General features: G+C 44.9%; 1 protein-coding gene across 1 annotated transcript; it reads right to left on the bottom strand.

Moving 5' to 3' along the window:
* Positions 1 to 984: 984 nt before the first annotated feature.
* Positions 985 to 46,696, bottom strand: LOC147896091 (vacuolar iron transporter 2-like). Its single transcript, XM_087382937.1, has 4 exons — positions 46,169 to 46,696; positions 29,154 to 29,239; positions 23,751 to 23,865; positions 985 to 1,282 (listed from the first exon to the last, which is right to left on the bottom strand). The coding sequence occupies exons 1-4, from the start codon at positions 46,468 to 46,470 to the stop codon at positions 985 to 987; spliced, it is 801 nt and encodes a 266-aa protein (XP_087239063.1). The 5' UTR covers positions 46,471 to 46,696.
* Between the last annotated feature and the right edge of the window lie 25,393 nt (positions 46,697 to 72,089).

Raw genomic sequence — 72,089 nt, forward strand, 5'->3', positions numbered from 1 at the left:
CGTGGGGGCTCTATCTCCTGTGGATTTTCCTCCTCTTTCTAGTTCTTATGGCAAGAGGTCTCTTTCCAGGAGAGGGTTTCTCCACTAGGTCGCATAAGGTGTTTCACCCTGCTTCCTCCCACCGATGAGGATTGTCAGTTGGAACATATAGGGCCTGGGTGGTGTGCCTTATCGCCGCCCACAGGAAGGTGATTCATAATCAGCTCCATCTAAGTGTTGCTAGGGGATCTATTGACATTCTTATCCAAGAACACAAAGTGGATGGTAGAGCTTGTACAAAGTCAAATAAACTACTTCTGGTCATGAGGGGGAGCGGAGAGAGGGAGCATGACAGGGATCTACGGCCAACTTCAATTCGGCTTGACAAGGCATTGAATTCAGTATAGAAATGCCCCAAGGGCTTTAAGAGTCAAACTCTATAGCTCTCCTTCACCCACCCCTTCTTTGCAAACATTGTTTGTGGAGGCCCTTTGCTACTCCGTTACTTTCAGATTCATGCTTTGGGCGGTATAAACTAAAGTCTTTCCACCACTGAGATGAAGCCTCACGTAGACTTGTTGCCATTTTTTTAAAGTCTTAGTATAAAAACTTGCTTCCTTGAGCCTTCAAAAAGTCACCTCCATGAAGACCCTTGCAGATTGCAGTACATTCATCAAGTTTATGGGGGTTATTTCCTTTCAACATGAACTAGTTTGGATCTAGCATGTACATACTTCAAAATCAGTGGAGGATCGGTATGTCAGCTGAAGACCCAATTATCCTGCTGTATTTTTCCTTTCAGAAGCTATATTCACTTTTCTTGTTAAATGGTTAGTATAAAAAGATCTTGAAGATAGTCTTACAAAGGATATCTTTTATAAATGATAATTTTTTTATAGTATACTGTTCCATATGTTCTGTAGAAAGCAATCTCCTATGTGAAAAGGCCCTGTAGCTTCTCTCTTATAGTAATAAGCCTTGTAGTTATCCCCATGAAAAGAGTGTTCAGGATTGTATGGCAAGTGCAATCCCAAAAGCAGCAGCAGAAGCAAGGGCTCCGATAAAAGCAGTTTGAAGAGCACTTATGATTGGTCTAGTGCCAGTAATGTAGCCCTTAACAAATCCAAAAATCAGCAAAGCTAGTAAGGTGAATCCAACTGAAACTTTGAGTGCTGTATCTGCTTTACTTATCACCATGTATGGAAAAAGCGGTATCAAGCCTCCCAAAATGTAAGAAACTGCTATTGTTAAAGCACTTTGCCATGCACGTCTTGGATCAGGTTTTTCCAAGCCCAATTCAAACCTGTAGTTTACATCATAAAATATCAAACAATATACATGCTCAGCTCCCAACAACACGGAAGATACCAAAAAAATTTCTCCAATTTAAATAGATGGGAGCAGCAACCCAGCTTAAGTATAAAACCTTTCTCCAATAAGCACAACGTATCCTTAACTGCCAAAGCAAAGCATATTCATGCTGAACATTTTATGACAAGTAAATATCCCTCACATAAAAGCAAAGCAAGTTTTTGCAGATATATTTTGTCACCAATTTGATCACAAAAAGGGTTGTTGACCACATAAACAACGCATGACAAGCCCTACATAGTCCTATTATTTCCTAGGATACTACGCTTTTCACAGGTTCCCTATAAGATGGATAGCTTTTGAAATGATAAAACCACCAAAGACATGCTATTTCATGTTTTACTTGTCCTTTTTTGAAATAGATTTCTATTAAGGATGAAAGAAATAACCAAGAGAAGAAACTCAAGGCAAAGATACATCAGTTGTAAAATACAACTCAAAGAGTCTAAACTATTGAAAAACTAATAAGAACCAAGACTGTGACTAGAAATTCCATATTGTGCTCATGACGGTCTTAGAAGAGACAGGACGGTCTCTCTACTCTCTCAGAAAAATTGTTCTCCGGGTCAAAGCTGACCTACAAGAATCTTGCACTTGTAGGTGCAGGAGCAAGAGGCGAGTGCAACACAAATGTAGGAGAGCAATGAACTCATTTGTACTTATTTAAAATGAAAGGACATGCACTGGTATTTATACCCACGCACGAGTACATAGAAGAATAATGAAAACTATTCTATGTCCTACATATCCATGTCATTGTACAATGTCCTACGAATCCCTCAATGCATGGGTGAAGTACTCCGGAGACATCTCAGAATTGCCTAGTGTAGATAAAGTACCACATATGTGTTGGAACACGTTCCTGGCATACATATGGTTAGGTGTAGTGCCGGCTCGCTCTCCCATCCTAGTTGTGTATTTGGAACTGGTATGCATTGCGAGGTCCCCATTCGATCCAACGGATTGTGATGGTCTATCCTTAGACCTGTCTGTAACTTCAAGAGCTTCATCTTCAGGTCCTCTTCAGAAATGTTCTTGAAAGCATTCAGCAAAATTAACTCCACAATCACGTTTTCAACAAACCAGCCCCCTTGAGCCTTATCTCGTATTGGAAGAAAATCAATGGAGAGGTGAGGGGAGCCCTATGCAAGGGAGGAGGGAAATGGAGAGTGGAGGGGCCAGGGAGTGCTAGAGGAGAGGAGGGTGATGGAGAGGGGAGGGGACAGAAGCGAGGAAGGGAAGGAGTATGTCCACACAGGGAGGACATGGTGATGGGTGAGGAAATGGCAATATAAGGCAGCAGGGAGAGGAGGGTGCTAGATCAAATGGGGAGGATGGCGATTGAGGGGATGGTGCAAGCATGGGGCTGGAGGAGAACCGAAAGGGGAGGTAAAAAGAAGCTTGGCTAAAAATACAGAGGAGTTGCTAAAAATAGCACAGAAGGAGAGGCAATCACGATGGCTATGGTGAATTGGGGAGAAGGGAAGTGATGTATAGAGAGGGTGAATGTCAGATAGAGGTGAGGGGAAGTGGAGAGAGAGATTTATGTAAGAGAGAGACTATGGAGGGTAGAAAGAGAAAGAAAGTTTATTAAAGTCTTCGGAAGACCGGTACAAACAAGTTGTGGGGGTGGAGCTACTGAACGAGCATCCACACCAATGTAGAATGCAGAATGAAAAAATGCAAAATGATAGTACTAAGTACAACATAGTCATGCCAATGGTCGACTACAAATCAACACCATCATAATCATCATCATCATCATCATCATATCGCCATCAGGACATCAGGGTGGATGAGGCAATGGAGGCATGAAATCGATGATAGAGTGTTGTCGGCTGCTCACGGCTATGATGTCTCCTAGTCATAGATCTGCATCTAGCATGGGCCATAGTAACCCCTATCGGTTGAGCTCCAACTTGGGATGTCTCCAAGTGTAAACGTGGGTGTCTATGTGATATGGCAGAAAGAATTCCATGACAGAGCTCTAAGGAGGGTCTGTTAAGGAAGAAGTCTACTCCTGTCTTCGAGATCGAACTATCCTCTTGCGGTGCCTGACTACCTCATGGATAAAGCCCTCCAAACATCTCTGGTCTGGGTAGGAGAGTAACCGGGACAAAACCCGAAAACTCTCTCTAAAGAGGCAGTAGAAACACCCTCGGATCTCATAGTAAACAGGGCACCTAAAGATGAAGTGCTCCTCCATCTCAACCTCTTGCATGTCACATAATGTGCATATGCGCCTCTCCCTGGGTATGCCCTCTGCTCTGCTGCTCTCAATACGAAGTCTATGTGAAAAGACCCGGAGCTACCCAATAGAGATCCTCAATGAGTGGGGTAGGTCGATCTACTTTTAACCTGGTGGGTCGATGAAACCCTCATCTGTGATGTGCAAGTAGTGATCTCTGTAGAAGCTGAGCTTCATTGAGAGCTCACTCTGTCCCAACTAGGTCCGGAATGTGTGTAGCTGCAAGAGATCCTCACAGATTACTTGGCTGACCTCGTGTGACAGGAGGGGAGAAAACGGAGCATCCATATTATATTGGAAGGGAGGGAGTCTATCCATGTGGAGCCCTAGTCGCTCAAACCATCTCTCAGTGCGTGCATACCAGCATCTCTAGTCCCCCCCTGCTAAAAGTGCCATAGAGGAGGACAAAGCTAGCCAATGTAGTCTGCTGCACCGAGAAGGATAAAGCCCCCAACAAGGGCTCCCATACATCCCCGCTGGGTGGACCAAGGAGTCAAAAAGCAGTCCCTTGGTCCGTGGATTTTGAAAGTGCAAGTGGAAGCACTGTCTCTCTAGTCTGGCCAATGAAGTGTATCCCCTACCAAGGCGGGCTTGCATCACGAGTCTCATAGTAAAGATGGGTTTGGAGAAGACAACCCCAAGATACGTGTATGGCGGACCAAGGAGTCAAAAAGCAGCCCCTTGGTCCGTAGATCCTGAAAGTGCGAGCGGAAGCACTGTCTCTCTAGTCTGGCCAATGAAGCGTATCCCCTACCTAGGCAGGCTTGCATCGCGGGTCTCATAGTGAAGATGGGTTCAAAGAAGACAACTCCAAGATATGTGTATGATGAAACTATCTCAACAAGTGACCCATCAAACATGAACTGCTCCTGGTGCATGACAGCTCGTCTTTGGAGCCCCTTTGCTGAGGGAGACAAAAGTGCCACGTCATCTGCATACACCCCCCCCTAGTATCTGCATCACTGTCTCGAGCTCGTCAATGTAGAGGCCAAACAGGGTAGGTGATAAAGGACACCCTTGTTTGACCCCAATAGTACTCATGATCTCGTCTGTCCACCCTGACCCTGCTCGGACTCTGGCTGAGACTCTCATAAAGTGCCATGACAGCCCAAATAATCTCCTGGTCATAACCCAAATCCTATAGGCGTTGGAGGAGGTGGGCTCTCGAGACCGTGTCCAATGCTTTGGGGAGAGAGAGGGTCTAATGTAAGTGGGTAGAGAGAGTGTGTGAATGTAAGAGAGAGATACAAAATCACCATGCTTAAGTACCCTTGAGCATTACCACCGAAGCTAAGTTCCTCCAAGTCACCTTTTGCATCCACCACCGAACCTAGGGGACTCTACCTCTACTCCTCCCCCCCCTCTCTCTCCCCCCCGCCGGCTTCCCCTCAGCCACTCTTCCTACCTCAACCTTCCTCCTTCCTATCTCTCCCGTTTTTCTCTCCCACGGCAGAGTTTGTGGGTCAGACGGAGCTTTATCATGTTCAAATCAGCCTTTTCACCTCGATTGACCAATGGATTCCCATTCAGCCAATCCTTGACCGCTTCCACTGGCAATGAGACAAGTCATTTTTTGTGAAGACGAGTTGCAGTAGCTCAAAAAGGGCACATAGCTTGAAAGCTCTACTTCTCTCTTCGCCCGCAACTTGGGTCTCACCCTTCCAAGTTATAGGCCAGGGATTGGATGCTCGCAGCTATACCAGAAGACCTCGCACTACATTTCACAAACATTCCTTATTGGGACGAGGCTTCTTCCACGTGAATTTTTATACTCAAGAGTCTATGGCTATAGTGCTTTAGACTAACCCCTTGGCGCCAAGATCCAGGAGGATTTTTCTCTGGCCTTCACCTTGGGTTTGGACCTTGTTGTGGAGGACAATCAGATTACTTCTCTCTTCATCAAATTTATTGGCCTCCCTTAGGTGTACCATTGACTCCTTCCTACCATTGGAGCCACTTTTGGTTTGGTTGTAGAGATCCCCCCCGTCCCGGGCATGCCTTCTTCAGGTTGTAGGTCAGATTGGATGCCGAGAGTTAGGGTCTTGGTTCCTGACCCTAACATCATGGATGAGCATTTTATGCTTCAGCATCTAGATGGCTTGTTCTTTCGTCAAGGAGTCGAGCTTATTGGCAAACATGATCAGTGCAAGATATGCTGTCACCACAATGTAAATATCCTAAGTCAAAGTACAGTTGACCATTTATTTGATCATAATTAAAGAGTTTTATATGTGTTAATTATGGTCAAAGAGTTATTTTAATGGTCAAAGGATTGACTACGGTCAAAGATACTTGACTCTAGTCAAGTAAACCTGACTACGGTCAGGGAGTGTTGACTTCGGTCAACAAGACTTGACATGCGCCAAGAGGGTTAACCCCGGTTAACCAAGATGTGCCAACTTCGGTTGGAGAGACTTGGCTATAATTAAGGCACCTTGACCTTTGGTCAAAGCTCTTTAATTATAATCAAGAGTGTTGACTCCGGTCAACCAGAGAATATATATATATATTTATTTGTATATATATTTGTTTAGATGTGCACGTGTTCAGTGGGGACGCCCACCGTGACTAAGATTAGTCCACAGTGTGTTATTTGCATGCAAAGCGCTAACAATTAATGGGTACCATGGTGGTGCGCTTTAATTAATTGTTGCAGGTACTAGGAAGGATTACTTTTCCTAAGCGTAATGGGAGCCTGACAAGCATCTAGGAGGCGGTTCGTGTGACCGAGAGCTTTGAAGACTCCAGAATGGCCCTTAGTGGCATGTAATAGGACTTAGTTTAGATTCTAGACAAGTGGCATGTTGCCAATTTGAATTGAGCTTGAAGCTCTTGTAAGAAAATGGATTATTCACGTTTTGAAAAGTGTGGAGATTGACCAGATAGCTCTACGCTGAATTTCTGTAACAGTTGTTTTTTCTCTCATGAATAAAGACCTTCGGGGGGGTCTAGCCCGACGATTTGTCCTGGGCCCTAGTGCATCTTCAGAGAGAGGGAGTGAGGGAGAGCTTATGAGAGCATAATTTCTGTCGATTTATGAGTGGTATTGGCTGTCTTTCACGAACGAGTCGGTTGCATTGGTATCAGAGCATGGCTAGACAGCTCTTTGTAGCTGTGACGGTCAAGTACGGGCTCTGTGCAAAAAGAAGCTTCACAGGAAATGGTGTAGCAAGCGTTTATTTTGGGGGCGCAATTCTGAAGTTTGTGAACGCACGATTGGTCGGGTGATAACCGAGGAACACTTATTCCAAAGGCAGGCTGGATAGTAGATTGGAGCTTGGTGTTTCTGCGTCATACGGCCTTTTCAGACAGCTGTAAATTGTGGCGTATATTTGAGATTTCACAAAGCACCAAGCAGAGGTCCCCTGATCGCACGTTACCAGAAGTGGCTTATGGCTATGCTTCTAAGTTCTCAGGTCTTGAAATAGAGGTGTGGGAGGCAGGAACCGCTGCGTGGGGGCTTGAGGAGTTGAAGGACGGATTGTAACACGCTGTTCGCGCGACGAGTAGCGACGAGGTGGCTCCGTCGACCATTTCCTTGTGTAGGGTGCCGGCGTGACGCTGCCAAGGTTTGAAACCTTTGGCTGTTGCTGACGTGGCCAGGGTGCCACCTAGGAGGACAGCTCAGCAGACACGCGGCACACAGGTGACGTGGCGTCCGCATGTGCAGGTGCTGACGTGGTCAGACAGCTCAGCAGACACGTGGCACACAGGTGACGTGGCGTCCGCATGTGCAGGTGCTGACGTGGCAGTACATGTGGCAGCCAGCTCAGCAGATGACGTGGCATGCACGTGTGAGATGACCTGGCGTTCTGACAGGTGACATGGATGCTGACATGGCTGACCAGGGGTTAATCTAACTCAACCTTGGTAGTGGACTGGTTAGAGGTCCAGTTAGTTGACCCAACCAGACCAGTCTGGTCACTGCAACCAGACTGTGACCAGTCCAGTTGGCCCAGTTGCAAACTAACCAGACCAGAACCAGTCAGTCTAGTTAGAGTAACTAGCCAGTTACTCTATCTGGTTACTGCTCTTTTGAAAAAAAAAAAAAAAAAAGAGAGAACAGTTGCAGAGACTGTTTCTGCTAGCAATTTTCACCTGCTTGTCAGACTTTTACTGTCAGAAAAGCAGCACAAAAACAGAGAAAGCAGAGAAAACAGAGAAAGTAGATCTCTACTGTCAGAAAACAGCAGAAAAACAGAGAAATCAGAGATTTGCAGAAAAAGAGTATGCATGCCTTTGAGCAGTAAAAAGAGGGAAAAACAGATGCCTTTTGAAGCCATCTGCAGCAGCCAGAAAAGGGCAATATAGTTGTTGATGCTTTGGTAACTGTGTGGGTATATGCCTTGAACTGACAGCCAATACTGGCATAGATTGTGAATGCAAAACACCTCTTGTTGAGATCTCAGAATATGGATCAATCACCTATCCAGTGGGATTCACAAGATAGGGATGTACATCCAAGACAGAGAAGTGTGCTGCGAACTCAACAAGAATTTGAACAGATGGTACGCACTCGTATACAAGAGATGGAAAATCTCAAAAGGGATCCAAGGGCTCAGCATTTGTTTCAAGCAGAAACTATGCCTAATCCAGTATATGACGTGCCAATGCCAGAGGCACACTCTCGTGTACAGCCTGAGAGAGAGAGATCTCATAGATCTCATAGGAGACGGTCCCATAGTAAAAAGAGATCGAGGCATCATCACCGATCTCCTAGTCCATCATTGTCTACCTCGAGTTCGACTTCTGTGTCTTCTTCTTCCTTATCAGATAAACCATCCAGGAAAAGAAGGAAACACAAGAAGTCTGGGAAGAGAAAGTCTTCCAAAGCGACCAAGGAATTTAAAGAGGGAGGAAAATTTGTCAAGTTTATGACCTACAATGGACAGTATGGTCATACAGACAAAGCATTGCAGTTTATCAGACAGTTTGATGCTGCATTCGGTACAGAAAAATTTTCAGAATCCTCCAAGTTAAGAATGGTCAGTTTACACTTGACAGCAACGGCTAGTGCATGGTGGAGTGCACAGACCACAGATGGGTCAGCCCCAAGGAAGTGGAAGGACTTCAAGAAAGCCTTCTACCAGCAGTTTATGCCTAAACAGTTTAGAGACCATGTTCTTCAAGACTGGGACAGCTTGCACATGGATGCAGGAGATACAGTGGATGGGTACAACCAAAAGTTTTGGGATGCTTATTTGCAGGTTGCACCTTTCAAAAAGATCTCCAAAGGCACCCAAATGAGGAAGTACAGAGCAGGTCTCACTCCAAGAATTCAGGCAGTAGTGAATGCTTTGGGGGCAAAGAATATTCAAGATCTTATGCATTCAGCTTCAGTAGCGAGTCTTGTGCCGCTACAAGATCCATCTACAGTGCCATCCTTGCATGCAGGACGTGCTGATAAAAAGAAAACTGATTTTCCAAAATCAGAAAAGAAAGAGTACCCCAAGACTGAAAAGAAAGGGTTTCAGCCTCAGAAGCCGAGGGGTACTCAGTTTTCAAAGACTTATAAGGGCAAATCTCTATTTACCCGTGAACAGATAGTGGAATTCCGTAGAGATGGGAAATGCTTCAGGTGTGGTAAAGAGGGGCATGTGGCTGCCCAGTGCCCAGAAAAGCCTTCAACTTCGAAGGGAAAAGAGGCAGAGAAGCCACGAGGACCGCAAAAGCGAATGGCGAGGGGAATTCCTGACATACTGGGTCATGCTTTGAACCCAGAAGAACGAGAATTGCTGCTATCATGGGGCAAAGTTAGAGACCAGCAAGCGCTAATTTTATTTGATCCAGGGGCTACTGATAATTTCATATCAGAGGATCTAGCCCTGAGGCTGGGAATAAAGACGGAAGAGTTAGGCAGGGCTTTGGATGCCGATCAAATGTTTGGTGGGAATCCTGTGCCAGTTACTCCCTTGATAGGGAAGCTCCGTCTTCATGTTTAGAGTTATGTGGATCAGGAAGACTTCTTCATTTCTCCATTGAAACATTATGATGTAGTTTTGGGGATGCCTTGGTTTCACCGCAAGGCAGTGAAGTTGACTCTTCCTGAAAGAGCGCTGGAGTTTGTGCATAGGGGAAAAAATCAGCGTTCAATTGCCAGGAATAAAGGGGACACTATCCCCATTGTATCTGATGTTTCATGCAGTAAAGCAATAAAGTCTGCAATTTCTGCGTACATGGTTTTTGTAAAAGAAAAAGAGAATGATATGCATGCTGAAATGAATGATGCAGACAAAGATAAGTTTCAGTTTCTTGTAAACTTTAAAGATTGCTTTTCTGATGTTTTGCCAGGGGAGTTACCCCCAGAGAGACCAGAAGATCATCAGATAGAGTTAATGCCTGATAGTGAGCCACCAAACAGACCCCCTTATAGAGTCAGTGCGACTCAGAGAGAGGAGATTATGGCTCAGGTACAGGACTTGCTGTCCAAAGGGTTGATTCAGCCCAGCTCGTCTCCTTTTTGTTCCCTTGTACTATTAGTACAGAAGACATGGTTCATTCCGTATGTGCGTTGATTATCGCGCACTGAACAAAATGACCATCAAGAATAGATTCCCTATTCCGCGCATTGATGATGTCCTGGATCAGTTAAATGGAGCTTCAGTTTTCAGCAAGATAGACTTAAAGAGTGGCTACCACCAAGTGAGGATACAACCTCAGGATGTGCACAAGACAGCATTGCGCACTACATTCGGGTTGTATGAATACTTAGTGATGCCTTTTGGGTTGACAAATGCTCCAGCCACATTCAATAGAATGATGGATCGCATCTTCCGGAAGTACATGCATTTTACGGGTACTTTCTTTGATGATATCTTAGTTTTTTCTAAGACAGAGGAAGAGCACAGAGAACATCTTGCTATAGTGTTTCAAGAGCTGAGAAATCATCAGCTCTATGCAAACAGCAAGAAAAGTGAGTTCTTCTTGGAAGAAATCCACTATCTAGGGCATATAATATCCAAGAATGGGATACTAATGGATCCAGCGAAGATCCGTGCCATTCAGGAATGGCCAGAGCTGAAAACTGTGCATGAAGTTCGAAGTTTCTTAGGCCTGTGTTCTTACTACAGAAGGTTTATCAGACATTTTGCTGATATCACAGCTCCATTACATGACCTTACTAAGAAAAATGCAGCCTTCACATGGGGATTATCATAGAAGAAAGCATTCAATACACTCAAGGAGAAGTTGACTACAGAGCCTATTCTGGTAGTCCCGGATCTTTATCAGTCTTTTGATGTTGATTGCGATGCTTGTGGAGAATGTGTTGGGGCTGCATTGCATCAGATTGGTCATGTAGTAGCCTATGAAAGCAGGCGACTTCGGGATGCGGAAAGATATTTAGGAATCTATGAGAAAGAGTTATTGGCTGTAATTCATGCCATCCATACATGGAAACACTATCTTTTGGGTGCAGATTTTACTGTCAAAACAGATCACCAAAGTCTGAGATACTTTTTGACTCAGACCAAGCTTTCCGAGAAGCATATGAAATGGGCAAACATGCTGTCAATGTATCATTTTCAGATTGTCCATACTCCAGGAATTCGGAACAGAGTGGCAGATGCCTTGTCCCGAAGACCCCAGGTCAATAATGTAACTATTGGTTATCATCAAGACCTGGAAGGTATGAGGGAGCAATATGCTCATGATTCTGATTTTGGTGAAATTTTACAGCAAATGCAAGAGGGGCAATCCACCAGTCACTATTCCCTGAAAGATGGGTATTTAATGAAAGATGATTGCCTATGCATCACCCAGGAGATGAGGAAAAAGATTTTGGGGGAATGCCATGCACCTCCCTATGCTGGACATAGAGGAATTACAGCAACAACTCTAGCACTAGAGAGGTATTTCTTTTGGCCAGGAATGCGGAAAGATATACATCAGTTTGTTACTGAATGCCTTACGTGTCAGAAAATGAAGTATGATAGACGGAAGGCACCTGGCCTACTTATGCCTCTTCCCGTGCCTCAGGCACCATGGGAAAGTATTACAATGGACTTTATTTTTGATTTGCCGAGATCAAAGTCGGGGAATGATGGGATTTGGACTATCATAGATAGATTCAGCAAGCAAGCTCATTTCATTCCGGTTCGCAAAACCATAAAGGCAGATCATATGGCTAAGCTGTTCATGGCACAAATTTTTAAACATCATGGTATGCCTAAGTCCATTGTTAGTGATCGAGATCCCAGAATGACCAGTCTATTCTGGAGAGCTTTATTTGATAACATGGGGACGAATCTGAATTTTTCTTCTTCTTTCCATCCCCAAACAGATGGTCAAAGTGAAGTAGCAAATTCTACAATTTTGGATATGCTGAAATGCTACGTGGGTGACCAAAGTTCAGACTGGGAAAAGTACCTACCGTTAGTAGAGTTTGCTTACAATAATACAATACATAGCTCTACAGGGAAAGCCCCTTTTGAAGTCATATATGGGAAGGTGATTTTGCCACCTATATTGAGGACCAAAGATGAAATATTTGCAGCTGATCAGTTTGTGAGAGACCTCCAGACAGCTTACAGCCAAGTCCGGACAGCAATTGAAAGGTCTCAAGAGAAACATAAAAGAGCTGCAGATAAGCATAGGAGACAATTAGATCTCAAGGAAGGGGATTGGGTACTTTTGAGGTTTGAAAAAGCTAGGCTCCGCAAGTTTAAAGGCAAACAGAAAGTGTATGCAAAGTTATCTCCCAGATACTATGGCCCTTTCAGGGTTACAGAAAGAATAAATGAGGTTGCATACAGATTAGCATTGCCAGAGCATTGGAGGATTCACAATGCATTCCATGTGAGTCTTCTAAAGAAATTTCAGGGACCAGAGCCTACAGAACCAGTATCAGAAGATCCACCAGAAGTGGATGAGCTGGAGGAAGTCCTTCAGCCAGAGCAAATTGTGTACCATATTGTACGTAAAGGCCCTCAGGGTAAGGAGTTTTACAGGTATCTTGTAAAATTCAAGAATTATACAGCATTAGATGCCAAGTGGATGGACGAAGACATGCTATCCGATCATCCACAACTTTTGGATGTTTACAAGGAAGCTTTTTAGTTGAGGTCAACTGAATAGAAGCCGAGGGGATGTCACCACAATGTAAATATCCTAAGTCAAAGTACAGTTGACCATTTATTTGATCATAATTAAAGAGTTTTATATGTGTTAATTATGGTCAAAGAGTTATTTTAATGGTCAAAGGATTGACTACGGTCAAAGATACTTGACTCTAGTTAAGTAAACCTGACTGCGGTCAGGGAGTGTTGACTTCGGTCAACAAGACTTGGCATGCGCCAAGAGGGTTAACCCCGGTTAACCAAGATGTGCCAACTTCGGTTGGAGAGACTTGGCTATAATTAAGGCACCTTGACCTTTGGTCAAAGCTCTTTAATTATAATCAAGAGTGTTGACTCCGGTCAACCAGAGAATATATATATATATTTATTTGTATATATATTTGTTTAGATGTGCACATGTGTTCAGTGGGGACGCCCACCGTGACTAAGATTAGTCCACAGTGTGTTATTTGCATGCAAAGCGCTAACAATTAATGGGTACCATGGTGGTGCGCTTTAATTAATTGTTGCAGGTACTAGGAAGGATTATTTTTCCTAAGCGTAATGGGAGCCTGACAAGCATCTAGGAGGCGGTTCGTGTGACCGAGAGCTTTGAAGACTCCAGAATGGCCCTTAGTGGCATGTAATAGGACTTAGTTTAGATTCTAGACAAGTGGCATGTTGCCAATTTGAATTGAGCTTGAAGCTCTTGTAAGAAAATGGATTATTCACGTTTTGAAAAGTGTGGAGATTGACCAGATAGCTCTACGCTGAATTTCTGTAACAGTTTTTTTTTCTCTGATGAATAAAGACCTTCGGGGGGGTCCAGCCCGACGATTTGTCCTGGGCCCTAGTGCATCTTCAGAGAGAGGGAGTGAGGGAGAGCTTATGAGAGCATAATTTCTGTCGATTTATGAGTGGTATTGGCTGTCTTTCACGAACGAGTCCGTTGCATATGCAGAACCCTTGGACACTTAGCTACAGATTGCAGGAAGAAGAAAAAACTGGTGCCGCTCCTCCTCGTACCGCTCCCTCGGCACCCATTTCTCACCCTGCACGTTCGACGTGCACTACTAGACCAATTCCAGTGTCTTACCTAGCACAAGTAGCGCATCATGGTTTGCATCTACCCCCCCGCCCCCCCCCCCCCCCGCCCCCCCCCCCCCCCAATGGGTATCGGCTAGGGTTATTTATCCTTCTTCTTTTTCAAAGGAGAACAACACTCGTGCCCTCGATCCTCCACAGATTTGAGCGGTTTTAGTTGTGGATACAGAGGTCCCAACACGTGTTCCACCTCAAAAGTAGGTTGAGTTTCTCCCAGAAGGAAAGTAGGGGAAAAGTGATAAGTCCGAGCTCCTGCACCTGGCTGCTCCTGCTGGCCCCTCCTGCCATCTCCTCCTTCATGCAGCCCCTTCCACCTCCTCCGCCTCGCTCCCCCCCTTCCCTCGACCTCCTTCGCTACCTCTCCACCCTCCCCTTCTCGCCTACCCTCCCCGCCTTGTCTCCCCATGCTGCCCCTCCTGCCTCCCCTCTCCGCTTCCCTGCTCCCCCTCCTCCTCCCCTCCCCGCTTCTCCTCCTGCCTCCCCCGTTGTCACTTCCCGCCTCCTTCCGCCGCCTCTACCACCTCCCCCCTCTGCCTTCTCCGCCTCTTGCCACCTCCTGCCGCCCCCACCTCCTCCCCCCTCCGCCTCCTCCTCTCCTCCTCCCCGCTGGCTTCCTTCTCTTGCCTCCTGCCCCCGCCTTCTCTTCCTCCTCGCCTTCTCGTCCCCCCTCCCTCCTCCTCTGCCGTCCTTCCTCCTTGCCTTCCTCTTTCCTCTTCCGTCCTTACCCCCCCTCACTCTGCCTCGTCTCTGCCTCCCCCTCTGACTCTTTTCTCCCCTTTCTCTTCTTCCCCCCTGCAGCGGGAGCATTTGCGCTTGTTAAAGTGAAACAAAACCTTGGTGGTGACCCTTGGTCTGGCCAGAGGGGCTCTATGGCAGCACCCTCGAATCCCACGGCTGTTAAGGTTCTTCTTTCCCCAATTGACAAGCAACAGGTACAGCAGGCAATTCAGTCCCTCCAGGACAAGGCGCTTGTGGACAGAATTGTGGGCCTCACGCCTACACGGAGATAGGTGTGAGAGTGGATCTAGGTGAGCTTGGCATTAGAAGGAGACCATCTATGGACGAGGCGTTTTTCTCATCTAGTTGAGCTCCCCCGACACTGCCTCAACACTTTTGGAGCAGAGTCCCATCCTCCTCGGCCCACATCTTGTTTACCTCTTTCCTTGGTATCATGGGTTTACAGTGGAGGACATGGATACGACACCATGTTCCACGTTTCTCGATTACACTTCACTTCCCAGGGCTCCCCAAGGAGTATCGAGCCATCCTCCCTTCCATTGGTCGGGCATTTGGCACAGTGCTCGAGTCCCTGCCAGAGTCGGCCGCCTCAGTTTCAGCAGATGATGGAGTCCCCAAGATCAGACTGGTGATTGAGAGCCCAGAGTCCCTCCTAGAGTTGATCCTTCTCGAGACCCTTGAAGGGGGCACACTTCACCAGAGGGTGGAGATCTCTGGGTTACCAGGCCAGTGTCTTCGGTACAGACAGATGGGTCACCTCGCTAGAGATTGTCCCCATGGCCTCTCTCATGCGCCTCCCCCCCCCAACTCCGCAGAGTAGACGGAGTCAGCAGGCCCAAGCCTAGCAGCCTCTCAGGCAAGAGCAACAGGAGTCTCAGACCCCTTGGGTTACCCCCTCAGAAGGGGACTAGACCCAAGTTCAAAAGAAAAAGAAAACAAGCAAGCAGGCCCGCAAGCGCCGCAGGCAGAGGGCCAATCACAGAGAAAGGGACAAGATTGACCGAGAGGCCCCAAAGGAGAAACAGTAGGAGCCACCTCCTCCAACAACAGGGGCCACTGCCCATCCAGACGGTCCTCCAGCTTCGGAGGTTTAGCCTCTAAATCCACCCTTGCAGCAGTAGCGAGCCCCAGGAGCTCCAGATGCAGCGATGGTGGAGGCCGCAGACGCTAGCCTGATGGGGGCCGTGGAGGAGCCGATCCAGAGCCCCGACGAGTCTAATCAGCAGGGGGGCCTTGTGGTCCTTGTCTCTCCTCCTCCCCCTCCTCCCCCTCTGCTCCCAAACCCTTCCTCCTCTTCCTCCTTACTTCCCCCTCTCCCTCCAAGGTTCCCCCCGTCCCCTCCCCCCCTCTCAACCCCCCCTCCTATAGTCACTCTCACCACCCGCCCCCCTCCCTCTATCCCCTGCGTCCCTACCGCTCCCTCTCATGCTGCCCCCCTCTCCACTTCAGCAGCAGGTTCTTCTGCTTCAACACCCCTACCAGCTGGCATGGGAACGATGACACCCCCTTCTGCTTCCTCATCACAGCAGCAGGTCCGTTCAGGGAGGGATCCTGAGGGACGAGGCTGTTCGTCTTCCCAGTGAGCGGCTCCCGACCTCCAGCTTGGGCGTCCCTTACCGTGGGACTTCTGGAGGTTAGGACCCTGGAACTATCTGAAAATTCCGGACTCTTATCCTCTACCATTGGAGGTAACACTCATGGTCCTTCAGTCCCACAAGGGGGGTTTGATCAATGCAGTGGGATCTCCGACACACCCCGTTTGGAGATTTCTGTTTGCCTCCACAGGGTTGGAGAAATGGTCCCCAGAGGTGTCCGATGCTATTTTGGGGAATCAGATTACACTCATGATGGATGGGACCACATGGACTAGACCTTTGGTACGCCCATGGTGCCGGGGTGAACTTTCAGTTGAGCTTCACGCGCGAAGAGCCGGTGTGTGGTTTGGCGACAGGAGTTATCAGATTGCCGCTGTGTGGATAAAAATGTAAAATTGTTTCACTTGTTGCATGCTGATGGGCAGGTGCATATCTAGATACATAGCTAGTTGGTGGTGGCTTTAAGCTATGGACACTCTCATAAGAGACTCCACACTAATGATATACTTTCTTGAGATGATAGATACTTCTACGGGGACTTTTAGGAAATGATGAAGTGCAGTAGTGTAGGTACACCAGACAATCCAGAGCATGGTATCCATTGTTACGGTGTTGGTTGGTTGAGTATTCATTTGGGCATGTGTGGTTGTAGTCTCGTTGTAATGTCATATGGACATTGATGTATGAATGAGGGTGAAGTATGTGATGCCATGTGTGGCATGCATGCATTAAATGCTTGCTTGAAGGTTATGTGCAAAGGTGGTGTGCCTAAGGTTGGAATATGTGCTTTAAGTGCCTTGGTCTAAGCTTTGTGGGAATCCTTGGGAGTGGTAAAAAGGCAGCATGAGGTGGCTAATCAAGGATGATGTGGCTGGGATTGAGAAAAGCATGCATGCATGCTACGTAAATGAGGAAAGGATGCTTCTCGTCGACGAGCTGGTAGGTGCACGAGATGACAACAACTAAGAGAAGCTGGTAGTGGGGAATGTTGATGGCGGGTGGAAGCACCTTGGAAGAGGGAGTGCATATACCATGAAAGAAGGAGAAGCTGTGGATGGCGATGCTTTCCAACGAGCTGTTGCTTTACTGTGAGCCCTGGGGAGGAGAGGTCATAGGCACGGGGTTGGTGAAGGCAGTCTAAGTAGAGTATGTGGGGGTATCCGGCTTGGAGGTCGACTATTGTTTGGAGGTGAAAAGCTACTTGGTTGCCTATGGGGACGACTAGAGAAAAGGAGAAGCCATCGATGGTGATATGAGAGGTTGTGCATAAGCGGCAGGCCAAACAACAATCACATGAAGGCCAACGACGTGACGGGTTGTGAATTTTCGACTGCAGTAGCTTGGGATGTATGGGCTCCAGGTGCTCTGTGATGACGAGCTCTGTGGCGTGGTTGGCGCTTACTGAAGTCCTCTAGGAGTCTTGGCTGTGTAGATGATGGTGCGGGCTGAGAAGAGGATTCTGGGCAACGGATGAACAAGAAGCACCGTGGGTTTCTTGGCTATGAGAAGTGTAGTCACTATGGAGGCTCAGGGAGTATCTTGGGCGGCAGGGAACTGAACAGAGGACGCTGAAAGGAGGGACACATTTTTTGACGAAGGCTTCTGGGGATGGAGAGCAGCTGGAGGCAGAATATCATCATGTAATGGGAGTTTGGGCAGCAGAACCGAGAGCTCTATGATGTAGAGGAGAAGTTGCATGGCTGCAATACGCATGTAAACTTGTGTGATTGTGAGGCAATAGCTCTGCATAGTGATGAGGTGTTTGAAGAAAACCAGCTTCTGTATCAATTCAAAGCACGATTGTGCGGTTGAAGGTTATGTGCAAAGCATATCTAGTGCTCGTTGTAGAACTAGGGAAGAGGCCTTGGTTGAGGTAATAGGACTATGGACTGCAGAGTGGATAAGGAATTTTTATGCTTTTAATAGAGGAGGCCATAATGCATTAGAGCAAGGCGGATGGTGTCTTGCCTTTACATTGAGTTTATTGTAATTCTCTAAGGCAGTGAGATGCTGATAGAAGGTATCTGAGTCCTTATGGGCAGTGGTGTGTGAGTGGAAGGGAAACTGCAGTTATGGATGATCGTGTGAAGGAGATGGACTGCATCATTTCTAGTGATGGATTGATAATGTTGGGGAAGGTAAAATAAGATTTTTGGCCGTGGGTGTCACTACTATATAAGGTGGGTATAGAGTGAGCAAGAGAATAGCTATGAGGTAGCTATTATAGCTTGAAGGCAGAGATGAGCAAGAATGGCGGGTTGCATCATTTCTAGTGTTTGTTGATGAACTGGGGGAAGATATAATAAAATTTCTGACTGTGGCCATCTTGTGGATTGATGTCTTGAAAAGTTATGAAGTAAGTCTTCATGTGGGTTGTGGGTTGGATGCATTTTGAAGCTGATCTACTCCTCCCCCCCCTCTCTCTCCCCCCCGTCGGCTTCCCCTCAGCCACTCTCCCTACCTCAACCTTCCTCCTTTCTATCTCTCCCCTTTTCCTCTCCCCCAACAAAGTTTTTGGGTCAGACGGAGCTTTATCATGTTCAAATCAGCCTTTTCGCCTCGATTGACCAATGGATTCCCATTCAGCCAATCCTTGACTGCTTCCACTGGCTGTGAGACAAGTCATTTTTTCTGAAGACAAGTTGCAGTAGCTCAAAAAGGACATAAAGCTTGAAAGCTCTACTTCTCTCTTCGCCCGCAACTTTGGGTCTCACCCTTCCAAGTTATAGGCCAGGGATTGGATGCTCGCAGCTATACCAGAAGACCTCGCACTACATTTCACAAACATTCACTTACTAGGACGAGGCTTCTTCCATGTGATTTTTTATACTCAAGAGTTTATGGCAACAGTGCTTTAGACTAACCCCTTGGTGCCAAGATCTAGGAGGAATTTTCTCCGGCCTTTCACCTTGGGCTTGGACCTTGTTGTGGAGGACAATTAGATTACTTCTCTCTTCATCAAATTTATTGGCCTCCCTCAGGTGTACCATTGAATCCTTCCTACCATTGGAGCCACTTTTGGTTTGGTTGTAGAGATCCCCCCCGTCCCGGGCATGCCTTCTTCACGTATGCTGCTCTTAGGTCAGATTGGATGCTGAGAGTTAGGGTCTTGGTTCCTGACCCTAACATCATGGATGAGCATTTTATGCTTCATTATCTAGATGGCTTGTTCTTTCGTCAGAGAGTCGAGATTACTGGCAAACATGATCAGTGCAAGATATGCAGAACCCTTGGGCACTTAGCTACAGATTGCCCAAGGAAGAAGAAAAGACCAAAGTGGCCTTTTGGTGCCGCTCCTCCTCATACCGCTCCCTCGGCACCCATTTCTCACCCTACACGACGTTCGACGCGCACTACCAGACCAATCAGTGTCACACCTAGCATAGGGAGCGCGTCACGGTCCGCACCTGCCCCCCTCCGGTGGATACTGGCCAGGGTTATTTATCCTTCTTCTTCTTCAAAGGAGGACAACTCTCGTGCCCTCGATCCTCCATAGATTTGAGCAGGTGATATTCCGGTTTTAGTTGTGGATACAGAGGTCCCAACACCTGTTCCACCAGATGCCATTCAGGAGGGCCCTTCCAATGCCTCGCTCCCTGCCAGAGATACCTCATATCCATCTTTAGACAGGACCAGCGATGATGCTCATTCTAATTTTCAGACTCCCGGCCCTTCTCTAGTACAGGACCCGGCCTCTTTTGGTCTTTGGCCCTCCTCTATCGATAGAGGCAAGGGGGTTGCTTCTCCTTCACCCTCTTCGAGTGCCGTGATTCTTTGTACTCCTTTGCCAGGCTTGATTCATAGGAACTTCTTCTCTGTACTGGCTGATTTGGCAGATATTGGGGATGAGGAGCTTGTATAATCCACTTTTGGGAATGTTGTTATGGGAATCCCTATCGACAGAGCATCCCCTTCCGCAAGTATAGGGGTTCTTTCTCCCGTGGATTTCCCTCCCCTTAGCAAGAGAAAGCTACCGAGGAGAGGTTTGTTTCAGCACCAGGTCGGGTAAGATGTTCCCTCCAACTTCCTCGCAGCGGTGGGAGAATTTAATATCTGAAAACTTGGAGCATCTCTTTCCATATGTGATATATGGGGAAAGGTGCCACACTTTCTCTTTGGTTATTTATAATATGAGAGAGCATGCTCCTCTCTCATCAACCTTGATTTTAAGTTTTCTTTTAACTCTTTTTTTAACTTTAGGTTCCACTCTAGTTTTCTGCTCAACCTTTTATCCTACTTTATTGAGTTCAAATCTCAAAATTTTACCTGTAATGGTTTGCTAATAGCGATTATGTTTGAATGAATACCTCTTGAGAAAAAAAAAGAATTTTTAAGGGAGTGAGTTCAATTGTTCACGATGGGAAACACATTTTTTGTTTGCAAAGACAACATAGGTGCTACAAATTTACCATAGTCTTTGCTACCTGTAAAAAAAAAGCTTGGACTTTATTCATACCTCCCATGCATCTGAAGAAGATATTACAATGTATAGAATGTACCTATAGAGAGTGCATAAGCTCATTGACCTCCTATCCTACGTTATGAATGAATTGAATTGATGCATGTAATCTTAAATGCTTTGAAACTCTTTTTCTTTAGAAGCTCCGCCTCATCTTATTGGGTCATCGGAAATGGGTGTTGAGATTGAGAGGGACTGGATGCGGAGAGCTTGAGTGAAGCAACAGGGTCACTCGGATTTTTTTCCCTTAAAATAGATTTGCGACTTGATAGTTTTAGTATTTGTTATGCATAATATGTCCAGGTGTCTTGATATTTGAGCTTAGACTTTGTATGGATAGTACAATATGCCTTTGTTAATGTCCACGAGGTGGCATCATACAATGTCAAGCTATAGTAGCACACCTTTCTTTTGATTTTGCTCTCACAACCCCTCTCGAGCTCCCTTTGCCATTTACACCCTGTGAGGTTGCATTATATTGGCCAAAGCTGGGATGGCCTGGTGACGTGGATTGATCAACATGATGATGTGACGATGATGACGATAATGATGCCATTTTTTACTGATGATATGACTATGTACTACTTAGGACTTAGTATTCAGCATGGGTGATGATGTTCGTTTGGTAGCTCCACCCTTTCTGCTTGTTGTATCAGGTTTTCTACCAGTCTCATAGACCCATCGGTCTTTCGTAGACTATAATAAACTTTCTTTCTTTCTCCATTTGAGGGGGAGATTGTTGGGATTTATTAAATAGAATGGTTGGTGTAGCTCAAGTGATTATTCAAGAGGCCTAAATGGCCATGCACAAGGAGATATCAGCTGCTCGTCTCGCAAACACCCATGTACCTACACGCTACTCCTCCCATGACATGGTGCGATCCTCTAGATGAGCGAGTTAAATAAAATAGATGTTAGTCAAGATAGCCAAGATGATAGAAGTCATGTGTTGTAATAATTTCTACATGACCCATAGGTTTGTGAGCGGTTAGATGTTGGTTAGACATTGCTTTGTCAGCAATTATGCAAGAATGTTTTGAGTTTTGATCTGTGCATGTTTCATCTACTCTTCATGTTTATGATTCTGGTCTTGTTACTTTCACACTATATCTTCTACAGATCCATTTTCTAGTTCCCATAGTCAAGGCACAAGGGTTCTATGATATAAGAAGTAGATGCAAGCAGAGCACTTTTGATTCGTAGAAGGAACCCCGGATCATCATTCGTCTAGATGTGGTACCTCTTTCCACCTTACTCCATAGAGCTTTCACAATCCAATTACACAGAGGCTATAGAGTGTGTCTACACCTCTTAGTCTTCTTACAATGTCAGGCATGACATCATACATATTCTCATGGCCACCTAGATCAGGATTCAAGGTTCATCTCATGGTTCTCAAGCTAGGAGATCAATCTCATGAGGGAGTGAGATCATGGAGACTGTTTTTGCACACACCTATAAGCCCCCTCATGGCATTTTCACAGTTCTGCTGCACAAATTTCATTTTCAGCCAGATTATGTGTAGCTACCTTACAAGATGTTGTTGATCAAAAGAGTTACTCTTGGTTTTCTTGTATATGGGTTACACTTAATATAAGTCTCTTTTAAACCGACCCCTCTCTTAAAAAAAGAGTACAAATATGAAAAAACTAAGCAAAGGGCATGCCAAGTCACACTGCATGCTCTAGAGAGTAACACTTCAGATTATGTTGGCAAGAAAAAACAGCAAATAGCCAATTGGTGGCTACCCAAGAGGCCAAAGAAGGGGGGAGATGGCAAGAGATGCTTCATGTGCAAAGTATTCATCATCATAGAGAGTGAAGCTATCATTCCTTTTATCCCAAATGGACAAGTAGAGAAACATAGTGGAATTGCCTTCCGTGCAGTTTTCTATCTTTCCGGGGTTTCTTTTCTTGTATTTCAAGTACTAGATATGTGGTACCTCTCTATTTAGCTGTCAGGAAAACTCACTCTCTCTCCTTTCTCTGTCGAGTGTCCTAGAGGCCTAACTCTCCTAGTTATCGAGCAGATGGGTACTCTCTTTAGGCATATAAAGAGCCTCCTTTCGCAGGCAGTCCAAGGTTGTTGGCAATGTTTTGTAAGTGTTCCACCACTCAATACGAGCTTGAGACAATTCTTATTGACAATGCTCATATAGACAAGGAGAAGAAGCTCATTCAAGTAAAGAGCCTAAACAGAGAGAAGGGGAGAATGATTACACAGCTTGAATCTTCCTATTTATTCTACTATGATGCTGCCTTGCTCACTCACTGACTGCTCAAACTCAACCTTCTCAGTATAACCTCTTTCTCCGTGAAATCTTACATGCATCTCAGTGTGATTGCCAAAAATGTCTTAAGTGAGGGTTCTGTATTCTTCTAGAGAGTATCACTGGCCACCAAAGGCCACTTGCGTGGCAAGACATTATAGATTCTTGGTACACACCAGAGAGAACAGGGAGAACTTGGAAGATGATTCCCCAAGTATTTCATGGCTCCCACAAGTACTTTTGTAATACCACTCCCATTCAGGGGTAGAGTAGAGAAGAATATGGTGACAGAGAAGAAACGGGGAGAAGGCAGATAGAGAGGGTACGACAGGTGATTCCTTCATGCTAAAGCCATTGGTTGACTGTAATACCTTATTTCAGCCTCAGATAGAGCATCTTTGAAAAGTTTTCTGGCTGTTCCAGCACCCTCTTTTGTGCCATCCCATAGTTATAGTTGGGTCCGTACGCGTATGGTTGGCTGAACCATATGCGTATGAAATAAATGTTCCGTACACGTATGGTATGGCCAATCATACTTGCCTTTTTTTGTGGGGAGAAAACTGGGTTTCCAGATCTTTATGAAACGTTTTTTAAATCAATTTCATGACTTTAAAATTGATACAAGTTTGAAGTTAAAAGTTTTGTAACTCTCTTTCATTAAATGTGTACAATGTATATTATCCTGTTGTTTTGTGTTGTAAAATTAGGTCACATATGATTCAGCCCCAGGGGCTGAACCATTCTCAAATCATACTTTGTACCCGTATGCCGTATGCGTATGGTAACATATGGAAAAAACTATGCCCATAGTTATACTGAACAAGACATGGATTTAAAAACATGCACATGTACTTTATATTTGTTTATAAGATAGGAAATAAGAGCAAGAAAATAGAGCAATGTCTACAAAAATGGGAAGAGAATTGAAAACCTCATCATAAACTCCAGCCAATCCTCTGGTCGATTCCTTAATGCCTCTACAACTGGAGAATATTCTTGTGGCCTCAATCCAAATTTGGCAAGGATCTCTCCTACCTCGTCAGCTTCTGCAGCCATTAAAAATAATCCCATTGTATGGTCTGATTAATTATTGGAGATAAAGGTAGCGTGTGTGAATTCTTAATCAAGAGCTAATCCTTTGTGTAATCCACAAACCTTACTGATATCCTACATTCCAAATAATGACTATCTAACAACCAAAAGTATCTAACATGTGGAAACACCACATCCCATCGATATCTCTAGCAAATTTGTGATAAACCAAGGTGGAGGTGTGTAATGGCATCTCAAACCATACTACAACAAATGAAGTAAATAACTACCATCTTACACTGTCGAAAACCTCTACTTTGTCAATGGCAACAAATTGCCAGCAATGATATAGATATAATTTTATGAGAGTATGCCAAACCCTTCATAAATCTTTGCAAGTGAGCCCCCCCCCCCCCCCCCCCCCCACACACACACACACCCCAAAAAAAAAAAAACTACAAAACCTTCATGCAGAGAGAATGGAGAATGGAAATGCCACAAACGCCCTTTAGCAATGTAAGAGAGAAATAAATGGATGGAAGATACTCTCTTGCCACAACATGCCCCAAGTGGCCATGAGCATGTGAATAATGTTTTGCCAAATGATACAAGGTGATTGAGAGGCATGAGTCTAAGTCCAATCTATAGCCTTTGCACATTTGAATCGGAATTGAGGGGAGTCACGAAGTGGACACAAGACACAAGAGTCTATTGATCCATCTCGTACAATCCATCCAATTGTCAACTGTGAAAAGAGAACAGAATTGTATGCATCAAATGAAATCATTCTTTCAAGGTTCCTGTCTTGGCGAAAGCCCCTTTGACACCACCTTGCACATAAGGCCCTGTTTTGCAACTCTCGATCTATGATATTGAGGCCTCCTCCTTGCACCCTGGACTTGGTGTTTGTTGAATCATCCAATCCACTCCATAGAAAATTTTTTATCGGCCTTTTGAGTTTGAGAGATCCAATCCCTAGAATGGCACCAACAAGAGCAAACAAACCATGCCATGGACAATAGTACCTAATTGACTCCTACCACCACCTTGGAAACAAGGTCAAGCTTGGCTAAACTCCAAAAAGGAGTTTCCTCCTGATACTCTCCAACACTGGAGCAAATTACTGTATAGGAGAGATTCCCACACTGTCCAACAACACAAGAGCGAATTGTTGCAAAGGAGGGATGCCAACTCCAACATGGCAACCCAAATATGTGAGACAAACACCCCTCTGAATCTAAGTAAAACCGAAATCAGCCTCCCAACAACCATACCTCACTTTCAGTCTGTTTGTTTTGGGGTCGTTACGAGGTCAGATATCCCACTTCAATTGATAGGCATATGATATTCAAGCAGGGATCCCTTGGTCTTTGATGCTCATTCTAGGGACAGGTTGTCCAAGTCTACAGATAATGTTTCATTTCAGCCTCTCAAGGTTGTAGGTCATGTAGAGTAGTGTTTTTTGCTTCAAGTGATATCTAGACCCTAATCCATATCACAATCCCTCGGATGCGAGGAGGATTTGGCTCTATGTGGGTTCCCCATAAAGTATTTGCAATGGTACCTCGGGGAGTGGGAATGCATTGATCTAGGGAAACGAGAGAAGAGTCTCCGCTTCTTTCATTACATGGTCAGTAATGCCAGGAAGTTTCAGCCGAGCGAAGCCCTTCAAATATCCTCATGGGGAGAATTTTCAGATTTCTTCTGACTTGCAAAAATCCTTTTTGGAAGAGACTTTGGAAATCCCTCAAGAAAATCCTTTTGCCTTTCTATCCATGGAGGGATTGCACTGAACCAGTGGAGGTCCATGTTAGGGATAGACTCTACTTGTACTGTTGCATTTCCTCTAAAGGGTCTATTCAGCACTGCTTTTGGGACAGTAGACATGCAAGGATCATCTGAAGGGGATTGTAGAACCTTTATCCCTCTCCCTTCATCATGACTTTGGGTCTTGGAGGCTTGTTGGGGCCTCGGGTGTTTTACAAGAGACATGACCCTTCTTGGGCTCTCTCAATTCGACAACATTTGGTTGAGTCATGCTTTTTATATTATGTTTCCAGTTCTCCTTACAGACATGCACATGCCTCTATGGATACTTCCTAGGATATTCTAGAGAGCATATTAAGGTGGAACATTTGGAGATCCAGAAGCACAAAAACCTTGGATGGTTTCCAAGTCCACCCTGCACACATGTTGTGTTAGAAATCGACCAACAAAGGGTACACACAGCATAAGATTGATAGAATATCCCAAGAGCTGACACAGTGTGTGTGTATGTGGGTGGAATCACAAACTTCTTTACTTAATGTACTTCACATAGATGTGTTGTGTAGACTAGCAATAGATAGTGAACCAAGCCAGATATAGGATCCACCAAAAGACTATATTCCCGTCCAAAGTTATGGACACAATACAAGATAGATCCAAAGTCCCACCACGATGTGGTCCTTTGATCTTACCAAAAGGTTCTTCTACTATCTGTCGGATACCTCTAGATCTCTGAGCCCGCGAGGAGGCTTATTCTCCAAATTATGCTATCTCAAACTCCTGATCAGTCCCTTTCCCCCCCAACCTATTGGAGCAACTAGGGTTGATGCTTCTCCTATGGCTAAAACTATAGACAGAGCCACCGATTGCAACTTCTTTGGATTCTATAGCCTAACAAAATGGTTTTCATTAAGATCATGCCTAGTCCTTTTGAGCTTATGCAAATTGATGTGTATGTATCCCTAGTTGATTATTCAGATTTTGCAGGGACTGTGCCTTCCACTTTTGTTGACGCTATTTCACTCACTCATATGGATAGGGTGTCGACTCCCAGTATATTCAGATAGCAAGCGTGTCTAGAGTTTCCAATCAAGGGTTCTAGAGTGTATTCCTAGGCTAGGTGGTGAGCTAGGCCTCATAGTGTTGTCTTGATCAGCGAAGTGCGGAACAGTTGAGAATTCCAATAGAAATATCAGGGCGCTTGACACTTGAGTGGAGGGAAGGCTTGCATTAGTGAGGCATATGGAAGGAGAATTTGTTGAAGACATCTTTGTGTCAATCGGTTTACATCACCATTGCAGCTTAATTGTGCAAAAGCTACTTGTGTTTGTGAAAGGCAACTAGGGTGCAGTAGGCCACCTAAGGGAAATGAATGAAGAGAGTAATCTATAATATGTTGATTATAAATTAACAATGAAGAAAGGATGACAGGACGGTGTTTGAAAAATACGTGACTATAAACTAGGCTGACAATAGCAGGCCCGACCAAATGTCGTATGTATTTAAGCGTTCCCTTCTTGCGAACACCTCAGCACACACAAGTAGAAAAAGAAGAATTTAGAATATGCAAAAGCAAAAGAAAACACATAACTTGAAATGAAAAACATATATATATATAGATATGTATATATTTTATATAACCACACATAGTGTGGGCAGGGAGGCAGCACGCTTCCTTTCCCAAATAGTTATAATCCGAGGGAACGGGCCCTTCCCCATGCGCTGAGGTTGTAATCGCTGAGAATATTAGCGGTGAGATTGAGTATCGCGAATATGTAAGAGAATGATATATTACCTAAATCTCAATGAGTGTATCTGTATTTCAACTCGAGCATCGACCAAATTCTTGTCATGATTTCTTCCGTCATTTGCCGTGGAAATCCTGTCTCTACCTCCGAAGCGGTTTCTCTATGTGAGCGATGTTGGAGAGAGAGGGCGGCAGAGCCAACATCAGCTAGACGATCCAAAGAGTTGAAGTTTGCGAAATATATAGATTTAGAGGCCTTCAAAAGCGCTCATGCCTTCCATCAAGAGATTTTTATCAAAAAGCATGCTTTTCTCATCAAGTGTTGTAGGCCTTCATATCAAAATCAAATCCAAGGCTTATATTAAGACACTTGGCTCAAGGAGAGTCCAAGAAACCCAAAATTCCCCATAGGCTGCCTACCGTAACAAGTGGTGTATCTTGGCCACTTTGATCGAATTAGCATGAGCATTTGAGCTGAAAGCATATGCTGAAGATTTCTGCCTAATTGCATAGCAACATGAATGATTTATAGAGTGCATAGAAAGTGTTGCTGGAATGAATTGAAGCATTGATGCTGAACATCACAACTAGTTTGATGAACAAAAGAAGTTTTTTCATTTAAACAAAATGCCAAATCTTTGCTTGATTGCACAACCAAACTCTCTTGTGGAATTTTGTTTGATAATGTTATTCCATGCTTTCAATGCACAATGGAGTCAAGGGTTCTCATTTTATTGAAGGGGCTAGACCAGCAAAAACTAGGCCAACCAGAAGGCTGACCCAATCAACCAAGAGTAGACCCTGCAGCTGACATGACATGTGGTTGATGCCACGTCAATTGTTGACCATGCCATGTAGCCAATGTGCCACATGGCTTCACCTTTACATGTGGCTGCTACGACTTCATATGCACGCAGCCTGCATGGCTGTTTTGCCACATCAGCAGCTCATCGAGGCTGCCACATAGCCTGCGTGCCACATCATCACCTTGGGTGAGGTGTAGATGGCTGTGTGCCACATCATCATCCCTGTGGACAGCTTGGAGCTGTCCTAGACAGCAAACACATCAAGGTCATGGATGGCTGCTCAATGATTCATCTGCATCTCTTCTTCACCTATTCTAGTATGCTCCTAGACCATCGCTTCTCCTCATACGGAGGCCGTATAGGTGAGCAACTAATTTTTGGTGAAGGATAATAGAGGGTGGAAGAGCAGTGACCTCTCAACACCCCCTCAATGTCGACACGCTGGACTATTAGTTTGGTCCAATGATAAGAAGCTTCGGCATGAGCTCATGAGTCTCACCACTAAGTGCCTTAGCAACAATATCTGAAGCATTTCCTCAGTAGGACAAAACAAAAGATTAATCATGATGTTCTCTTTAACAAAATGGTACTGAACCTTAGTATGCTATATATATATATATATATATATATATATACAGCTGTGATTGTTACAATGTAGGATGGTCAAATCATCTTGCCTCGAACTCATGTCATCTAGGATCCAGGATACCTCTTCACATGTCACAATGCAAGCAGCGCAATATATTCTGCCTGTCAAAGAGACTGCAATTGCTTCTTACTCAACCCTGAGACAGAGCTACCCACCAGCATAAAGCACCTAATATTTAAAAACAACAAGGTTTAATTTCCTTAAACTGTTAGACCCAATTTTCCCACAGTAGGCATACATCCATATACTTACTATATATGTACATGGGCGATCAAGCGAAATCACACACATTGCATACAAAGTTTGAGAAAAGGAGCTCATTAATAAACTTACCAGTGTCTGGAACAGTCAAAATTTCCTCCTCTTCACGCCTTTTTTCCTTACTGTAGTGATCTGCATCACTTTTGGCTGCTAAGTACCTATAGTTTGTTAACATTAGACAACATAGTCAAGCCTTCATCTTCTTACCTAGATGAAAATGCAAAAAGGCCATGTTCTTTAAATATATGACAAAATCTTATAATGCAATTTCATACCAATTCTCAAATTGAAGATCTACCTATTCACTAAATTTAATTATCATGAAAGAGACTTCTGTCATGTGCAGGGCCACAAGAAGCAAGATTGCCCGCACTAAAGCTTCAGGAAAAAGGAGCCACATTAAGTGGTTCATCCACAGCTTTAACTCCTGTGCAGACAACATCGATGGCCATTCAGGATAGAAGATCAGCAGAATGTGGAGCCTCATACGTTTCCCACCACATTTCAGTTTTACAGCTAGATCGGTGGGCAAAAGGTGTAAGAAAACAATACAACGTCTGTGCCCAACAGATAACAGGATCTCGTATGGAAGGGAGAAAAGCAGATAGTATGGAGAATAAAAAATTTGATTACTGTAAAACTGATACAATAGATGGCGTTGCCTCCCAGCCGTGTGCTCCTGTGTGAGAAGCTTCGATGGCATGCTAGAAACAGTAGAGGACGGAGGCTGGATGCTAAGGAATCAGGGTGTAGCCAGTAATGATGATGGGCTTCATGGGCTTGCTCTTATATAGCCACCACTCGTAGTCGGTTAGACCCAATTGGGTGACTGACCCAGTCTGCCTAAAATGGTCGACTAGGAGTCCGTCCCGAAATAGGCCACCAACCACGCGATAGAACCGTGGCGCAAAATAGAGCAAATTGCCTAAAGTCCTCGTTCGGCCCAAAGCCATCCGGGATCATCTGGGGCTCCAAATGGGCCTCGCAACCTGAGAGTGAGCTGCCCCGGGAAATGCTCTGTCTACCCTCAGTGCGGTCAGTCATGGGATGCCTTCCCGCACTTGCATGTAGCCTAATTGGCAGTGTGCCAACTCTATCTGAAGCCGTCCAGCCATCAGGCCACACATGGCCCCCATCTGGTGTCCAAACTAGGACCTACCGGATAACCGAGCTACTCAAATGCCTTCTCCTCATATGGGGGGCTTACAAGTAGAGTTAGCTGGTTCCCGCGTAGGTACACGAGAGTGGAGCATTGATATCTAACACCCCCCCCTCAATGTCCACCCGCAAGTGAACTTACTTTTTCGGCTAAATGCCAAGTCGATGAAGATGCCTCTCCAGCAAGTCTCTTCCAAGAGCCTTCGTGAAGATGTCCGCAGCATTCTCTGTAGTTGGACAGTACACCAAGTCGATCTCTTCATCCATGATGAGCTCGCGTACAAAGTGATATTGAATTTCAATATGTTTTGTGTGAGCATGGAACACAGGGTTCTTTGCAATTGCCATGCAACTCTGATTGTCACATGATAACTGCGTAGGCTTGTGCTGCACTGCACCCATGTCCCCTAAAATCCTCCTCAACCACACTGCCTCACAAGAAGCAAAACATGCTGATTTGTACTCAGCCTCAATAGAAGAAAGAGCAACTATAGGTTGCTTCTTGCTGACCCATGACACAGCTCCAGATCCAAGTGAGAAACAGTATCCTGTCACTGATCTTTTGCTGTTCACGTCTCCTGTCCAATCCGAGTCACAGAATCCGGTCAAGGTGTTGCCCTTGGTATAGGTGATGCCATAATCAAGTGTGCCTTTGATGTATTTCAACACTCGCATTCCGGTCCTCCAATGGTTCTTCCGAGGCTGTGACCGAATTCCATGATCTTTCAAGTCGAAAACTTGGATTACATAGAGGTAGCAAGGCAACATATTTCACAAGCATACTTCAGTTGTGAAATGAAGATCTGTTTTGGCTCTTGTCAAACTTCAATCCCCAAACAGAAATGCATCAGTCCGAGGTCTGTCATTTCAAACTCTCTTCCTAGCAATTGCTTTGTCTGCGAGATCTTGTCTTCATGGTTCCTTGTTATGACAAGGTCGTCCACATAAAGGACCACGATCATACACCTGCCTCATTCTCTGAAGATATACATATTGGCATCAAAGGGGCTTCTCTTGAACCCGTTTTGCAGAAAGTAGGCATCAATCCGCTGGTACCACACTCGTGGGGCCTGTTTCAGCCCGTAAAGTGCCTTCTTCAGGTTACAGACTTTACCTTCTGAACCGGGGATCACAAAACGTGGTGGTTGTTCCACGTATACCTCCTCCTTGAGATCTCCATTTAGAAAGGCGGATTTTACATCCATCTGAAACACAGGCCAACTTCCCTGCGCTACTAAAGCCAAAACACTGCGAATTGTGGTTAGTCGAGCTGTGGGAGCAAAAGTATCTTGATAATCAAAACCATGTATCTGTGCGAATCCTTTTGCCACGAGCCGACGAGCCTTGTACTTATCCAACGTGCCGTCGGACTTGTACTTGGTCTCGTACACCCACTTGGTGCCGATTATCTTGCGTTTTTGTGGTCGATCCACAAGGTCCCAAGTATTCTTCATTATGGAGCCATACTTCGACTGCATAGCCTCCATCCACCTATCATCACCCTATGTTCAAGACACTTGGGTTCTTCAGCATGGATCACCTGTGTCATCAAAGCGTAGTTGACCAAGTGTTCCTGCGCCCTTCTTTGCTCCTCTAATCTCTTGGACTGGCGGTGTTCGAATGGTTCCTCCTCAATGGCTGGAGGTTCTCTGCCATCCAAAAGCTGCTTTACCCACTTCGGGAATGGCCGTTGCCGTTGTGGTTTTGCAAGCTCTTCTTTCTCTTCTTTATCTTGAATCCTTCCAAGCACCGTTGGGGGAGTTCGGTCTGCTGTTGGTGGTTGTACTGGATGGATATCCTGGTCCTGGTTGTCTGGGAAGGAAGCATCCTCCTCCAATTGATGCGACTGTTCTGAGAAGACCACATCGCAACTTACTATTACCTTCTTGGTAACAAGGTTATAGAGACGGTAACCCTTCGCCTCTTCACTGTAGCCCAAGAAAATACACTTCCGGCTCTTCGGTTCCCATTTGGTCCTGTTAGCATCAGGGACATGCACAAAACAGTCACATCCAAAAACTTTGAAATGTACAGCTGAAGGTTTCTTACCAGAAAAGGCCTACAGTAGAGTCATCCCATTCACAGCCTTCGTGTAGCTATGATTCAGAATGTAAACTGCCGTGTTACATGCTTTAGCCCAGAAAGTCTTTGGCAAATCTTTTCCTTTCATCATACTCCTGCCCATTTCGCAGATGACGCGTATCTTGCGTTTTGCTACTCCATTTTGCTGTGATGTATGTGGCGGGGGTTTCTGCCTCTTGATCCCGTGACTTTTGCAGTAACTTTCGAATTCACTTGATGTGAACTCACCACCTCTGTCTGATCTCAACTTCTTCACCTTCCTCCCCGTTTCTTTCTTGACCATTACATGCCATTCTTTGAACTTACTAAAAGCCTCATCTTTAGTATTCAGGAAGTATATCCATATCCTTCTATTGTAGTCGTCGATCAACGTCATGAAGTAGTAGGAACCACCCAAAGCTTCCGTCTCTATCTTTCCACAGAGGTCCATGTGAACGAGCTCTAGAGGAGCCTTTGTCCTGTTGGCCTTTTTAGGAAAGGGCTGCCGATGCTGCTTGCCCAATCATGCAAGCTTCACATACATCGGACAGATCTGTAATTTCTGGTAGGTCTACAATCATTCCACTTTTATGCATCTCCTTTAAAGAACTAAGGTTGAGATGACCAAACCTCTCATGCCACAGCTTAGTGTTCTTTACATCGGCTCGAGCACTGAAAGCTGAGAGTTCGTAGATGTTGTTGTGTCGTGTACCTTTACCAACAACCTTCCCTTGAAGATCCAAAATCTGTGCACCATTCTTATTGAATTGAACTTTAAGGTCCCGATCCGTGATCGCAGAAAGGGACAACAAGTTTCTCTTGATATTTAGCACATAAAGAATATCGGACAATTGTTTTACAACTCCATCTGACTTGAGAGCAATCGTACCTTTTCCTTTTGCTGGACATTTTGCATCATTGCCGACTGCTACCAGGATGTCATTTCCTACCGGATGTAGAGAGGTATACCAATCCTTTCGACTGGCGCGATGCACCACTGTCAATAATCCAAGGCTCATCCGTAGGTACATGAATTGCCTCTGTGTAAATCTCCTCAATTGCTACGAACAGCTCTACTGGTACTGCCTGTGCGCTGTTGCTGGACTCTTTCTTTACTCCGTTCTCATCATCTGCAATCTTCTTCCGGTACTCATTCTGCTTGTGCCCTGCCTTGTTACAATAGAAGCACTTGATCTTCTTCTTTCTCTTTTTATCATCAGAAGAAGATGGGTCACCAGAGTCTTTACCCTTACCTTTCTTTGATTCAGTCGAGAAAACTGAATCTGTGAGAAGATGGTGAGTGAGAGAGAGCAAGAGAGAGTAAGAGCTGGAAGCTTGGAAGCTGAAAGCTTAGTTGCAATAGAAGAGTGTGAGAGTACAACACAATGAGAGAAAGATAAGGTTTTGTCCTAGTGATAAAACCTTAGTAGTCACTAACATAGTTAGTGAACTAACTGCGGTTAGGGGAAAAAACCTCTTAAAGAGGAAAAAGTGTCCCTAACTAGCTTATTATATTACATTGGTCACTGCTGAATTATATCTATAATTCTAACACCCCCCTGCAGTGCCAATGTCATGTACAAGGCTGATCAATCACCAAACGGATATAAGTTCAGGGCACTGCGAAATGCCTCAAACTTTTCACGTGGTAGTGCTTTGGTGAAAATATCTGCAACGTTGTCATGTGTGGACACAAAGATCATACTGATCTCTCCTGCATGCAACTTCTCTTTGACGTAGTGATAGTGAACCTCAATGTGCTTCGTGCGAGCATGAAACACTGGATTCTTTGCCACTGCGATGGCACTCTGACTATCAGTGAGAATTGGAGAAGGACCCTCCAAAGACAGATGAAGATCAGCAAATAGACGTCGCAGCCAGACACATTCAACTGTTGCTGTGAAAGCTGCCCTGTATTCAGCTTCACATGATGAGGTAGCCATTGTAGATTGTTTCTTGCTCAGCCAGGAAATGCAAGATTTACCCAAAAAGAAACAATTGCTACTAGTGGACTGAATAGTGTCATAATCACCAGCCCAATCTGAATCACTGTAGGCATGCATCTGCAAGTCACCCTCTTGGGAAATAGTAAGCCAAAAGACTTTGTGCCCTGCAAATAACGGAAGATGCGCTTAACGTAACGGAAGATGCGCTTAACTGCCTGCCAATGCATAGTTTTTGGGCTGTGCATGTACCTGCTCACCTGAGATACTGCAAACTGAATATCAGGTCTAGTGTTGCAGAGATATATGAGGCATCCAACAGCCTGACTGTAAAGTGTGGTATCAACTGATTCTCCTGCATCATGCATTGTGAGTTTCAGCCCCAGCTCCATAAGAGTGGCTATGGACTTATACTCATGCATGTTAAATCTGTCCAAGAGTTTCTAAACATACTTGGACTGAGACATAACAGTGCCACGTCTCTCATGAGAGAACTGGATCCCCAAATAAAAGTGAAGCAGCCCCAAATCTGACATGTCAAAGTTGGTCTGCAAATCAGCTTTGAAATCTGCAATTTTTTCTTCATTGGACCCTGTGAGCAGTAAGTCATCGACATAAAGAAGGATGACTAATATTTCCCCCCCATCCATCTTGATGTAGAGGGTGCTCTCAGTAGGACTATTGTGCAGCCCCTTGCTGGTCAAAAAGGCATGTATCTTGGCATACCATGCACGAGGGGCCTGTTTCAGCCCACATAAAGCTTTGTTGAGCCTGCATACTTGAAGTGCATTTGCTGTAATTTCAAAGCCCGGAGGTTGTTTGACATACACCTCTTCCAGCAAGTCCCCATTTAAGAAGGCTGTTTTTATGTCCAACTGATGAACATTCCACTCAAAATAATGTGCAGCCATTGCAATAACTGATCGGATGGTGGTCATCCGGGATGTAGGAGCAAATGTCTCCTCATAATCTATGCCCTTTTTCTGAGCATAGCCTTTAGCAACCAGCCTTGCCTTATATATGTCAATGGAGCCATCTGGCTTCCGTTTGACCTTGAAAACCCATCGTGTGCCAATGGCATGTTTACCCTGTGGCAAGTCCACAACATCCCAAGTCTGATTTTTTGCAATGGACTGCAACTCATCGTGCATGGCATTCATCCAATGCACATTATCCTTTGCCTCTTCAAATGTGGCAGGCTCCTCCTCATCAAGGAGAGTACCTGCATATGCTGATTCCACTGAATTAGCACCTTCCATGTGCCTTGCTGCACTACGAGTCCTGTCAGATAACGGAGCATCAAGTTTACTCTCCTTGAGAGTCTGTAACAGCCAGTTTGGGACTATTTTTGCTGCATGTATGTCTGCAATTTCTTGCTGCACCACCTGTTCAACTGCCTGTGGAGGGGGCAAGACATCCTGTGGCGGAACTGAAGCATCTGGAGGTTGCTGTAAATTCTGATTTGCATCAGAAAAATCAGCAGGGGAACCCAAGGCAATGGGTAGCAACCTCTCAAAGACATCCTCTGAAGACGAAGGCATTTGAAATTCAGCCTGAGTGTGAGCTGAATTTTCAGAAAATATCACATCTCTACTTACTATGATCTTGCGTGTAGCAGGATTGTAGAGACGGTACCCCTTGCTTTCTGCACTGTATCCAACAAATATGCATTTGATGGCTTTATCTGACAACTTGTGCCTAAATTCAACTGGCACATGTGCATAAGCAAGGCATCCAAAGACTCGGAAGTGATCCACTGAAGGCTTCCTGTCATTCCAGACCTCATAAGGAGTTTTTGTTTTTAAAGCCTTAGTGGGAGCCCAATTCAAAATGTAATTGGCACACATCAAACCCTCTAGCCAAAATTTATGAGGCATGTGTTTTCTTTTCAGCATACATGTGTCCATCTCCATGAGGGTTCTATTTTTCCTCTCAGCTTTGCCATTTTGCTGAGGGGTCAGCCTGACTGTGAGCTGATGCACAATACCCTTGCCTTTGAGAAAAGCATCAAATTCTGCAGATAGATACTCCCCACCTCTATCCGTGCGCAATGTCTGTATCTTGAATCCGGTTTCATTTTCAACCATGGCTGAAAAGTGTTTAAACATCGTGAACACTTCAGATTTCTTTTTCAGCCCATAAACCCAAGTAAAATTGGAGTAGTCATCAATAAATGTAACGAAGTAGAGATGACCACCCAACGATGGAGTCCTCATGGGACCACAGACATCACTGTGTATAAGCTGTAATTTGCGGACAGCTTTAACTGAACCATCCTTCTTGAAGGGGAATCTATGCATCTTACCCAAAATGCACCCTTCACAGGCATGTGGAGGAGGTATCTCAAGAGGTGGCAATGCATCAACCATTGAAAACTTCTGAAGTGTCATCAAGCTGTTGTAATGCATGTGGCCATATCTGGCATGCCATAATTCTGCATTTTGCATGGCAGCTGTAGGGGTAGAAACTGCAAGAGCATGGGCTGCTCTTTTCTCAAAAATATCAAGCTGAAAAAGCCCACGCAGCAGAGTACCAGATAACTTTAAGGCATAGTCAGCTTCCTTGTCTCGGACAGCACATTTGTCATCCTCAAAGATGACCTGAAATCATTAGGAAAAAAGGGAGCTTATTTTGGGGCCCTGTAAGAAATTCACTATTTTCTCTTTTCTCTCTCTACAAAAGCAAGAAAATATAAATACTTGCATGAGAAATGTCAGTGTGAAAAGGAATAAATATATTCTTGCACATGCTTTACATTCAATGTTCATATAAGAGCAACACTTTTCTGTGCAGAATTTGGTGATTCTGACACCGCAGACGCGTCCGGAACGGCCCAAAACCCCAAGAACGGCACTGGAAACGCTGGAATCGGACATCCCGAGGCCCGAAAACGGCCAAAAAAGGCCGAAAAATTCAAAAGTGCCAAATCGCATTTTGCTGCAAATCGCGTTTTTCGGCCTTTTCCGGGCCTCCGGATGTCCGATTCCAGCGTTTCCAGTGCCGTTCTTGGTGTTTTGGGCCGTTCCGGATGCGTCTGCGGTGTCAGAATCACCAAATTCTGCACAGAAAATAAATTTTTTAAAGATTCAAATCAGATCACCTCATTAATGTGACATGCTTCTACGAACATATAGTACTATTTCTTTTTCTTATTTTCATCTTCTTTTGTTGAATTTTCAACGTTACGTTGGCCCACTCCTGATTGGTTGAGAGCTTATTTTCTCTCTCTTCTAAAAGGCCCCAAAATGAGCTCCCTTTTTTCCTAATGCCCCCTCTGTTGAGAGTGGACATTGAAAGGAGATTTTTGGTTATGCCAGGCACATATAAGACATCTGAAAGTTTGAAAATTGAACCATCAATGGCAGTGAGCTCAACCTCTCCTGTGCCACGTACTGAATATGATGAGTTGTTGGCACAAGTGACTTTCTTACCAACGGGAGGTGGATGCAAGGAAGTAAAAGGACACTTCCTAGAAGTGATGTGCTTGGATGCACCGCTGTCAAAATACCATGTGTTCAGTGTTTCATTAACACTGAAAGCAGATGCATCTATAGAAGAGTCATAGCTGCAAGTCAAAAATGCATATGTATCATCACTGCAAGTGGCTGTACTATCCCGAGCATTTGGAACAGCCAACCTAGAATCTGAAATGCAAGATAAAAAGGCATAATCCTGTCCAACAAAGTTGGCTGCAGCATCCCCACTGTCAGATGCATGAGGAGCTGAATCTGAAACAGCCATACCTGAGCTGTTTTTCTTTTCTTTTGCAAGCCTTTTCCTGCATTCTGCTATGTGATGACCTGGTTTTTTGCAGTAGTGACAAAAACCCTTCTTCTTGGGCTTACTTGCATCATTTTTAGCCTTTTGTGAAGGCTGTCCTGACCCACTGGAAGGCTGATTTACTGATGTCTTTGCCTGTCCCTTTGTTTTTTATTTAAACTTTGACAGCATGGCTTGTTCACCTGCACGTGAAGCCAAATTTTTCCTGGTTTGCTCTTCCTGAAGTAGAAGTCCTATCAACTCATGAAAAGTGAGAGGATTTGCACCCCCCCTCAATGATAAGTTCAGCGAAGTGTGAAAGCTGAGATAAGACTCAGGAAGAGAATATAGAGTGGTTGTAATCATCTCTGAATCAGATTAATTTCATCTATGTTTAACAATTGCTCTCTGAGATCCTGTAGCTTTGTGAGGTGGACTGACATGGAGTCACCCTCTTCCATATGTGTATTACTCAACTCTCTTTTCAAGAAAGATACCCTTGCATCATTCCGAGCTGCATACATGCTTTCCAAAATATCCCACGCTGCCCTGGAGGTCTTACACGACCGGATATTCGGAATGATAAATCTTTTCACTGAAAGAGAGATGCATGACAAAGCTAAGGCATCCCGTGAATCCCATCTCTTCTGCTCTGGAGTAGTGACTGTAGCTGCACCAACAACTTGTCCTACAGCTGCACCCTGTGCATGACCTCTTCCACCTCCTTGCTGAGGAGGGGTAGCAGGTGCAATATCTGCTGGTCGGATCTCATCCCCATTGACATAATCCCATAAATTTCGAGAAATCAGAATATTACGTACCATGAAACTCCAGAGGGAGTAGTTGGTACCATCCAACTTGTCTTCTTGTGAAAGACCACCGAACTGGAACTCATTCTGATTTTGATGGGCCATATCTGAGAAAAAGATTGAAGCAGATACAAAACTGAATTCCCTTACTGGGAATGAAATGCACAACTCCCAAAAAACACAGCCAAGCACGGGCTGTAAATGCAACTTAGATTTCTGTACTTGCACTGTCAGAAATCTGTCCAAGCATCAAAAACTCTCCAAAATCTGCCAAAAGTGCTTCAAACACTCCAAGAAAGGCAGTATGAACTGAATACTCCAAAAAATGATCTCCCAACACAAAAGCCCCAATTTGTGGCTTGAAATTGCAACCAGAAAGGGGCAAAATTACTAAAAGCCCCAAATCTGCAATTTCTGAACAAAAGCCCCAAATTTCAGACTAGATCTGCAGATTTGTCTGCGAAAGCCCCAAATTTTAGACAAAATCTGCAATTTTTGCTCCAGAAGTAGCTCCGAAACTACACAATGATTGCAATGTCTGCAACATAGAAAATGCCCCAAATGTACTCCCAAAAAACTGAGCCAAACTATGGTTTTCTGCAAGATGTGCCTGCCAAAGAACACCTGCAGATGAAGGAAACCTCGTGCAGATCTGCAGATACAGATCTGCAAGTACAGATTGTACGGATGAACAGATTGTTGCCACACGTGTGGTACTGAAGATCTGCACGCAGATCTACGAAAGGTACGACTGGTACGGTAAGTACGAAAGCAACGATTGCACGTGTGGTCTGGTACGGTAAGTACGGAAGCAGCGACTGCACGTATGATCTGGTACGGTACGGTACGTATGATCTGGTACGGCAAGTATGGAAGCAACGGCACATGTACAATCAACTATGACGAGCTGTATGGCGAATCTGTACGGACGCTGTACGGCGTTGTACGGGAGCTGTACGGCGGGATTCCGTACAGTCGTACGGACTGTACGGACGAGATGATGCAGGCTGAAGCTGGAGCTAGACGGGGAGATTGGAGCTGGAGGCAAAGAGTAGGAGTTGAAGGGAGCAGGGAGCACGGAGCTCTTGAACCCGCTCTGATACCAAATGTGAGAAGATGGTGAGTGAGAGAGAGCAAGAGAGAGTAAGAGCTGGAAGCTTGGAAGCTGAAAGCTTAGTTGCAATAGAAGAGTGTGAGAGTACAACACAATGAGAGAAAGATAAGGTTTTGTCCTAGTGACAAAACCTTAGTAGTCACTAACCATAGTTAGTGAACTAACTGCGGTTAGGGGGAAAAACCTCTTAAAGAGAAAAAAGTGCCCCTAACTAGGTTATTATATTACATTGGTCACTGCTGAATTATATCTATAATTCTAACAGAATCTTAACTAGCTTATTATATTACATTGGTCACTGCTGAATTATATCTATAATTCTAACAGAATCTTCTCCAGTCCTCGTCTTTTGACGCATCTCCTCCTCCAGAAGCATTGCACTGAAATCCTCAAAGTTGAGGGGCGGATTTGTGTTCTGCGTATTCAGCGTCGTAACAAGACCGTCATACTTTGGTGGGAGAATCCGTATGCACCTTCGTGCTAGATTCTCGCTGGTGATTGTGATGCCAATCGCAGTCATTTGATCGCACAGATCCTTCACCCAAGTGATGAACTTCTATGCTGCTTCAGACTCAAACAGTTTCTCGTTCGCGAGTTGATTCTCCAGATTCTGAATCCGCGTCTAATTCGTGGTCTCGTACTGATTTTTCAAGACCGTCCATGCCTCCTCCGCTGTGGTGACATGTTGAATTAACGCCATGACAGAATCACTTACATTGTAGACAATAGAATACAACGCATCTGCATTTCTTCTTGTCCACGTGAGAATCTCATCCGCAGTTGGTACTATCTGTTGTCCTGCATTGGCTGGATCCGGTCTCGCAACCGGCTTCACGTCCACCCCAGTAGCAGTATCCCAAAGCTCGTATGCGCTTAGGATGGCCTTCATCTTGAACTTCCAGAGTGGATAGTTAGTGCCGTCCAACTTTCCGCTTTCGCCGAACGGTGGGATTCGCAGTCTTGCGGGTTGGGCCATCTCTCATAATCTGCTCGCAAACAGAAACACACTACCAAATCTTCTTGCTAGAGCCCAAGCTCTGATACCATGTAAGAAAACAATACGTTTGTGCTCAACAGATAATAGGATCTCGTATGCAAGAGAGAAAAGCAGATAGTATGGAGAATAAAAAATTTGATTACTGTAAAACTAATACAATAGATGGCGCTGCCTCCCAGTCGTGCGCTCCTGTGTGAGAAGCTTCGATGGCGTGCTGGAAACAGTAGAGGACGGAGGCTGGATGCTAAGGAATCAGGGTTGCTATAGCCAGTGATGATGATGGGCTTCACGGGCTTGCTCTTATATAGCCACCACTCGTAGTCAATTAGACCCAATTGGGCGACCGACCCAGTCCGCCCAAAACGGCCGACTAAGGGTTGGTCCCGAAATAGGCCACTCACCATGCGATAGAATTGTGGCGCAAAATAGAGCAACTTACCTACGGTTCACGTTTGGCCCAGAGCCATCCGGGATCATCTGGAGCTCCAAACGGGCCCGCAACCCGTGAGTTGACTACTCCGGGAAACGCTCTGTCTACCCTCAGTGCGGTCAGTCATGGGATGCCTTCCCGCACTTGCATGTAGCCTAGTTGGCAGTGTGCCAACTCTATCTGAAGCCGTCCAGCCATCAGGCCACACATGGCCCCCATCTGGTGTCCAAACCAAAACCTACCGGATTACCGAGCTACTCAAATGCCTTCTCCTCATATGGGGGGCTTATAAGTAGAGTTAGCTGGTTTCTGTGTAGTTACACGAGAGTGGAGCATTGATATCTAATAAAAGGTCCTCATCCTTGCAAATTTAGGGGAATTCAAAGGACATAATTTCCACCAAAGCCGCCAAGTAGGCCCAATTGACTCTTACACTGACGGAAGCCGTTGCATGGCACATTTCTGGGACAGCAGACAGAGAACAACATGGAGGTTACTTCAGCCACTCTGAAGATCTCAGGGCTGGTGGACAGCCGGCCACTCCAGGTGGCACCAACTCAGGCAGTGGATATCATCTTGGGAGCACGATGGTGGCACCAATTTGAAGTTAGACTTCAGAACCAGGGCTTGGACCTACAAAATCCCAGGCCATGGGGGTAAATTCATTTCTTGGCGTAATGATTTCAGCAATTCAAAGGGCTCAAGAGATCCATCAAGGAGGTGAAGTATACGTGGTCTACGCCAACTAGACCAGTACCACCACCCCCAGCAGGAAGTATTACTACAGTAGGACCAGGATATTTTCCTCACCATGAGACTCCCTCTGTCCCTACCATTGTGCCTCTTTCTGGATCATCACCCCCTAGCAAGCATCCTTATCATCTCAGCCAAAAGATGGAGGAGCTTGAGATTCAGTTCCATCAGATCCGGATTCATGAGCCCGGTATACCAAAGTCAGCCACCTCCTTTCAACATGTATGGAGGCTTTGTTCATACCCCAGTTCTAATTTCAATAGAAGGGGATGTCACGAGCATCCATAACCCATGGCATGCTTGGCTGCCATGTCAGCAGAGATGCATCAACAGCCACATCAATGCGGCAAGTCAACAACCACATCAGCACCTGCAGCCATGTCAGCTCAGCCATGAAGCCATGCCACATCAGTAGCCAAGTGGAAATCTGCCATGTGGCAGTCGACGGACTGCAGCACCAGGTCGGGACAGGTCGCCAAGCCAGGGATATGGTAGATGCAGATCTAGCATGGTAAGACAGTTTCTAGGGCCCAAGGGGGCCTAAATGGTAGCCCCCTTGGCCTCATTTCTTATCCACTTTCAGGGCCATTCCAGGGTAGCAGTCTTCACTCAGTAGCAGGGTTCGAGGTGGGTCAAGCTAGGAATAGGGTGGCAGCAGATCAGCTCCCCTCCTAGGCTGCCTTCTACAGGCTTATCTATAGGTGCGGTTCCGTCCGGACAGCATTAGTAAGGGATCTGCATCAGAGCAGCCCTCAGATCATAGATCTGCAGTGATGGATCTTCCCCTCCATACATTATTTTCCCATCCTTTTGTAGTGAGGATTTAGTCCCTTAATACAGTACTTATTCTTTCAGTTAGTAGTCCTATTGAGTAGACATTTATTCAATTGTTCTTTCCTCTTCGGAGGCCCCTTATAATCCTTCCTCAGATATTCAAACTCACTCAGCTCCAATTGTGTTTGAGTGCATTATTCTCTCAGGTTAGTTAGCAGTTAGCAGGAGAGAGAGTGTCTCCCTACTACAAACAGCAAGGTTTCACTGGTGCACACACAAATGGGCTCAGCTAAGTCAAAAATGGAATGCCACAAGCAAACATGAGGAAGCAAATGAGCTGAAGAAGTGGAGGCAAAAGACTATCATGAATGTCCACAAGAATGGTAACGAAGCTACCAACTAAACGGACGAGGCATAGTGTTCGGGTGATGGAGCAAGACACAGGTGGGAGCGATGGCTCTTATACCAAATGTTGGGTCCAATGCGAGAGAGATGGAAGTATGCTCACACAAATGAGAGGAGCACAACTAGTTCATTCAAAAAGTATGAAGAGTACAAAGTATATTATATATAGGAAACCCGAACATGAACACGACTGGACTAACCTAGCTACAGTTAGATATTATTGTAATATTCCCATAGTACTAGTATAGCATAGACGTGAGCCACAATCAAGATGATACATTCATCGAATGCAAGCTTGAAACTAGCAAGGCGATATCAATTTCTAGTCACTGAATTTCAAAGTGGAGGAAGGTTAGTTACCAGGGAACAGCGTTCCAATATCCGGAACATCTGGAACATCTGGAACGTTGTTCCAGAAAACAAGCCGGCGGAACCAGAGTGGCCCCGGAACGTACCCTTTTTTTTTTTTGAAAGTTTCAAATGGATATTTTAGAGGTTATATAGAAATTTTAAAGCTGTAAAATGCTAGTTTCTTTCATTTTCTAACATAGTTTTATGTCATATGATGACATGGCGTTCCAGTTCCCGTTCCCCCGTTCCCTCTTCCCGGAACGTTCCTGTTCTGTCACCCACATTCCCGTTCCTTAACAATGCCTCAGAGAGGCTTTGATCACAATGGATTTACTAGTCATCAAATATGTTACTTTCTTAGCAAAGCTTGGGAGAACTTACATATCCATTGCATCAAATTCGCAATACATGGAAGAGCTTGACCTATCCTATGGTTCCTGAGGGTATCCACACATCGTTTTTTATTTTCTACTTAGACAACTAAAATTTTATGCAGTTTGTAACCTCACAATGCTTTAGACTATTTACTTACAAATTTCCTCATAATATATCGTGCTTGTAGACCTCACAAGATGCTAAAGGCCCAAGTTACATTTGCATACTTCAAAGCTTAAAGTCTAAGGCCATTTTAAATTTCAGATGGTGTCCAGAAGCTCTATAGTGCAGCTACCTCCCAAACAATTAAAAGCTTTTTGTTAGGTTCAGGCAACTAAGTCTTGGGCACGGGCACTCAATCAAAAGATTGAGCATTGTGATGGTGGAGTGATGCCTTTGTTTGGTTGTCTTTGAAAGTTAAAAGGTGGCAAAGGTAGGTGGAGTGAACAGGCCCGTTGTTAAATAGGTAAGTTGTAAATGATGGCAGTGTGTGGAGGACAAGCAAGGAGAAGGATAAGGAGGTGACAATGGAGCTTGGAGGAGAACATGCAAGGGAGGAAAGCTCAGAATCAACAGTGACAAGGGGATCAGTAACCTGCAATTCAAAAAATATAACAAATTGGAACTACTTGAAGGTTCCCCATGATCTCCCCATGATCAATAGGAATTACAATCCTCATTCGTATATACCTTTGTAAGACTAGAATATATCCCATGCTTACTAAAATACATCAATTAAACAAAAGGGAAAGATAACAAGAAACCAAGAAGGTGACTAAGCAAAAATAAACAAACATACCAAGAAACAAAAGAGAGCAAAAATCAGGAATAAAATCTCTCTCTCTCATGTATGAATGAAAGAAGGAAATACAATCCCCATCCTTAAGCCAGGTAAAAGAGGCTTTCCATTTGGGATTGGTTGAGACTTTCTTTGTGCTGAGCATCCCCATAAGGGAGAAAGGAGATCCTTGGTTTGTTTCCTAGAGCTCTCTCATCACATCGATGGTCACCTGGCTAGCTCAAAGGTTAGACATTGCTACGTTGTTCTGGATAGAGTTGTTGCCGCCTCAGTGAAAGATTGGTTCCTATTAGATCGCAGTCTTCTAGATCTCTTATTCACACTCCTATAATGGTTCAAAGCTGCAGGTTGATCTGTCAAAGAGCCATTCTTAAGGACTAAACATGGACTTACCTTACCTCCTTAAAAATAATGGCTCCCCTTTGTCGGCTTCCTTCTGTTCCAAGAGAGTCACGTTACTTATCACACTCAAGATTATAGTGGGTCTTTGGTTAAAGGAGGAGAAAACTTGATACACGGTTCCAAATTTATCCAAGCAATGGAGAAAACTTAACGTTATCTTTAAAAATCAGGATAAATAGTTGAATGCTGTTCGAACTTGTAGAGGTAAAAAAGGCAAATTCTCAGTGAGGTATAGAAGAGAGGACTTGAAGACTCCTTAGAGAGAAAGCTTGACAGTCTTGCAATATGCCATGATAGCTCCCTCCTCAACATAGTCTGGGATATATGTACTCGAGCTAATCTCCAACAAATATGAAGATGGAGGAATTTGATTTAAAAGCCTTTGAAGCAGTTATAAGGTTCACAGCATTTAGTCTCAAAACGATGGGGGTGGTATATTCATATGAGTATTCATAAAACTACAGGAAGAGTCCACCAAATGAGTAGTGCACTGTCAGTTGATGTAGCCACCACAAAAACGACCGTTCGCCATGTCCAGGAGAGGTGCAGCATAACAATCCTGCTTACTAGCTACATGAGTCCTGTTTACGGGAGAGCTTCGAGAAAGGTAATAGCTTTAAATTGGGAATGGTTCCTTGAAGATGCCTGGATGGTCTGGTAAACTACCAAGTCGGGGCGGTCATCGCATGTAGTACTAGTTGTGCTCAACCTTGCGCATTCCGTTGCATCTGTTAACTGATTGGTTAGGTAACTACAAGCGCAGAAGTTCTAGTTCCGTTACACTTAAAAAGGTTTTTTGGGTATTGAACATCTCTTACGTAATATGACCGTTCCTCCCTGCTGTCTCTTCTATGTTCAAACATATCATGCTACTTGCAATAAACTAAAGGCAAAATCCCTACAGACTCTAAATTAAAACTTTTCTGGGATTCGAGAGGTAAAAGTTGATATACCAACCCGCCAAGACCCATGGCGATGGCACCAGCTGCCACCTCCGCTAGGCCTGCGGTAACGATTATGGAGGAGGAAGCATTGGCGCCCGAGAGGCCTGCCGCAAGAGCGAAAGGGACTGTGAGGCCGTCGGACATGCCGATGATGGTGTCACGAACGAGGTCACCGGAGGTGAAGTGATGTTCAGTGTGGGAGACAGGGGGAGCCATTACTAGACTAGAGACGCCCGAGATGGTAATGGGTCTCTCTCTCTCTCTCTCTCTCTCGATGGCTAGCTGTTCTCTTGTTGTCTCTCCACTCCGTCTCATGCAACCTTTTCTCTCTCTCTCGCTCTCGCTCTGGGGGTTAGCTGTTTTCTCAGACTCTTGTCTCTTCGTCGCTCTTCCAACTTCTCTCTCGCTCGCTCTTGCGCTCGGGGTTAGCTATTTTCTCAGACTCTTGTCTCTTCCTCGCTCTTCCAACCTCTGTGTGTGTGTGTGTGTCGCTCTCTCCTTAGCTGGCGCGCTCTTTTAACTAGCTCGATGGCTCTGCGGGTTTTTGTTGGACATGAGAGCACGAGTTGGAAAGAGAAAAGGTTGCATGAGCATGTGGTCGACGCACGTAAGCGTCTTATTACGTGGAGCAAACCTCAGCAAAGCCCTAATTTCGCCTCACTTTCTAATTTTTGGGGACGGCCTTTTTCTTACTTAAAGTTTTGGGCCTCCCATCAAAGGTCCCCCGTTAAAATGTGCAATTGGCTACTAGTCTGTCCCCCATTGGAAATTCGCATTAGTGTGTGTGTATACTAGTACTTAACTTGCACGGCGGCTCCGAGATGTAGATGACATTTGTATGTAAAATACATGACTTTATTATTAAAGAACATAATTTATTTATTTTTTAAAATACAAAGAAATAGTTTGAATAATATCTATTTTGCTATCGAGATAGTTTGAAAAGAAGCCTGTACAATGTTTTGTTCTTGTTTGGAATGGTAAATGCCTCAATTCAATAAATTCACAATATGAAAACATGTATTTGTAAAATGTTTAATTTGATATATTGATATGCAATATTAACAACTGTAAATGAGAAGAAGTGAGTGGATTATCAGATTAGATATTTTCAAAAGCAAGGAAATTTTACCCATATTTATAGGCAGATCAAGTGATGACCATAAAGGTGGTGCTGTAAACAATGAAGGTATATAAATAAGAATAAAGAAATCTAAAAATATTCATGAAAAAGTTATATACTTGAAAAAGTAGTGGTAAATGGAAGTTGAGTCTGTGTGACAATGAAATTTATTCTTGGAATAAAAACCGGCACTCCTTACTAGTGATAATTTCTACTTCTATTACTTTTTAATGGAATTGCTTGCATATCAAACTTCACAACAAGACAAAGCAACTATAGACGCGTCTGATAGACGCACAGAATAGCAAGCGCGTCTATAGGCGCAGATAGAATTAATGAAAATACAAACGCGTCTATTAGTGTATCTACACTGTCTTTTAGATGTGTATTTAGACGTGTTTTATAAACGCACAGTAGAGAATACAGAGAGTAAAATTTTGATGCAGGCTGATAAATGTGCATCATTGCTTTCCAACATTGTCCATGATTACCAAAGCACATAATTTTAATAAAAATATCAATGCTTTTTGGCAAATCCACATATACAAAAATTAAGTGAGGTGAGGAGAATGAGATTATATATAAAATAGTTTTGCCAATATATTGATGATGGGCTACGGTTTGATCTCATTCTCAATGAGATCAACCCTTGCCAAACTATCTACTTCAAAATCCACTGACCAATGTTGAGACCTATAAATTATACATTCAGCCCACTACTACTTGTGCTACTGTGCTCATCGAAATCAACATCACCAATGGTAGGCTCGTCCTTATGGGTAATGGCTTAAATATCTGTATCTCTTATCTCATGATCAAGGCTCCTCTCTTATATCACGATCATCATCACCTTCATGGTCATGATTATCTTTCAAGTAAATGTACTATACATCACTTTGAAATGTGACGTAATAGGTATGACATGCCACCACCTATTATTATCCACCATTGGTTGATAGACAATCTAATTCAAACACAAATACAATCATGTTATTTTCCTTGCATCGAAGGTATCAAATATTAAAAAGTGAGTATTTTTATATATGTATACAGTACCTGTTCACATGGTTGCGGTAGTACTAGTGTGTCGTTGCTTTGTCAAAACTTTGTGGATTCGATAGTTACAAAGCCACTTGCATGGCGTTTGATTGTTGCATTAGGGTCTCTTTCCACCACGTCCTTAAACTACTTAACATCCAAAATATACACAAAGAAGCGTTGAAAGTCAAGCTTAATAATATCTTAGATTATGCCACAATAATCATCCATGGCTCCATTGGCTCCCTCAAAGCTAGCAGTGATGCCACAATCTTGTGTGTTTCTCTTATCAATCCGTTGTGTCCAAAAATGCTTGCCCTCACACCATATAGCATTGAACATAGTACACTACACCAAGACAAAATCAATTGATAAGAAATCTAAATTGTTGAAAGCTTCTAACTTATGCATAATATTCTATATATCAACCTTTTGCATGCATCCTCTAGTATACTCCCATTCTTCTATTGTGATATGCATCCCCTCGTCTCTCTCTGCTCTCTTCATTTCGTCAAGTAGCCAATCCACATGAATATCCTTTGGAAGTGCTCTTAGATGCTAAGGGTATGGCACACGAGATCCATGGTGTGTTCGAAAGAGGGCTCTTTCTCCTTGTCTTCTTGCCTTTGCATCCTCGTATCTTGTCACCCATCTTTTCATCACATCACTATTAAGCATGCAATAAAGGTTGATATTATTAAGCAACTCAGTGTCCATTACTTTGCTCCATCCTTTCCCTTGAGGCACAACAGAGGTCATCCTTAGGTCTTCATCATCTCTCCATAGTCGTGGGAGAGAGCTATCCACATCAACAAGAAACTCAGAATATATACAAGTGATTCTTGTATCAACCAACCCTCGGCCATGCTACCTTCGGGCCTTGCATTTTGCCTCACGAAATCCTTCAAGATCTTCATTAAGCGCTCGAGGAAGAACAACCGTCGTGCATGTATAGTGCTGTATATAGCAATCTCATCCACAAAATGCACGATGAGATGTAGTTGGCTTGTGAGAATAGAATGTGGAAAGGTCTTCTCCACTAAACAAACCACCCCCACTGACATAACTCAAGCATCCTCGCATCCTCAAGCATGGTGGGATCTATTTTCTTTGAGCTCACATACCTAGAAAGAAAAAAGTGCACCATATTAGCAATATAAAAACCTTGTGTGGAGCATTGATACGCTTCACATTTTGTATAGTGTAAAGTACCTCACAAGCTTGCCCATCTTGTAAATACAATCCTTCACGTCCTTCGATATACTACGAGAAATGCTAGTAGGTAGTATGAACTGAACACATGAGCGATGGTTGATTAGTTACTTCTACACTCACAAATCTGGAAGGAAAAAGAGATTATGCTAAGTCATACTTACTTGGGGCATCTTGTGCCAATCATGAGATTCAATCCATATAATTGCTCTACACCTCTTTTCTTGCTCTTTGTGAAAGCCCCCTTCAAACACCTCATGCATCCAGTGGGAGTACAAATTGTAGTGATAGCTTGCTTCACCGCCACCATCTCTAGCTTTGGTAACTTCCATGGGGCACGGGGTAAAAAGACACGCCCATTTGGCCTCTCTTGTGGCCAAGATTCACGCATCCTTCCTGTGGTGCGTAGATTCTCCCTTATGCCTATAGAATATCGTGTCCCATTTAAATGTTCCCAAATGGTAGACGCCACATTCTTGAAGATATGCATGGGATCAAGCAGGTGATTGATCTTGAGGTGGGACCAATATGGTAGCTGATTAAAGATGGAGTATCTAAACAAAAGATGGTGTTAGCGTGCAATCTTTATTTCCAATATTCAATATAGCAGACAATAGTTACAAACCCTTACCAGCTCATGCCAAGTGGTGGAGTTGTGGAACCATCCCAAATTCTCATCCAATCTCCTATAGTGAGTGAGTGTGGAGGGACTTCATTCCAAGGGGCGGCATATCTAGGATGATCAGGTGGTAGAACTCGATGTTGATTCTCATAGATGACCTTATTCAACGTGTCCGCCTGTGACGCAACTAGCGAAGGACCACAAACAGGACATGCATGGTAACCCGATGTAGTGAGACCTAAACAATAGACATAATTGCGTAAGCAAGGTGGGCTTAGGGTGCCACATCGATTGCCTACTCATAATAAAAGTTCAATGCTTACCTGAACACTCTCCATAGCCTGGGAAGTCATGCATCGTCCACATCAAGACTGCTTTGCAGTTGAAGTCTCGTTGATGCGGGAGGCCTGCCCATGTCACTGCACCTCGATACCTCTCCAAAGTACCTCCAGCTCATCAATCAAAGGCTCCAGATAAACATTAGTATTTTTGACTTTATGTTTCCCTAGAATTAGAAGGGATAACAGAACAGTCCATACCCAATCCAAGTCTCAAGTTCCTAGGTTCTTCCTTGAAGCTTGGCCATGTTTCTTCAATATGCTTCCATGCAGGAGTGTCTGCGGGAGTTCTCCACTTGCCATCGATTGATCAATGGTGGAAAGAATGCTATGACATGAGCTCTGCAATGGATTTGTACTTAAACATATGTTGGATACGAGGGATTATGAAAAAATGTCGTAGAACCTTACGAGGCACATCCAAAGTTTTGAGATCTGCTCTATATCTTGCATCTCCACAAGTAGGACACTTTCTTGCCTCCTTATGTGGTCCACGAAATAGAATGTAATCATTGACACACGCATGGATGCGCTTGTAATCCAATCCTCCAAGAGAGGTCACATGTTGCCTTGCCATATCTCTTGAGGTCGGTAATTTATTCTTCCTTGGAAGCATTTTACACAATAGCCTGCACTGAAGACCATAAATGAGAAAAAGTATTCTAGTAATTGACCCACTAGTATAATTCACCATGTTTGCAAAATAGACTTTAAAGCTTACTTGAGTAATGCATTCAAACTTGCATTGCCCCATCCATAGATGGTCTGAAAGTTTAGTAACTCAAGGGAGGCACGTAGAATAGAGAATGTGCACCCCTCAAATAGTGGTGTCGATGCTGCAGTAAAAAGATCCTGCTACTCCATGTTATCATCCCTACTTGAGGACTAATGGACAAATAAATCCCGCACCATATCATCAAACACCTCCTCCTCCATGGCCTCATGAGGTAATGGTGGAGGGCTACTATCACCATCAATCCATGCATCCATAACGGTCCCTCCTGAAGGTCCTACCTCATATCGCCAATGCTTCACCTTCTCACAACGATCATAGGGAAACATATGCGGGTATGGCACTGCATCCTGTATCAAATTAAAAAAGGATCATATATCAAACACATGAACACCAATAGGTATCTCAATCAACCTCAATGCTTTAACACTTACCTGGGATATGGTCGCATCCCATTCTCCATACTTTGAGATGTAATTGAGTGTAATTCTACATGCACGATACATGTTTCCTCGACATCGATCACACATGCATTTGATTTTTTGCTCCAACCACATTTCTCGATGGTGGATATAGAGGGATTCATCCTCACTGGAGGTACTTGTTGAAGATGAAGACATCCTACAGATAAACAACCCAAAAAATGTGTTCTTCCTTGAGTACTGTATCGCATCTAAAAGCGCATCTATAGGCATGTTTGTACTGTGGAATGCGTCTATAAGCGCATCTAAAACACAGTGTGGACATGCGGACTGGTTTTTAAACCTACATTTTGCTCATTTCCTCACTTTGCCTCACTTGCTTTCCTTTCAATACACAGGTCTCCAAGCATACACACGTGCAGCTGTAGGCACCCACACTCATCTCTGGGCATACACACTCATCCCCAAGCATTGAAGAGAAGAGGGTGAACAAGGAAGCCACAAGAGAAGAAGGAGAGGAAGCTTTGAAGAAAGATAAGAAGCTTCCATACCTGTATCCAAGGTAATTCTCTTTCAGTTGGTCTTCTCTGGAAGTTGTTCTCTTTAGATTCATCCTTTGTCGTATGCAGGGAACGGATGTTTTTGGTACTGTTGTTCTTTTTGGGGTCGGGCGCATGCCGTTTTTAACTTTTTGTTGAAAAGTGTTTGTCGGAGTGCATCTAACAGTGCATCAACCATTATAGAAAAAAATGTAGACGCGCCTATAGACGTGTTGTTTGCCACGTCTATAGATGCGCTTTGATAGACATTTTTCGACATGCATTTTTACCCTTCCCCTTCAAGTTTCCCCTTCCCCTTCCCCCTTCTCCCTCTGTTCTCCCTCCTCCTTTCATTCTCCCATCCTCCCTTCTCTTTCCTCTCTCCTTTCCCTTGCATGCATGTTTAAGTCGAATTTTCAATGCCATAAGCATTCGTGAGGAAATAAGCGATTGCATGAATGATGGAAATAAGTGATTGGATAAGGGAAATTGGACTGTAGCATCAGGGCGGGATAAAGAAAGAGGGCATGCATGATGGAAATACCCTTCCCCTTCCCTTTTCCCTTTTCATCTCCCTTCTCGTTAATCCATTCCCCCTTCTCCTTCCATTCTCCCTCCTCCTTCCATTCTCCCATCCTCCCCTCTCTTTCCTTTATCCTTTCCCTTGCATGCATGTTTTAGTCTAATTTTCAATGCCTTAAGCATTCGCCGATGAGGAAATAAGTGATTGCATGAATGATGGAAATAAGTGATTGCATGAGGGAAATTGGACTGCATCATGAGGGCGGGATAAAGAAAGAGAGCATGCATGATGGAAATCACGGGATTGAATGCATGATGGAAAGAGGGCATGTGTGATGGAAATCATGAGATTGCATGCATGATGGAAATCACGGGATTGCATGCATTGTGGAAAGAGGGCATGCATGATGGAAATCTTCTTCTCTTCTTTTTTGCATTTCATCATGTGGCCAGGAAGCTCTTCAGGAGCCTCGCCTAATCTTCGAGATGCCGTATTACAGCAGTTATATAACATTTTGGGGCACCCTTCCACTCCTCAAGAGTTATACACATACATGATGAGTACCCAAAATACCCCCAGGAGTCGGTAGTACAGACTCCAAACCACCCCATACCCACATCAGCTGAGATTACTCCTGTGTAGTCAAGATAGCCCAACAGGCGACAAAGCTGCCACCAACCTTCTCTCCCTGATCATCAGGAGTCCCTTCTCCCCTGTGGTTTGGAGTCCTCCCCAATCATCAGCCCTTCCTTCTCCCTTGCGGCGGTTTGGAGTCCCTTCTCCCTTGTCGCTATTAGGAGGCCCTTCTGCCTCACAGAGCCGCCAGCGTACTCCCGTGTGGTCAAGAGTCCCTTCTCTAGAGACGAGTGCCCAACGTACTAGCTCGTCACGATAGGGCAGTAGGTGTAGTAGCAGGGAGAGCTCTGGGGGATGCATGGCACAATGCTTTGGAGGTAATGGTTGGGGCGGGGAGGATTCAGATGATGCAGACGTGGTAGAGGGTGATGGTACGATTTTCTATGACATCACTCAGAGAGGAGTCATCATGATGGATGCACGAGGGAAGGACATCATGGCCTTCATGCGCTCTGTAGTTGCTAACAACTATAGAGATTGCTTTATTCCATACAAAGAGAGCAGCAAAAAAGGTTGGCTGATGATACCATCAATGCTATATGCTCGTATCCCAATCCCCCCAATGTTGAGTTCATAGAGAAATGGGCAAAGTCAAAGACCATCATTATACTTGCCAATAAAAGATCTTTGCTTAAGAGGCAGGCACTAGCTAGGATTGCCAAGAGAGAGGGAGGTCAACCACCAAGGGGCCAGCCCCACACCTCATAAGTGTGAGTGGAAGAAAGCAATGAAGGCAGAAAAGGCAGAACCCAGTCTGCAGCACGTGGAGGCATGAAGGATCCAAATGGAGTAATATGGAAACGTGCATTTTGAAGCAGGGGGTATTGAATCATGGGAGGCCCAATTTGTAAGTATCGATCTCAAATTATATTGTGTTTATGTGGCTTATTAGGAGGTTTTTTCTTTGTACTAACCCCTCCGCAAATTGTGTCATCTTGCAGCTTGATATCATGGGCAGATATCCGACTCCTGTCGAGACAACCTACCATCGTGGACATCGTAGAGAACATACATGGAGGCACTTCTATGATGAGGGGTTAACTACTGAGCAGAAGTATATCCAGGCTACTAGAGTGCCCCCCTAGGTATTTAAAGGTACTGAAATAATGTCAATATTGTAAATAAAGATTTGACTTTTCATAGATTAATACATGTTGTTCCTCGTTTACACGCCCCTGGGGATATTCAGGACGAAGAAGGCAACTGAGAAGGTGATGAAGAAGGGAGTGAGGACGCGGATAACTTAGATTAGTTGTAGAAGTAGTACTAGAATTAGTGCTAGCTACTCTTTTTTGTACTTGAAGCCATTGGCTTGGCTTCGTGCCGCTCTTGTATATACACTCCTCTTATTTTTTATACTTGAAGCTACAGGTGGCTTGGCTTTGTGCTATATGTATATACAAGTACTTTTTGGGCTAGGAATTAATATACACTCCTTTTATTTTGTTGGCATTCAATTTCCTTGTGCAATGTTCTATCAAAATGAATGCCTTGTGAACTAAATGTTTTGGAGTTGTAATGTGTTATTCGGAATTGTAATCGTTGGCTATAGATGTGCGTGGAATCATGCTAATTAAAATACCAACCATGCTAGTTAAAATGCAGTTGGCTTCTATAAGAATTGAATTGCATCACACTGTAGAAATGGGATTCCTGCAACCACACAGCATACACAACATTCTGTTCAACCACATAAAATTCTTCTTTTTTAAAAAAAGTTGCAGAGCATCTATAAGTGTGTCTTTCTGTTTCTACAGAGCGTCTAATAGCATGTCTATAGGTGCGTCTATCTGTTATATAGATGCGCTTATAGATGTGGGTCTGTAGATGCGCAAATAGATGCACCCGTAACTTTTTTTTTAAATTAAGGAAATGCATTTGTGTGCACGTCTATGGATGCATTGTGTTGTTGTGCTTGTTCCATTACAAAGTCCATGTTTTGTATCTATGTTGCGAAGCATCATTATAGGTGCACCAATTTTCAAGATTAAGAGGTAACCCACCTCCTAGCTTCAAACTCAGTTGAGTAAAGGAATGAATTTTGTTTTCTGTCTCTAGGATCGAGTCTAATACACTGAAATATTGCTTTGTGACGCCTAGGCTCTAGCATTTCATGTAGGGCACATTCATTGATATCATCAACTTCATTATTCCTAGGAGCAAGAATTCCATGATCAGAGAAATATGATGAATATGACATAGCAACTCTCAAATCCCAATACACCCAATGCATGAAGTTGATTAAGCTTGATTTGTTCATGATCATGTCAGTTGTGGTAATTTTCATGTTGGAGTATCATGATTACAATTTATCCCATTTCCAATGTCCATTAGCCACTATTTAAATTCATTTGAGAGATCTATTGTGATTTGCATATCGCCAACTGACTTTAGAGCCACTATAGGTTGCCATATGTAAGATCTGCATAGTGTAGCATCAACATCCTTCCCTTCTCAACAAATGGCAATATTTGTCGAAAGTCACCCCCAAAAGAATTGCTTTTCCTCCAAATTGTTTATTGTTATATAGAAGATCTTGTAAGTTCTATCCAAATCTTCAAAGGCATGACTATGAGACATTGGAGCTTCATCCCAAATGATAAGTTTACATTGTCTCAAGAGCTCAACAAGATCGCTATGTACTAGAATTTTGCATGTTGAAGTATTGCTCAAATTTAGGGGTATCTTAAACCTGCTATGTGTGGTACACCCATTTGCTAGCAATAGGGAGGCTATGCGTGATGATGTTGTAGCAAGTGCAACATATCATTTAGCTCGTATATGAGCAAGCAAGTAGCTATACAAATATGTTTTTCTCGATCCACCTTGTCCATCTAAAAAGAAAAACCCACCTTCGTTGTGCATAACTGGTTGTATTATAGTGTTGGGTCATTGTTTGCTTGGGTGTAGCAAATTGCGGAACTATTTTTGGGACCATTTTGGGGCCGCGATGCGATGTGCTTCAGGATGAGATTTTGAATTTGGGGTAGACCCGCACTCTTGTCGAAAATTTTCCCAACATCATGATGTCGCACTGGCGTAATAATGAGATGCAATCTATCATTCTAAACACCTCAGAGCTCAACACATGGTAGCTCACGTAGTGCAATGTCTGGCTTGACTACATCGTGCAGCTCTATCCTGCTTTGCATAGCGTAGTCTCTTTGGATCAACCACTGTGCTAGTTCTTGGAGTTATGGAGTTACCTATTTTTACTTATTAACCACCGTGCTAGTTCTTGGAGTTATGGAGTTACCTATTTTTACTTATTAACCAGTGTGTTGTTCTTCGAGTTATAGAGTCACCTATTTTACTCTTTAACCACATGAACAAAAAGGAGGAGATGTGATAGCTTGAGCCATGTGTCCTCCTTGGAAGCTTACATTGCATGAAGATGTTTGCATGGTCGTCATCTCTTTTGAGGCTTTCTCTATGCGATCACATAATCACCTCGACATCCTTACTTCTCCATTGAGTTCTCTGAGCGTGATGTTGTTCCCTCACTTTGGTGTTTCCATTCATTCGACAGTCTGCATAGCGACTGATATTGATCATGGATTCAATCAGTTAGATGATCTCACCTCTTCAAGCAAAGCGAAAAATTCTTAGATCTCTACGTAAAGACAAGAATACTAAGGTCTTTTGGAACAATATGATTATAGGCTACATTTTGTTTGGGGATACAACTGGCCAAACCTGCATTTACTTCTCATTTTGTGGCCTTCTTTCCTTCTTGAGCATGTCAATATTATGTTCTTTCCCATTGCAAAAGTTCAAATTCTTGATGGCAAAAAATCTTTGTAGTGATTGAATTGTTCAAATTGATAGGCAATAGAGACACAAAGGAAATAAATTTTTGGCAAACGGTGACAATAATGAACAAAAGAATAATGGCAAATAGAAGGAGATATATGACAACCACGGCACTACTTCTTGGAGCTATATATTAGTGCACCAAGGAACATGTTTTTACTTGTGCAACCAAGGAAAATGCAATTGTCGATATGGCCCTTGAGGGGTCCCCTCTAGGGGCAAGGGACATATCGACATGCCATATTTGTCTAGTGACATCCTGGATATTGTATGATGCATTTTTTAAAAGTTTAATTGTATTTTTCTAGATGTATCTCCATGCAACCACCATGGTGGTTGTTGGAGCTATTTTAGAACAATTTTTGTCCTAAAATGTAGTCCTACTTTACTCTTATTTTAGTCCTTGTTCTAATAACTCCTAAATGAGGGTAAAAATATTTTGAGCTACTACGGTGACTGGAGACCCTGTGGTGCCATCCAGATAATCATTCAAACCAAAATTTGAGCCGCCACAAGTAACTGGAGGCCCGGTGTTGCCATCTAGATAATCAACTACAATTCATCTACTAGTTAAAATTGAGAAAAAGAGATTACATCTACATCCAATAATAATTTATATAAAAAGTAACAACAATTTATACTAAGAGCCTCATGGAGCAAAAATTGAACAAAAGGGATTACATTTATAAAAACTTTGCAATTGTTGAGAGCCTTAGAGGCCAAAATATCACATCCAGCGAGGATAACCACTCAGCCATTACTGAATGGTTTATATAAAAATTAACAACAGTTATACTGATAACCTCATGGAGCAAAATTTGAACAAAAGAGATTATACTTATAAAACTCAGTAATTTCTAAGAGCCTTAGAGGCCAAAAGATTACATCTAGCCCTTGTTGAGTGGTTATGAGCCTCGTTGAGCAAGAGGATATTTGTCTCATATTTCTACAACTCGGTATTGTCGATTGCTGATAGTAAGAGGAATTTGTACAACTTAGTATTGCTAATTGGCTAATACTCACAGAGGTTAGCCCAGCTTGCTACATTCAAACTTTTGGAGAGCTGGTGGAGGAGACGATGTAGAGGCTGAAGACCATGCACATTGCACAAATGCAAGACTCACAATATGCCCCCCAACAAGACGCGAGAATTCTTCTTTAAAAATCATTACCCCTTCATTAGCGTCTCCAGGGAATCCATAGAGCATAGCCATATGGAGGCTAGAGGTGTGCATGCCATCCAAGGTGGTGTCATTGAAATGTGGGGGGAATCAATCGAGGGAACGAAGAGATGCCACAAGAATGAGCATTTCAAGTCCTAACGAGTGCAACACAATGACCTTATATGAGAAGGCAAACAAGATTGGGATCATGTTGCACCAAGGGGTGATAGTCGGAGCATGGAGAAAAGTAGAGCAGGGGTAGAAGAGAGCTGGAGCAGGGTGTGTGGAGAAAAGTAGCAGAGTAGGGGCAGATGAGAGCAAAGTAGCCAAATGCCATGGACCTTATATTAATCAAAGTTAGAGCCACCGCAGTCACTAGAGGCCCAAAGGGAAAGAGATTAGCATGCTACTTAGTGTGCCATCCAAATAATGATGAGCCATTTTAAACCATCGCCTTAATTAATCAAAATTTAAGGAGGGTGCTGCCCAGGGTGCCATCGAAATAATCATGAGCCATTTTAATTGCAGGTCATCGTGGTGGCTGGTAATTAATTGCCAACCCAGTGGAGCCTTAGGCACCACCCCAGCTACCACCTCAATGTCGATGACAATGCCAATTAATTACCCACCACAACCATGTCTGGTAGTCATGAAGCAAATGCCACTGTTTTAGTAATTAATTGCACTCTATTGAGCATGCAAGCCCGATGACTCGTAATTAACTGCAGTCAATAACTGCAGTCAACTGATCATGCAAGCTTGGTGGTGGTAACTCGCAAGTGAGTAATTGCAGGCCATTGCGGTAGCTAGTAATTAACTGCCAGCCCGATGGAATCTTTGCTGCCACCACAGACATGGCTAGTAATCATGAAGGCAGACACTGCCTCGGTGTGGAAACTTAGCAGCCACCACTAGTCACCACCACCATAAATCATGAAGCTTGATCACCTCTAATCACTCATGCAAGGTAGTATTGACACCTTGAATTAATCAAAACTTGGGCCAACCATTGCCGTGTCTCTCACCTTGACAGTTCCATTCCCCTCATTGTTTTGTCTTATATCCATCTTGACCATTTCTTTCTCCCTTGCAGTCAAGGCTACAAACATAAGCCTCCACTATTCCATTCCCTTCACTATTTTGTCTTCTATCCCTCTCAATTGTTTCTTTCTCCCTTGCACTCGGACTGCAAACTTAGGTCTCCAATATTCCATTTCCTTCACTGTTTCATCTTCTATCCCTCTCGACCTTTCAAAACATGTTTGCACAGGTTGAAATCTCCTCACATACTCTTTCCTCCCCCTCTGCATAGTCTAGGATCTCCTCACACAATTTTTTTCTCCCCCTCTGCAACACAATGTGAGAGCCTCTCCTCCCTGGATCTTGAAATCACGACATATGGGAGCTCCTCACTCGCTCTTCAAAATCCCAATTTGGATGCTCCCACCAACTTCACCAGGTTGGTACAAGAGGTGAACGTGAAGGAGGGACACATTGTCTGTCAAGGTCAGACAATTAACATCACTAAAAGCATGATTGAAAAGGCGCTAGGCATCCGTGGAGGCGATTTGCAAGCACACTTATTAGGGAAGTAGAAGAAGAGACAGGATATTCAAGACGTATACCCTAACGCTCGAATTAGTGTAGATGGTGGAGTCAAGCTTTCTAGCTTGCCAACAATCCTCCAAAATGTGCTGAAGAAGACAATCCACTACTTTCCTTACACGAGAAGAACCGTGAAGTTCTGGCATGTTCAAGCAGCAGTAGAGAAACTGAAAGGATGTTGACTCTGTGCCAACATGAACTTATGAAGAAAGAGAAGGTGTTACAACTTTGTGATACAACTTTGTGATACAACTTTGTGTTACAACTTTGTGTTACAACTTCTAGACACAACTTTGTGTAACAACTTTGTGTTACAAGTTTGTCTACATGAAGAGAGAGAATGTGTTACGACTTTGTGACACAACTTTGTGTTACAACTTTGTGTAACAACTTTGTGTAACAACTTTGTGTTACAACTTCTACATGTAGAGAGAGAATGTCTTACAACTTTGTGTTACAACTTTGTGATACGACTTTGTGTTACATGCAGAGAGAGAAGCTCTCCAACTTGTATAAATACCCCATAATGGAATGAAGCCCACACTCTTTGGGGCATTGTGTTGAGTCTACTTTGGTATTCCAAGCATTTGTCTCAAGTGTCCATGCTTCCTTGCACTGCCCGTCCAAAAGCATGTCCTAACCTTGCAACCCTTCTCCCCTCTCCTCCAACCCTGCAACCCACCCTCTCCCTCTCCTCCTCCCTCCTCCTCCTTCCTCCTTCTCCTCCTCCTCCCTCCTCCTCCTCCTCCTCCTCCTCCTCCCTCCTCCTCCTCCTCCTCTCTCCTCTCCCTCCCTCCTCCTCTTCCCTCCTCCTCCTTCCTCCTCTCTCTTCTTTCACCCATGCTCTTACACCTTCTTCCTCTCCCACTCCTATGCTTTCCTAAACCCTTAAACTCCATGATCTACGAGGGAGACGAGTTCTCCACCATGTACTCTACTCTGAACCTTGGATCCTCCTTCTAACCCTGGACTCCTTCTAAACCTTGGAACCTCCTTCTAAACCCTGGAACTCTTTCTAAACCCTGGAACCTCCTTCTGAACCCTGGAACTCTTTTGGAACCCTGGAACCTCCTTCTGAACCCTGGAACTCCTTCTAAACCCTGGAACTCTTTCTAAACCCTGGAACCTCCTTCTGAACCCTCGAACTCTTTTTGAACCCTGGAACCTCCTTTTGAACCCTGGAACTCCTCCTAAACCCTGGAACTCTTTCTAAACCCTGGAACCTCCTTCTGAACCCTTAAACTCCTCCTAAACCCTACAACCCCCAATGAAGGCGAAAGCCTTCATTACCTCAACAAAGATGGTTTATGTGCCTTTTACACACGCTTGCACTTTGTTTGCTTACCACACTTAAGCCTACGTCTCTCACCGAAACACGACTCGAGGTCCTAAGCTACACATATACTACAACCGACAATCCCAATATATCTATAGGTGACAAAAAGCCTCGGAACCCTGCAAACATAGAATACCTAGCTCTTCCTATGAAAGCAGTAGGAAAGAGCCAACATTTGGCGCTGCTGCCGGGGAGACTAGCGTCTCAAGTAGTGAGTAAACATATGAAGGTATGTGTAAAACAAGACACTACTTTGAACTTTCACGAACATAACACTCAAAGGCAAGGAGAGTAAATTTTTTTTCCCAATTCTAGCCAAACATATCAACCCCAAACATCAACTTTGGGTTACTACCTTAAGAAATTTTCTTAATTTCTTAAATAGAAGCCACATGATATACAATCAGGCTAGGTAGTGGACACGGATGCGTAGAGCTTGCAATTTTGATCATTTACCTTTTTACAGAAAAGCAAACCGAGCTCTCCATAAAGAGTTATGGCTCGGGAAGAGTTTAGGGTTAAACCCTAAACCTAAACCCTAAACCTAAAATCAAATCCTATAAAAACCTACTCCACCCCCTCATTCTTCATCTTTCACTTTTTGCCTCCATTCTCTTCTTCATTCCGAGCCCCACGCAAGACACTCCTCCCTCTCCATCGACCACCCCCTTACTCCTATCCTCGCAATGTAAGTGACATCGAGCCCTTCTCGCAGCGATGACCTAGCCTTCCACCCACCGTCCATTGTTCCGCAACAATCCCGTTACATCGCGAAAGACTTGGAGAGCGTTCAGGTGACCACTTCTCCCTGCTTTTCGATTTCTGTCTTTCAGGTTTTTTGCTCTTTTTTACACCTCCCCCCTCCCACTCCATCTCCACCACCTCCCCCCTCCCCCCTCCCTCTCCATCTCCACCACCACCTCCCCCCTCCCCCTTCATCTCCACCTCCCCCTCCCCCCTCCCTCTCCACCACCACCTCCCCCCTCCCCCTCCATCTCCCCCTCCCCCTCCCCCCTCCCCCTCCACCACCACCTCCCCCCCTCCCCCTCCCCCTCCATCACCACCTCCCCCTCCCCCCTCCCTCTCCACCACCACCTCCCCCTCCCCCTCCATCTCCATCTCCTCCTCCCCCCTCCCCTCCACCACCACCTCCCCCCTCCCCCTCCATCTCCACCTCCCCCTCCCCCCTCCCCCTCCATCTCCACCACCACCTCCCCCCTCCCCCTTCATCTCCACCTCCCCCTCCCCCCTCCCCCTCCATCTCCACCACCACCTCCCCCCTCCCACTTCATCTCCACCTCCCCCTCCCCCCTCCCCCTCCACCACCACCACCACCTCCCCCCTCCCCCTCCATCTCCACCTCCCCCTCCCCCTCCCTCTCCACCACCACCTCCCCCCTCCCCCTCCATCTCCACCTCCCCCTCCCCCCTCCCCCTCCACCACCACCTCCCCCCTCCCCCTCCATCTCCACCTCCCCCTCCCCCCTCCCCCTCCACCACCACCTCCCCCTCTCCCCCTCCCCCTCCATCACCACCTCCCCCCCTCCCCCTCCCCCTCCATCTCCACCTCCCCCTCCCCCTCCCCCTTCATCTCCCCCTCCCCCTCCCCCTCCCCCTTCATCTCCCCCTCCCCCTCCCCCCTCCCACCTCCACCACCTCTACCACCGTCACCACCTCCCTCTCACTCTCTCTCTTTCTTTCTCTCTCTATCCCTCCCCCTTTCTCTCTCTTTCTCTCTCTCTCCCTCCCCCTTTCTCTCTCCTTTCTCTCTCCTCTCTCCCCCTTTTCCCCTCTCTCTCTCTCTCTTCTCTCTCTCCACCTCCCCCCCTCAGTCTCTCCTCTCTCCCCCTCATTCCCTCCCCCACCCCTTCTCTCTCTCTCCCCCTTACCCCGGTCACCCCCCCACCTCCCCACCCCCCCCTCTCTCTCCCCCTCTCCCTTACCCCTGTCAACAACACCCCACCCCACCCCCACCCCTCCCGCGGCGGCGCTCCGCAGAGCCGCTGCCGCCGCGCACCCCCAACCCCCCCGCCCGCGCGCCCAACCCCCCGCCCCTGCTCATGGCACCGCGGCGGCGCCCCACAGAGGCGCCACCGCAGCACCTCAGCCCGCAGCGGCGCGCCGCAACGCCCGCCTATGCAGTGCCCTCTGCCCCGATGCCTGCACCACCGCCCGCCCCTACGGCGCCATCGGCTGCCCGCCCGCAGCGCCCGTGCCGCCCCCGCTCAATGCCACCCCCTGCCCTCCCCTGTCACCCCCCGCCCCCTCTCTCTAACCCCCCCGCCCCACGCTCCCTGCTCCCTCGCCGCTCCGCCCACGGTGCATGCCCCACCCCGCCCCCTCTCTCCGCCCCTCTCCCTCGCAACCCCTCTCCCGCGCCCCCCTCTCCTCTCCCCCCTCTTCACAAACCCCCCCTGCGACCAAACTGCCCCCCCCTGCACAACCCCCTGCGACAAATTCCCCCCCCTGCGCGAACCCCCCCCCCTGGACGCCGCCGTCGGGAAGCTCCCCCACAGGAACCCCCCCCCCCCAAAAAAAAAAAAAAACCCTAACCTAAACTAACCTACGGTTAGTTACTAACTACGGTTAGGTTAGTTGGTTAACCTAGGTTAGGTTAAGTTAGTCGGTTAACCCTAGGCTAGTTAGTCTAACTCAGTAGATTAGGTTAAGCTAGGTTAGTTGGCAACAACATAAACTAGGTTAGTTTTGCCTTTGGTTCGGTTAGTTTCACCTAACCTCAGTTAACTTAACTGTAGTTAGTTACACTAACTAAGTTAGACTATGGTTAGTCTAACCCTCACTAGGCTAGGTTAGACTAACTGATTAGTCTCTAACTAGACAAATAGGTTAGTTAGTCTAACTAGAGTCACTTGGTTTCAACCCCTCAGTTGGACCTAAAGTCCCTTCCCACCACAATTAAGACCCCCCTCCTTTAACCCCTCGAAACTCATCCATTTGGGACCTAAACTGAACCCAGATTTCACACACGGAAACACCACGGTACGGGGTATTTTTCTAGCCCATTGCACACCATTTCGGCATCCCTAGCACACGTTCATTCGTGCCCCCGTGTGGGCCTCATTTTGCATTAATTCACTCGTATTTTCACGCCGTGACTTCCGATTAACGATCCGTCTGCACCGGCACATTTCCCTACACACATAGGACAATCTTAGGCACATTATTAACACGACGGTCCCTACACAAACTAACACCACTCTAACTCTCCTAACAACACCACCTCCACACCCGCACTTGGGGTAGCGACACCCTTGGCAAATCACGCACAATCTGCATGAAGTTACGTTCCGGCCAATGACTTCGACTCCAACGCTCGCCCCATCCGCAAATAACTCCACTGCAACAACCGCCCTCGCCAATCCTCTACCCCAAATCCCCCCCCGAGATTCAACAACTCCCTTTAACTCCTCCACGTCCCAACATGGCTAGACGCCGTCACGAGCATGATGGGGATATCGAGCTCGATGCAGAGGCTGACAACTTCTTCAATCGAAGAAATCACAACAATCAAGGCCAACGCCCCTTGGGAAAACTGGAACTTCCCAAATATAATGGTAGGGGAGACCCAGCTCGCTTCCTCCAGCATTTTGATGCCGCATGTGGTGATCAATCCCATGAAACCAAGGTGGCTTGGTTTCCAATGGCCTTAACTGATGAAGTGTCAGAATGGTACCTTGACCTTCTCATGGAAGAACGTGCCACATGGGACCTACTTCAAACCGAATTCAAACGTCGCTTTCAAACGGAGAGGCTACAAGATGATCCCGCTCTCCAACTCAGCAAGATCGAACAAGGCCGGAGGGAAGATGTACGCACATACCTGGGAAAGATGAAGAGATTGATCGCCAAATGTGACCCATGCCCAGATGCAAAGTACCTCACAGCATGGTTCATAGCAGGTCTAAGAAAGAAAATCCGCAAGGATATGAAAAAGATAAGTAGCTATGAAACATTCAGTGCTGCTCATGCGGCAGCCATTGACATCGAAGATGGCATGACAGATTCAGACACTAGCAGTGATGATGCCAGATCAAATACACGAGATAAATGCTTAAAAAAAGGTAAATCAAAGGACACTGCCGAAACATCCAATGAAGATCACCTAGAGGCCATGACCTTGAAGTTGAAAGAAGATATGATGCAGGCCATGGATCAAAAACTCCACTTGTCTCAGCCGCCAATTCAAACATATCCACGGCGAGAAAATGTCTGGTGCCCACACTGCTTGGCAAATCATACAGCAAATGAATGCCCAGTCCTAAGAGCAAGGATCACTACACAAGCAAATCCACCGCCACGGTTGTGGTGCCATATCTGCGTCGTCGGCGGTCATGATGAGAACAGTTGCATCTTCAACATGCGCAACAATCTGCCTCGACCACCACAATACCAAGTGGCACCCATGCCAATATACAGGCAACCGGCACTTGCACAAGCGCCCCCAGCTCTGAGACTAAATCCTGTTCCCGTTCGGACACAAGTCCCACAACTACTCAGGAATCTGAATCCACGACCGTATCCAAGAGCACCAAATCCAGCTCCTCAGGCAATTCCCATACATCAATTACAAGCCGAGGAAGTAGACTCGCTATTTGAGTATGAAGCAGAGTACCCAGTGTACTATGTAGAAGGTGCAGAGGGTCTAATACCAGTCTATGCAAATCAAGTGCGACCCAACACATTTCGAGCACCAATCAAGTGTTACGGTTGTGGAGAAAATCATAGGATCGCAGAGTGCCCTCATCGTGGTAGCCCAGCCACTTTCCAACCACTCTGCAGAGATTGTGGCATAGGACATGCCTGTATGGATTGTCCCATGAAAAATAAGGTCCCAGAACAAACAGAGGTTAAGCCTGACATCCCCATCGGCATCATTGGGGTGGACCATCAAAGTCTGGGTCTGGCAAGTCTAAGGTCACAACCTATCAATGTAATTACACGCCAACAGAAAGAGGCCACGAAGGACCCTATCATTCCAATCCAACCGAAGCAACTTCTGAGAAAGAAAGCACAAGTGCCTCCACCTCCGCCAAGCAATGAGCAGTCGAGCTCATCCACATCAACTCCCGAGCCTCAAATAAAAGAAGCTCCATACCCGAATGCAGAGGTGGAGAAGGCTCGTTTTTAGGTACTTCAGCAATGGGTCCAAAATGAACAAGCTCAATTTGAGGCTCAAAAACAAGCTCAAGACCCAATCCATGACTTGGCCCCACAAAGTATTGATACTGTACTCGAGCCTTTGTTCCAACAACAGACTCTACAAGAGAATGTACCACCACGTCAACTTGAAGGAGCTGTACTCTCTAGCATCCTGAGTTGCCCTGTGTCAATTCCCATCGGAATCCTCTTACGGAATTGTCCCAATCTCTGGGAGAGTTTCAAAGGATGGATTGGACTCGCAGATCCCCCTCCACCTATGAACGACATTGAAGATATCCCTGTGCAGATGGGTGAGAGAGATGACCTACACAACATCACTGTGCCTTTGATCCACAAGGCATATAATGAAGTCCAAGCCATAGTGGATGGTGGAGCAGGTGTCAATGTCCTATCAAAGGAGCTTTACGAAGAATGGGGTCTCCCACCAATGCAAAAGGCTAATTTCAACATATGCCTTGCCAATGATTCACGGGCTAAACCCTTGGGAATAGTGAATGGCATGTCCACAAAGATCGTAGGAGTCTGCTTTTCCCTTCAATTCACAATCTTGGATCTCCCCAAAAAATCTTATCAAATCTTACTGGGACGTCCTTGGTTACGGGAAGCATCAGTCCTCCATGACTGGGGAACGGATAGATTGACAATCCAGAATCGAGACACTGCAGTCAGGGTGAATGTGGGGACAGGAGCTATTAAACCAATTGTTCCTAGAGCATTGGATGACACATCTTCCACGACAATCTCAAGCAAATCAGCTCCCTTGCAACAGCATGCCATAGCAAGTGACTCACAAAGCAATGTCAATAACTGGATACAAACATTGGCAACCATTGACAACTGCCATTCATCAGACCCCATTTTCTCACAGATAGATCAGGTCGATCCTCCACCGACACATGAAGAACCAATCGATCTAGAGATGCCATTCTTTATGGCTGACCTCGACTGGGATAATGAACCTGAAGAAGGTACCCATACCAATGATGACTCAGATTTTCCTTGGGACCTTGAAACAGAGGCTGCGAATGCTGCAACTGAAGATCAAATCTTTGATAATGACCTAGCCATTCTGCATGCCCTAATGGCAGTTGAGCTCCCAAAAGTTGAACCTCCACAGTTGCATAACAGCAGAAGATCCCGCAAGAAGGCTGCAGGAGGAAATCGCAGAAAAGCCAAGGCCAAGCACTTCAATGAATTCGAACGAGTCCAAACAAGGATTGTCGAATTGTACCTTGCAAAGGCAGTTCCCTCAAAATCAAAACCACCACCTCTTGAATGGTCCCCTGAGGGACTGGAAGGAGTATGTGCAGCACATGAACCCTTACTTGGAAACACCTTACCAGTGGAAAAGTTACCTCATAGTTCCCAACGTAAGAAGTTTCGAAAATATAAGCCACATGTGCAGATGAAGCTCGATCAAGAGACTTCAGAAAAAGAAAGAACAGAAGAGCCTAACCAATTAATAAATGCAACTATGCCACCCAGTACACATGACACATGTCAGGCTAGTTCAACCCCATCAGAGGCCGATCTTTGAGAAGTGCCAGAATACTTTAAGAATTATACAAGTGGCAATGAACCAATAGCAATGCTAAGACCAATCAGAGAATTTGAAGTTCAAGAAACCGATAGCATTGGAGAAACTCCAATCTATGAGGGACCGGCAAAAACACGCACAATAAACCTCGCCCTTGAAGGGGAGGAAGAAAAATTGGTTTTCATTGGGAAACAGCTCCGTCAAGAAGATGAAATCAAACTCAAAGACCTCCTAATGGAATACCGTGACTGCCTAGCATGGTCATACAAAGAGATGAAAGGAATTTCACCAGAAGTGGCAGTGCACACGATACCTATAAGGGAAGGTGCTCGCCCTAAGGTATGTGGACCTTATCGCACAAATCCTAAATATGGCACCATGGTTTATGACGAGCTAGAAAAACTCCTAGATGCCGGATTCATCTACGAGATAGAGCACACTGATTGGGTTTCACCCATTGTCATTGTGCCTAAATGCAACAAGAAGCTCAGAATATGCGTAAACTTGAAAAATGTGAATGCTGCCACAATTAGGGATCACTACCCCCTACCCTTAACAGAAACAGTGTTGGAAAAGGTGGCAGGATCCGAAATATATAGCTTCCTGGATGGCTTCTGTGGCTATAACCAAGTGCAAATTACTCCTCAAGACCAATCAAAAACAGCATTTGCTACAGAATGGGGTATTTTTGCATATAGAGTCATGCCATTTGGCCTTTGTAATGCCCCAACCACATTCCACAGCGAGTCATGTTCACAGCTTTCAAGTCATTTTTGAATAAGTTTTTACAGGTGTTCTTGGATGATTTGTGCATCCACTCACCCAAACAGGACCACTTCAAATGTCTGGAAGAAGTACTAATCAAATGCAGGGAGTATGGCATCTCTCTAAATCCAACAAAATGCCAGTTCATGATCACCCACGGAGTTGTTTTGGGACACATCGTCTCTCAACATAGGATTGCAACTGACATGAAAAAAATCAAAATCATAATGGAATTGCCTCTTCCTACAAATTCCAAAGGTGTACAGGTCTTTATGGGACATGCCGGATATTATAGAAGATTTATATTACGGTATGCCATGATAGCTAGACCACTTTACAAATTATTAGTGGAGTTCTTATGGACCGAAGAGTGCGACCAATCCTTTGAGCTTTTAAAGTGGTGCCTAATCACAGCACCCATCCTTATATCTCCCAATTGGGATATTGATTTTCATGTTCATACTGATGGATCCAAGTATGCAATTGGGAGTGTGCTTTGTCAACTTGGTGAACATAAGAAAGACTACCCCATCTACTTCGCCAGTCGACAACTCAATGATGCAGAGATCAACTATACAACCACAGAAAGAGAAGCCCTAGCAATGGTGTATAGTGTAAAGAAATTTCGGCACTATCTACTCACAAATGATTTTGTCTTCTACACCGACCATCAAGCATTGCTTTATCTTGTGAACCGTCCGTGTACCACAGGAAGAATAACCAGATGGCTCCTCTTGCTGCAAGAATTCCACTTCAAAATTGTGGTCCGCAAAGGTGCCCAACACTACATTGCTGATCACATGTCTCGAGTCAAGACAGGAGAAGAAGCCATTGGAGTAGAAGATGACTTACCAGATGCCACACTATTTCAAATAGATGCTGTTCCAGAATGGTGTGGAGATATCATTGGGTACTTGATGGCAGGAAGACCACCCCCTGACATGAAAGCAGTAGATGCTAGAAAATTGATTCTAAAAGCTGCACCATATCAACTCATTGCAGGACAACTATACAAGATGGGCAAGGACCAGATATTAAGAAGATGTGTAATGCCTCATGAGATCCTGCCAATCCTGAGTGAAGTCCATGAAGGCATTGCAGGAGGACACTTCCAAGGGGAAGCCACAGCAAGAAAAGTTCTCCTCGCAGGCTACTGGTGGCCAACACTGTGGGCAGATGCCTATGAATATGTAAAAGACTGTGATGTATGCCAACGAACTATTAAACCACAACACAAAGACTTCAATCCCCTAACAACAGTTGTTGCACAACAACCATTTGAAAAATGGGGGATTGACTATGTGGGCCCCATACATCCAGCAGCAAAAGGAACACAGGCACGCTACATCATTGTGGCCACTGATTACTTTACAAAATGGGCTGAAGCTAAAGCAGTCAGAAAGGCAGATGCCAAAAGCATAGCAAGATTCTTATACGAACATGTGATCACCCGATTCAGATGCCCCATTGAAATTGTGTCGGATAGAGGCACACATTTTGTCAATGAGGTAATCCAAGAACTCTTGTCTGGCTTCATGGTCATCCATAGAAAAAGCACACCCTACTACCCCCAAGGGAATGGACTAGCAGAATCCACAAACAAAATCATATGCAATATCCTCACCAAGGTAGTAGAACCACAGCGTTCTGATTGGGCAGAGAAACTGAATGTAGCCTTATGGGCATACAGAACCACATTCAAGGTCAGTACAGGGAACACACCTTTTCAATTGGTATACGGCCTTGAAGCCGTGGTCCCACTCGAATTTGTAATACCAAGTCTACGCATCGCAGTACAGGAACGCATGGGTGATCATGAGTCCTTGAAAGAAAGGCTCTGTCAGTTGGAAAAGCATACAAAGACAAGACTAGTCGCTTATCATGCCATGACAATAGAAAAACGTCGAAGAAAGGCATGGTTTGACAGGAATCTGAAAGCTAAAGACATCAAGGAAGGCGACTTAGTCCTGTTATACAATGCCAAAGTACACAAGGGAAAACTGAAGTATCTAGGTCAAGGACCCTATCGAGTACGAAAGATGAATCCCATCGGAGCTGTGCTACTTGAAACACTAGATGGAGTCCAATTCAACACAACAATAAATGGGAGCCGACTGAAGCACTACTACATCAACACGTGAGCCATCCCTGACAAAAACGAAGATTTGGGAAACCAAGTCTTCCTTAATTAGGATTAGATTGTATCACGAGCACTCACTTGCATATGTACGTCTTTGCACATATAGGTAGCATCAATCGATTTTACCTAGAGCTCAGAAGTGATGATGAGTTCTAGCTGCCCTATGAAAATCCCAGCAAAAAAAGCATATAGTTAGTCCCTACTTAGCTACTAGGTCACGTGCACTCACACGCTTTCGCTTAGACACATAGGTGATTGCATGAATAATTGTACCACACACTTTCATTCCACACTCTCAAAGGATGTATAACCAAAAAAAAAAAAAAAAAAGGATCTCTCTCCCACAGACACACAGAAAGGTCATACAGGCATGCAAATCAATTTAATGATCAATGGTACACTACATGTACATGGATGCAGGTTCAGAAAAGATGCCGCCACTTAAGAGGATGTGCAGAAAGAGCCCACCGCCTCAACCACGGGACCCCCTCTAGAGTTCGCAGCCATCTACATCCTCTCAACCACGGAGACCACAGGCATTCATGGTCCAAAGCGATAGCTCCGAAGAAGATTCAGTGCATGACCAAGCAGAACAAATGCCACCCCAGTCACAGCCAGCCTACACAATCGTTAACAAGGCCCAATCATTGGAACTTGTCTGGCCACCCACATCGACTTATGCTCTTTCCCAGGAAGCAACATCTTACTTAGAGCAACGGGGTCTAGGCAATTTGCATGAGAGCCTCAAATCCTTGGAGGACAGTCCTATCATGACCACCTACATCAAGGACTTTCTCCACTCTTACTACTCCAGCAATGCAAAGGATGGCAAGTATGGTACAATCATTGTACAGCAGAGCCCACTGAACATTATCCTCGACAGTACGGTCATTCAAAGGGATTTCTCACTGCCAAAACAAGGTGGCCAATACCCTAAACGGTCTGCTGATGCAAAGTTTATCGAAGTACAATCTCTCCTCACCAAGGGTACCCTGATCCATAGAGATGGCATATTGCTTCACACAATCCTTGACCATCGCCTCAAGGAAGCAGCACAATTTCTATCCACAATCCTGGGAATAAAGTACGGCAAGGAATGCTCCCTTCCACTCCGCACATTTGTTTTGCTGAGTAGGAAGCTAAAACAAGACTGGGTCCAACACTTCGTCATTTTCTTTACTAAAAAACTCGATGGTTCTTTAGGCCAGA

Source organism: Dipteris shenzhenensis, chromosome 12 (genome assembly GCF_047967505.1).
Source record: "Dipteris shenzhenensis isolate YYH24624 ecotype China chromosome 12, Dip_SZ_1.0, whole genome shotgun sequence".
Lineage (NCBI taxonomy): Eukaryota > Viridiplantae > Streptophyta > Polypodiopsida > Gleicheniales > Dipteridaceae > Dipteris > Dipteris shenzhenensis.

What these genes read in the sequence shown, in the direction of transcription:
- LOC147896091 (XM_087382937.1), bottom strand. Translation starts at nt 46,470, where the DNA reads ATGAGACGGAGTGGAGAGACAACAAGAGAACAGCTAGCCATCGAGAGA. An exon ending in TTTGACTGTTCCAGACACTG is followed by an intron (nt 23,866 to 29,153) that starts GTAAGTTTATTA and finishes TAATGGCTGCAG; the next exon opens with AAGCTGACGAGGTAGGAGAG. An exon ending in TGGCTGGAGTTTATGATGAG is followed by an intron (nt 1,283 to 23,750) that starts GTTTTCAATTCT and finishes TGTAAACTACAG; the next exon opens with GTTTGAATTGGGCTTGGAAA.